The sequence below is a fragment of the Camellia sinensis genome, chromosome 6, assembly GCF_055761805.1.
Source record: "Camellia sinensis isolate YWXY chromosome 6, ASM5576180v1, whole genome shotgun sequence".
NCBI lineage: Eukaryota > Viridiplantae > Streptophyta > Magnoliopsida > Ericales > Theaceae > Camellia > Camellia sinensis.
In genome coordinates, this window is record NC_138966.1 from 107093133 (window position 1) to 107165221 (window position 72089).

The 72089-nt window shown below is 32.4% G+C and overlaps 1 protein-coding gene and 1 non-coding gene across 2 annotated transcripts; one reads left to right on the forward strand and one right to left on the reverse strand.

Annotated features, from left to right (window-relative positions):
* The first annotated feature begins 33011 nt into the window (after positions 1 to 33011).
* Positions 33012 to 41231, forward strand: LOC114265373 (laccase-15). Its single transcript, XM_082874388.1, has 6 exons — positions 33012 to 33178; positions 36054 to 36205; positions 37056 to 37300; positions 37847 to 37975; positions 38972 to 39922; positions 40864 to 41231. The coding sequence occupies exons 1-6, from the start codon at positions 33020 to 33022 to the stop codon at positions 40995 to 40997; spliced, it is 1770 nt and encodes a 589-aa protein (XP_082730514.1). The 5' UTR covers positions 33012 to 33019; the 3' UTR covers positions 40998 to 41231.
* Positions 41232 to 41765: 534 nt separating this feature from the next.
* Positions 41766 to 58598, reverse strand: LOC114265374 (putative oxidoreductase At4g09670). The gene is made up of 4 exons (XR_014332745.1): positions 58266 to 58598; positions 57025 to 57162; positions 53706 to 54113; positions 41766 to 42167 (listed from the first exon to the last, which is right to left on the reverse strand). It is a non-coding gene; the product is annotated as a putative oxidoreductase At4g09670 (transcript).
* Between the last annotated feature and the right edge of the window lie 13491 nt (positions 58599 to 72089).

Genomic DNA, 72089 nt, shown 5'->3' on the forward strand with positions numbered 1-72089 from the left:
GAGAAGAGCAGTCAGAAGTAATAGGTTGAAGATGAAAGGTTGGGAGGACGCCAGCACAAAGTCCTTTTAGAAACGGAAGGGCGAAATATTTTTAAATCACATTAAATGAATGGAAATCACAAAGAGGCGGGAAACTGCAATCATTTCACATCACATCCCATCTGACGTGTCAGTAATAAAATAGCATGCCCATGATGTACCCAAATTTCTAGGTGAAGAGTACAACTAATTTTGAAGTCTATGAATACAGCCTAAAAAAGAAATCGAACACGCAGCCCACTATGAGTTAACTCGGTGCTCGGGAGACAATTGTGGGAGTTGAGTAATTGTGGGCCAAATAAGGCCGAAGCCCGTTTAAAATGGGCTAAATAAGGCCAAAGCCCACCAGACTGTGTCTTCTTCGAATAAATGTCCAATTAAGCACGAAAACGTCGGGAAGCGCCAAATTGCAGGTTGGGCGAGTCAGCATGGACCCATCAAGTGGGACCAGAATGTCCTTTTTGAGGAAGTATAGTAAGGGGATTGGCACTGATAGGATGATAATAAAGGGTAAGCTGCATAGAGTGGAGATCAAGGAGAGTGACTCTATAAAAGGAGGAGAGAGACTGGAGAAAAAGGTAAGTAAAAGAAGAAACCCGAACCTTAAGAAACAAAAAAAAACACCACCCCTTCTACAAAAACTGACTTGTCCATCAGAGTGCTAATTTCGGTACCACTATACGAAATTTTATTCTCATTTTAGGTCATTACTGAGAAGATTATCCAAGGGCTCGTTCGGATTGAAGGAGTATTCCATTATCCAATTCCACACACAAATTACATTTATTATTCACTTTTTTAGATACAAATATAATTTGATGAAAGGGCTACTAATATCCAGTCAACTTAATTTTTCACAGTTGTAATCTACTTAATATACTCTAAAAAGTTAACGGTTTGCATCATTGAAATTGGTCCTAAAATGTGCCTAATAAACCGTGTAATAGTGTGTAGCAACCCAAGTCCTCTCTCTCTCTCTCTCTCTCCTTCTCTCTCTTATTTTGCATTTATTGAATTCATTAATTATTTTTCATTGCAAGATGAAATATATTAATTTATTAGAATAATTAATTATTAAACTGTAAAAATTGATTTATGTTTATTTTCTCAAAATTCTCAAATGTTAAAATTATTCTTTTGGTACTTTAGTTACTAACCAACTTAATAAGAAAGACATTTAAAAAAATATTGTGTTTTATTATATAGACTAAAGTAGTTTGAGTGATGTTGCTTTACAAGCATGTTAATGTGTTTTGTGTTATATATGGCCAATGAACAGAGTGGATTTGGATGTGTTACAAATGGTAGGAGTGTGAGATAAGTTGACAGCGTGAATCTTTAACGTTCACTTAGCAGCTTTTTTGTATTCTCAACTTTATTGTCACAACTCCATTGGAGAGGTTGAATGTGGTACATGTTATTGTCTAGGTGTACAACTAATTAAGTTGGGTGTCATCTTCTGTATAATATTGTATAGTATCTTAAATTTTATACTTTGATTTTACCATTCTCAATTTTTCAAATTGTTAAACAGTTAAGATGAGTTATATTTTTTTTCATTTCACTGTTGTTAAAAAGGTTAGTATTGCTAATTTGTATAAGTTGTAGCTTTTATTATAGCGATTCTAGTTTCAGACCCGACCCATTTGATATTTTGGACTCAGGTTTCATGACTCTATATTGTTGTTCATGTCTTATTTCCCTTATACTTCCTTGAATTTTTGGTTATTGGATCGTAGTTGTTATGTTTGGAACAAGTTGATTGCTTGTTTTTCAAAACTTTGTTGCCCAGATTTTTGCCCCTCTAATCGAACGCCACTTCTTGCGCTCGAGCGGGCTTTGCAAACTCTCAGTAGTTTTGCAATGCTGCAAAATACTGGAAGAGTGTATTCTACACTCGAGCGGCGTTTTCTAAGCTTGAGCGGGTGGGCGCTCGAGCGGCCAATCTTGAGCTCGAGTGATATCCTTTGTCTACAAAACTTTTGAAAGTGCGTATTCTGCGCTTGAGCGGACCAATGTGTTTGACGCTCGAGCGTCACTTCTCACACTCGAGCAGACTGCGTGTATATTAGTTCGTAATGAGGTCATTTTACATCACTTTTTCACTTCTCTCTCTCTACTTTTCAAAAACCCTAGATCTGCAGCTCTTCTCTCTAAAACTCATTCTTTCTATACATTTTCACCTAGATCCGTGGGTTTCTCTACCCTTGTGCCTTTGTTAAAAAGATAGAGCATCTCAAGATCTTCATTTTGATTCGAATAGAGTTGGGTTCGAGCATCTTTGAAGTTTCATCTTTGCTTGGGTCGTCTTCTCTCTTTGAGGTATGGATTTTCTACACCTTCACATGATTTTTAACTTAGTTATGAGTTGTTGTGTAACAATGGTGGAATTTGGGTTCACTATGAACAAACCTAAGGTTTGGGGAATTAAATCAAAAGAGGGGTTTCTAAGTGAATGAGTTATAAACAGTTATAGGATTGAATGTGAGGTTATACTGTGACAAAATAGTTGATTTTGGCATTTGGATTGATATTAGGGAAAGATGGAGTTTGTCCCTAAAATGTTACAAATATTTATTTTGTATAAATAAATGGAGTTGGTATTGAAAATGTGAAATTGAATGGATGTTAACATAAATGGTGGAAAAGAATATGTATTACCACTCATCTATAAAATTTTGAATAAATTATCTGTATTGAGATTGTATATTTGTTTAAAAATATCTGTGTTAGGCTGTCGGTGAAGGATAGCTATGATTGTTGTAGAAATTGCATGAGGATTAGGTGAATTGAAACATCTCTTGTTGGTTGTCATTGAATATGATTGTGTTTTAAATACGATACATATGTATGATGTTTGGGAGGAGATAGGGGATGTATTCCATTGTTTGGGAGGAGATAAGAGGACGTACTCCATTGTTTGGAAAGAGAAAGGGGATGGACTCCATTGAATTAAGTGGGCCTGTATGTCCAGGGTGAAAGTCTCGAAAATGTTGTGTCCTCTTCGAATAAATGTCTGATTAAGCATGAAAACGTCGAGAAGCACCAAATTGCAGGTCGGGTGAGTTGGCATAGACCCATCAAGTGGGACCAGAATGTTCTTTTTGAGGAAGTATAGTAAGGGGATGGGCACCGATAAGATGATAATAAAGGCTAAGCTACATAGAGTGGAGATCGAGGGGAGTGACTCTATAAAAGGAGGAGAGAGATTGGAGAAAGAGGTATGTAAAAGAAGAAACCCGAACCTTAACAAACCAAAAAAAACACCACCCCTTCTACAAAAACTGACTTGTCTGTCGAAGTGCTAATTTCAGTACCACCATTCGAAATTTTATTCTCATTTTAGGTCATTACTGAGAAGATTATCCAAAGGCTCGTTCGGATTGAAGGAGTATTCCATTGTCCAATTCCACACACAAATTACATTTATTATTCACTTTTCTAGATACAAATATAATTTGATGAAAGGGCTACTAATATCCAGTCAACTTAATTTTTCACAGTTGTAGTCTACTTAATATACTCTAAAAAGTTAACGGTTTGCATCATTGAAATTGGTCGTAAAATGTGCCTAATAAACTATGTAATAGTGGGTAGCAACCCAAGTCCTCTCTCTTTCCCTCTCTCTCTTATTTTGCATTTATTGAATTCATTAATTATTTTTCATTGCAAGATGAAATATATTAGTTTATTAGAGTAATTAATTATTAAACTGTAAAAATTGATTTATGTTTATTTTCTCAAAATTCTCGAATGTTAAAATTATTCTTTTGGTACTTTAGTTACTAACCAACTTATTAAGAAAGACATTTAAAAAATTATTGTGTTTTATTATATAGACTAAAGTAGTTTGAGTGATGTTGCTTTACAAGCATGTTAATGTGCTTTGTGTTATATATGGCCAATGAACACAGTGGATTTGGATGTGTTACAAGTGGCAAGAGTGTGATATATGTTGACAGCGTGAATCTTTAACGTTCACTTAGCAGCTTTTTTGTATTCTCAACTTTATTGTCACAGCTCCATTAGAGAGGTTGAATGTGGTACATGTTGTTGTCTAGGTGTACAACTAATTAAGTTGGCATAACAATATTTAATTTTGGGGTGTCATCTTCTGTTTAATATTGTATAGTATCTTAAATTTTATACTTTGATTTTACCATTCTCAATTTTTCAAATTGTTAAACAGTTAAGACGAGTTATATTTTTTTTTCATTTCAATGTTGTTAAAAAGGTCAGTATTGCTAATTTGTATAAGTTGTAGCTTTTATTATAGCGATTCTAGTTTCAGACCCGACCCATTTGATATTTTGGACTCGGGTTTCATGACTCTATATTGTTGTTCATGCCTTATTTCCCTTATACTTCCTTGAATTTTGGTTATTGGATCGTAGTTGTTATGTTTGGAACAAATTGGTTGCTTGTTTTTCAAAACTTTGTTGCCCAGATTTTTGCCCCTCTACTCGAGCGTTACTTCTTGCGCTCGAGCGGGCTTTGCAAACTCTCAGTATTTTTGCAGACCTGCAAAATACTGGAAAAGTGTATTCTACACTCGAGCGACGTTTTCTAAGCTCGAGCGGGTGGGCGCTCGAGCGGCCAATCTTGAGCTCGAGTGATGTCCTTTGTCTACAAAACTTCTGAAAGTGCGTATTCTGCGCTCAAGCATCACTTCTTGCGCTCGAGCGGACCAATGTGTTTGACGCTCGAGCGTCACTTCTCACACTCGAGCGGACAGCGTGTATATCAGTTCATAATAAGGTCATTTTACATCACTTTTTCACTTATCTCTCTCTACTTTTCAAAAACCCTAGATCTGCAGCTCTTCTTTCTAAAACTCATTCTTTCTATACATTTTCACCTAGATCCGTGGGTTTCTCTACCCTTGTGCCTTTGTTAAAAAGATAGAGCATCTCAAGATCTTCATTTTGATTGGAATAGAGTTGGGTTCGAGCATCTTTGAAGTTTCATCCTTGCTTGGCTCATCTTCTCTCTTTGAGGTAAGGATTTTCTACACCTTCACATGATTTTTAACTTAGTTATGAGTTGTTGTGTAACAATGGTGAAATTTGGGTGTACTATGAACAAACCTAGCGTTTGGGGTATTAAATCAAAAGAGGGGTTTCTAAGTGAATGAGATATAAATGGTTATAGGATTGAATGTGAGGTTATATTGTGACAAAATAGTTGATTTTGGCATTTGGATTGATATTAGGGAAAGATGGTGTTTGTCCCTAACATGTTACAAATATTTATTTTGTATAAACAAATGGAATTGGTATTGAAAATGTGAAATTAAATGGATGTTAACAAAAATGGTGGGGAAGAATATGTATTATCATTCATCTATAAAATTTTGAATAAATTATATGTATTGAGATTGTATATCTGTTTAAAAATATCTGTGTTAGGCTATCGGTGGAGGATAGCTATGATTGTTGTAGAAATTGCATGAGGATTAGGTGAATTGAAACATCTCTTGTTGGTTGTCATTGAATATGATTGTGTTTTAAATACGATGCATATGTATGATGTTTGGGAGGAGATAGGGGATGTATTCCATTGTTTGGGAGGAGATAAGGGGGCCTACTCCATTGTTTGGAAGGAGAAAGGGGATGGACTCCATTGAATTAAGTTGGCCTGTGTATCTAGGGTGAAAGTCCCGAAAATATTGTTTCTTCTTCGAATAAATGTCCGATTAAGCGTGAAAATGTCGAGAAGCACCAAATTGCAGGTCGGGCGAGTCGGCATAGACCCATCAAGTGGGACCAGAATGTCCTTCTTGAGGAAGTATAGTAAGGGGATGGGCACTGATAAGATGATAATAAAGGCTAAGTTGCATAAAGTGGAGATCGAGGAGAGTGACTCTATGAAATGAGGAGAGAGAATGGAGAAAGAGGTATGTAAAAGAAGAAACCCGAACCTTAAGAAACCAAAAAAACACCACCCCTTCTACAAAACTGACTTGTCTGTCGGAGTGCTAATTTCGGTACCACCATACGAAATTTTATTCTCATTTTAGGTCATTACTGAGAAGATTATCCAAGGGCTCGTTCGGATTGAAGGAGTATTCCATTATCCAATTCCACACACAAATTACATTTATTATTCACTTTTTTAGATACAAATATAATTTGATGAAAGGGCTACTGATATCCAATCAACTTAATTTTTCACAGTTGTAGTCTACTTAATATACTCTAAAAAGTTAACGGTTTGCATCATTGAAATTGGTCATAAAATGTGCCTAATAAACTGTGTAATAGTGGGTAGTAACCCAAGTCCTCTCTCTCTCTCTCCCTCTCCCTCTTCTTTTGCATTTATTGAATTCATTAATTATTTTTCATTGCAAGATGAAATATATTAATTTATTAGAATAATTAATTATTAAACTGTAAAAAATGATTTATGTTTATTTTCTCAAAATTCTCGAATGTTAAAATTATTCTTTTGGTACTTTAGTTACTAACCAAGTTTATAAGAAAGACATTTCAAAAATTATTGTGTTTTATTATATAGACTAAAGTAGTTTGAGTGATGTTGTTTTACAAGCATGTTAATGTGCTTTGTGTTATATATGACCAATGAACACAGTGGACTTGGATATGTTACAAGTGGTAGGAGTGTGAGATAAGTTGACAGCATGAATCTTTAACGTTCACTTAGCAGCTTTTTTGTATTCTCAGCTTTATTGTCACAGCTCCATTGGAGAGGTTGAATGTGGTATATGTTACTGTCTAGGTGTACAACTAATTAAGTTGGCATAACAATATTTAATTTTGGGGTGTCATCTTATGTTTAATATTGTATAGTATCTTAAATTTTATACTTTGATTTTACCATTCTCAATTTTTCAAATTGTTAAACAGTTAAGACGAGTTATATTTTTTTTCATTTCACTGTTGTTAAAAAGGTTAGTATTGCTAATTTGTATAAGTTGTAGCTTTTATTACAGCGATTCTAGTTTCAGACCCGACCCATTTGATATTCTGGACTCGGGTTTCATGACTCTATATTGTTGTTCGTGTCTTATTTCCCTTATACTTGCTTGAATTTTGGTTATTGGATCGTAGTTGTTATGTTTGAAACAAGTTGGTTGCTTGTTTTTCAAAACTTTGTTGCCCAGATTTTTGCCCCTCTACTCGAACGCCACTTCTTGCGCTCGAGCGGGCTTTGCAAGCTCTTAGTATTTTTGCAGACTTGCAAAATACTGGAAGAGTGTATTCTACACTCGAGCGGCGTTTTCTAAGCTCGAGCAGGTGGGCGCTCGAGCTGCCAATCTTGAGCTCGAGCGATGTCCTTTCTCTACAAAACTTCTAAAAGTGCGTATTCTGTGCTCGAGCATCACTTCTTGCGCTCGAGCAGACCACTGTGTTTGACGCTCGAGCGTCACTTCTCACACTCGAGCGTACTGCGTGTATATCAGTTCGTAATGAGGTCATTTTACATCACTTTTTCACTTCTCTCTCTCTACTTTTCAAAAACCCTAGATCTGCAGCTCTTCTCTCTAAAACTCATTCTTTCTATATATTTTCACCTAGATCCGTGGGTTTCTCTACCCTTGTGCTTTTGTTAAAAAGATAGAGCATCTCAAGATCTTCATTTTGATTCAAATATAGTTGGGTTCGAGCATCTTTGGAGTTTCATTCTTACTTGGCTCGTCTTCTCTCTTTGAGGTAGGGATTTTCTACACCTTCATATGATTTTTAACTTAGTTATGAGTTATTGTGTAACAATGATGGAATTTAGGTGTACTATGAACAAACCTAGGGTTCGGGGTATTAAATCAAAAGAGGGGTTTCTAAGTGAATGAGTTATAAATGGTTATAGGATTGAATGTAAGGTTATACTGTGACAAAATAGTTGATTTTGGCATTTGGATTGATATTAGGGAAATATGGAGTTTGTTCCTAAAATGTTACAAATATTTATTTTGTATAAATAAATGGAATTGGTATTGAAAATGTGAAATTGAATGGATGTTAACAAAAATGGTGGAGAAGAATATGTATTATCACTCATCTATAAAATTTTGAATAAATTATCTGTCTTGAGAATGTATATCTGTTTAAAAATATCTATGTTGGGCTATCAGTAGAGGATAGCTATGATTGTTGTAGAAATTGCATGAGGATTAGGTGAATTGAAACATCTCTTGTTGGTTGTCATTGAATATGACTGTGTTTTAAAAACGATGCATATGTATGATGTTTGGGAGAAAATAGGGGATGTATTCCATTGTTTGGGAGGAGATAAGGGGACGTGCTCCATTGTTTGGAAGGAGAAAGGGGCTGGACTCCATTTAATTTAGTTGTCCTGTGTGTCCACGGTGAAAGTCCCAAAAATGTTGTGTATATGTAGGTGCCAATTCCCGCGGACGAAAACTTTATAAAATGGCAAATGGAAGTGTTTATGTGATGATTATATCGTTTTGAGAATCTTTGAGTTGTATCCTTAGTATGGTTGCTTGTGATAAATGGAAATAGCTCATGAAGTGAAATAAAACAAATTGAGATAATAAGGAGATTAAGATAGCATGAATTGTGATATAAAACTTGGCACGACAAGGTCTGAAAATGAGTTGTAAAGGATTTTGACACCGGTACCATATATGTGCATCATATTTATATCTTTGTTAAGATTCATATATTGTGTTAGATTATTTCTACTGGGTTTTGGCTCACCCTATTTGGGAAAAACCATTTTCAGGTATTGGTGATATGCCTCTGCCAAGGAAGTAACTTGGAGGGATTTGGAGCAAGTGCTTATATTTTGTTGTATCTATTTTGTATAGCCAAGGGCTTTAAATTATGTTGAGCTAGGCTCATTTTTTTGTTATAACGAAGCAGCAACTTGGAAGGATGTAAGCCATTAGGGCAAATGAATATTTATGTAACTTTCATTCCTACTTTTATTTGTCTCTCATGTATATTAAACTCTGATGAATGAAAACATGTTAGTTCAATTATATTTCCGTTTATGAGATGGTTTTGAGTATTATTTTGGGCCATGACAACTTGGTATCAAAGAGTACTCGATTTCAATACTTGGATATGTGGGAAGTGATTATTACCATAATGGGTTTGTTTCGTTTAGCAAAGACGTGTATGTATAGTATACTTACGTGACAACATGCTTATATGACCATATGGGTATGGGATTTCACTCCTAAGATGTTGATTGGGTCTACGGGTTTCAAGAAGTCCAATTAGAAGAGCACTTGATCATTGTTGTTTCTAATTGGAACTCTGGCAACACCGTAGGACAGTCATCATCCAGGAAGGAAATTCGTATGTGTTTATGTGACTAGGTGCTTACGTGGAGTGGATTAAATGTTGTCTATTATGCCAGGACTTGAGTAAGTTGGCCTCGGCACATTTGTGATTATGCTAATCTTTGGGTTACCCTTATTAGGATGTCTAGACGAGGAAGCGACAATTTTCCTCCTTCCACATGGGAAGAATTGCAGAAAAAATTCGTGGAGTTGCGCCAAGATACTACACTTTTGGTACAGTTTGAAGCATGGTTTACTAACCTGTTGAGATTTGCTCCGAAGTTGGTAGAGACTGAGGAACTTCGTTGTTCAGAGTTCAAGAGTAGGTTATGTAACGACATTCGAGAAAGGATTGCTGGGTCTTGGCATAGAAGTTATAGTGTACTTGTTGAAATGGAGGCTTATGTAGAGGCAACAGTATTAGTCATGGAACGAAGTATGGAGGAGGCCATTTCGGTGACCTCTATAAGTCGAGGTGTTGGTAGACCTTTTAAGAGACAGAGGGGTTCCAACCCACAGTAGTCCCAGGGTGCACAATCTAGACCTACCTTTCTAGTGCCGAGTTTGGGTTCAGGAAAGGGTAACTAAAGGGGTTTCACTTGTTTCAAATGTGGTCAGTTAGGCCACAAGTCTCCGACTTGCCCACAGAGGAGAAGGGCAGGATTGGTGGTTTAACTAGCAGTTGCACCACCAAGATCATCTAGCCAGCCAAGACTTGGAGTGATCGAGTGCTCGATGGGAGAGCAGTCATTGGGACCCTCACCAGTTCAAACTTCAAACCAGTCACGTATTCAAGGACCAGTTATTTGCTAGGTGTGCAATCAGCCGGGTTATGCTAAACGTCTATGTACCCAATCGAGGACTTCTCTGGAAGTTTCGCAATCTAGTCAGACTCAGCCTTATTCGTCCGGGCAGGGGCAATGCCGTTATGGAAACCAAGCAAGCTAGATTTTGAGGGCCTCGGGAGAGCCAAATTCGCAGATTTCGAGGACCTAGTGGGGAATTACGCATTTGTATTTCCACTTATGAGATGGGTTTGTGTATTTATTTTGGGGCCTGATATTTATACCTATAAATATTAGAGGATTATGATATATCACCAAAATATTATACTGAAACTATTCAATTCCTATGTGATTTTCTATTTAGCTTTATTGGTTCCATTATTTATTAAATAATATGGATCCTACACATACACATGACTTTGATTTGCATCAATATACTTAAGAATTGAAATAAAGTGGTGAAAAAAAATATAGTGATAAATAACATTTCTCTAAATTGCATTAGATTATTTAATTTGCATTAGTTTGGGATGGAAGTGCCTTTAAGCACGGGTCATTCGCTAGTACTCTAATATGATATGCTTTAAACCATTAAGGTAGAAACACACAAATCAAATATAGAATGAGACATAGATATCTCATAAAGGGTGAGTCTTATATGTGAATTTTACATCATGTGAATTTTGTCTTTTGTGAAATATTTGTGTCTTATTCTATGTGAAAAATCTAAAATTCCCAATATATTAATTCTTAATTATGTTTCAATTTTAAAAGTGAATATCAATCCCAATCAAACAATCAATAACAAAATGACACAATCATTTAACGTGGAAAAAATCACAATTGGAGCGCCTCCAATTGTGATAAAAAATCGCAGGCCAAAGTCACAAAACAATCCACTAAGAAGACAAAAAAGAATTACACATGTGTACTTTCAATTATCTAGCGAATCTACACCCAGATTGAACTGAACCCGATGTGCCTCTTCCATCGTCATCTTCACCACGAAATTGTTTTACCCAACGTTAAATCCACAACGCTAATATCGAATTCACACCAATAAGCTACTTCAAAATCCACCAAAGCTTCAGGCCCAAGTTTTTCAGGATCCACCGAAGAACACATTTCTCTTTTATGAATAAAAGAATAAAGATAAACCCCTTGATGAAGTCTATAATGCCCTGCCAAAACATACCGGAACATGCCAAGACAAATACCATAATGTGCTCCAAAAGTCATCTATCTCATTGAACGAGGATTTAAAAGCTTACAATTCAACATTTACATTCCCAAAATATCTTGAATCCACTTTCCAGTTCAACAAACTAGATAGTCTTACAAAATAATAATAAGCCTCCAGGGCATACAAAATAACAAAACAAATTCAAAAGTTTAGGTACAAGACTTTCTACATCAACAGTAAAATATTCTCAAATCCATCTTCCCTAAATCGAACTAGTGTTGATTCCTCTCAAACTCATCAAGGAGGTGGTGTATCATCAATTCGTAAAAAATAAAATATGGTTGAGCTATATGCCCAGTAGGAGTACATGTAACCACGTATTTAATTGTTCAAATAAGCATATGACATCATTGAGACAAAGCACAATAAATAATTTATGTTCACATGTAATTATTGTAAAGCACGTAAGCACCATGAAAATTAAATAATCACATTTACATTTCTCATCGATCATCATCCCATCAAAGAAAATAACCCATGAGTCCCGTGTAAGAGTCCATGTCAAAAACACGAAGTTTCTTTTGTTTAAAAACCATTCTCCACATTTGCCGACTATTATACGGCAAGACGTGGGCACCGAAAATCATTCATTTTTTCACTTTTGCTGACTACAATACAGCAGGACCAGTGGACACCCAAAAATATTTTCCCCTATTCGTCTACCAGGAAGCCTAGACAGGGTAATTGGGCACCTTTAACTTTCCCCGTGCGGGTTCCAACACAACTCACACAATATCAAGACCGACTCTTACTCGGACGGACTCATGCTTAATGAACAATTCATCATTTTTCCATTCAATTATCAACGTTCAACATTGTCAAACATACACTATCACATAACATGCAAAAAGGGAATCACTACCCAAATCACAATTCTATCTCCACAATAATACCTACATATCTCATTTCCTCATTATTCGTAATATCCTAGTACTTTAAAGGAATCCTCAATCAAAATGTCATTCTCTACTTAATTTTGAGATTAGGGTTTTACTATATTTGGGGCTTTCTCCATTTCTACACTTATACACGTTTCCATTACCATAATATGCATATTTGAAAAAAAGGAGTTTGGGAAATTTCAATTAAAAGTGAGGGAAAATCTACTTAATGTAAATAAAGAGTTTGTTTCATTTCAAACATCAACATTTCATCTTAAGCCATAACAATACCACAATATCTTCTTCAAAACAAAGAAATACAAGGTTAAAAGTAACCCTACCTCGTAATCCTACCTCAATGATCAAGCAAGATAGCAAAGCTTCTAGGAGAATCCTTCGCAAATTCAAATTTCAATCGGTAAGGATAATGATCTTCGAGTGTTTTTCACCCTTTGCAAGAGATTTAGGTCGGATCTTAGGAGAACGAGGAGTATTTTGGACTTGAGACAAGAAGGAAGAAGAAAGAAAAGAAAAGTGGAGAGAATAATCTAGAATCATACTTTTTAAATTGCTAATATCGTGCAATCTGTTTGAGTGCAACTTCCTACACTCGAGTGTAAGACACAAACTCTGAAGGCTGGCTCAAGTGACAAGTCCTTTGCTCGAGCGTAAAATGAGAAGTCCTAGAAGTTTTTCAGAGCTAAAGTGAAACTACTGGGAACCAACATTCTCTGTTCGAGCGCAACTTCCTGCGCTCGAGCAACCCGCTTACAAACTGGCGAGATTCTGAGAGCTACAATTCTCCGCTCGAGCACAACTTCCTTCGCTCGAGCGGGCACCTGGAACAAAATGTCACAATGTCAATATGAAACTCGTAGATCCATCGATCACTCTCAAATTGTCAAGGAAACACTTATAAAAATAGCCTCAAATATAGAAAATCTTGGTAATTCTGCTTTTCCAGAATTTGGATGGCTTAAACCTAAAAAATAGCAAACGGCGCACTTTATAATAAATAGATTCGCGAAGACTGCTCGAGCGCATACTTCACCATTCGAGCGGTGTTAGTAAAGGCGGTTCAAAACATATAAGCTGACCGCTCGAGTGAGCGGTAAAACTTGTTTCCCAGAAGTTCAGTTTGTAAACAAAGAAATTGAATGCTCCAATTCACCCGCTCAAGCGCACAAATGACCACTTGAGCGATCAAACAATTTAACTGTATGTTTTTACTTATTCCCGTACAAAGTCAGCAAAATGACTATTACGAAAGGCTCAAGATTACAAACTCCTCTATATTGGCACAATTAAGTTTGGATTCGCATCTAAAAACTCACAATTTCACTGAAACAAAATAGTGAATAAAATTATAACTGAAAAGAGTTTGTCAAACAAAATTGACAATTACAAAAACTTAACACTATGTTTAATCCTCCCAGGTAAACTTATCAAATTTTAAATAATTATAAAGTTATATATATATATATACATCAAATCAAAAAGGATTTGAACTTAATGATGTAGTAGGGTTATGATGATCTTACAGTAGCACTGATTATGAATAAAATTAATGACTCAAATTTATTACTTAAGATCCACCAAAGAGTGATATATCAATGAATAAAATTAATGACTTAGCACTCCTTTGACATAGTAAATTTTGGGGTTAAAATATTATTTTAGTCACAAAATATTTTAGTTCCGAAATGAAAAAATAAGTTAAAAAGTTAATAAGATAAAATATCATATCCAAATCATAATCGTTTCATTTCTTCTCTCACAAAAGTCAAAAAACCTATTCTAAATAAGATATTTTAGTTAAAAAATCAAAAAATCAACCTACATCCCAAACCAACCCTTAAGATCTACCAAAGAGTGATAGTGATATATCAGTGAGCAAAATTAATGACTTATGTTGTGTTTGGTTGGGGGATTTAAGGAGAAATTTAGAAAGGAAAAAGAGAAAATGTGTGTGAAACTAAGTAAAATGTAGGTATATTTTTTCTTTTCAAATCTCTTCTTAAATCTCCCAATCACACAGCGTTAAGATCCACCAAAGATTGATAGGTCAGTGTGTATTGTAGTCTTAGCATATCAACATTGATTTATTCTCTAATTAATTAACTATGCAAGAATATAGCTGTAACAAAGCATGCGGGACGTGGCATGAATGGATTGGAAATGTGGCTATAGCTATATTATTGCCCGTCGCTTCAAAGTTTTGAAAAAAAATCTCCTTATGGCCCGTTTGGAGTGTTGCTTTTTGGCTATCATATTATTTTCTCTAAGTTTTTGTACATTTTTTTTAATAAAAAATTAATTAAAATAATCACTTCCTAAACACCTGGTTGTATTTGTTATGTATATTTTAAAATTATATGGGTTCACTTTCTTAAGATATTTTGAGAAATGTCCACCCTTAGGATATTCTCATAATTATAACTCAAAATTCATGGTTGTCCATATAGAGAAAATCAATTTAGGAAAAACATTTATAAAAAAAAATGAAATTCGTTGAAGTGATTTGCAACAATTTAGACCCTCATTTAAGATTTGGTCATTTTAATTTATTTTTCAACTTCTACAAAAAGACGTATAAAAAAATTAAAAGAGTGATGTGATAATTTATAATAATTTTTTGACTTTTTAATTAAAAATTAATCTCCAAAGAAGGAGGTAGTCTATTTTTAACTTTCAACAATTAAAATCATAAAATTTTTTAAATCAGAATTATTTTGAAAAGATATCATACTCGTTACAAAATTCTTTTGTTATGTGTATGTTCGTTACAATTTTTTTTTTGTTATATGTATGTTTGTCCTCCAATGATTAAAATCATGCATCCGTCCCTAGATTATGGTGCACGGATATGATTTTTAAGTTGCGTTTAAATCTTAAATTTAGACAGAATTTTGTGTAAAAAAGAAGTTAAACTCCCTCCGTTTCAAAATATTAGTCATTTATTTTATTTTTTATTATCTCAAAATATTAGTTATTTTTCAAAAATCAAATACAAAAATAATATAAATTTTTCATTTTACCCTTCTTTTAAATTTATTACAATATGAAAAATAATTATGACATTGATATTCCTCTAAAAATATGATATTAAAAGATAATTTTAAAAAATCAATTCTTTTAAAATGTAATAATTGTACTATTAAAAAAAATTAAATTCCTTAAAAAGAACCATTATTTTGGGACGGATGAAGTATTTCATTTACAATTTTCTACTTCTTTTTCCTTTCTATTAACCTCCCTTAGTTATGTTTTTTCTTTAGTTTGAGATGATTTGCTTCAAAGGTTTGGACTCCCGAAGGTTTCTTAACATATCTTCTCTTCTTCTTCAGTGAGCAAAAGACAATCTTTTGAAGTTATTGATTTTTATTTTGAAGTTCAGTTTAGTGGGTCGTAGGTGTGACTTTCTAAAATTAAACACAAACAAAGACAAATTACTAATAACTCTTAATAGTTGGATTTAATTCTTATCTAATCCTATTAAAAATAAATTTTAATAAAATCGTCATTAAAAATAAATTTTTGTGAAGATTTTTTTTATATATGTCGCTAAAAATTGATAATTAGTGACTTTTTTTATCGCGATTTTTATAAATCGTCGTTAAAACTTACAATTAATGACCTTTTTCTATGATGATTTTTTCAAACTGGTGTTGAAAGTTGAAAATTAGTAATATTTTTTTGTGAAACTGTTGTTAAAACTTATAATTAGTGATATTTTTTGTAACCAAATTTTCAAACTATGGTTCAAAATTAACAATTAATAACTTTTTAAATAATGTTTGATAAAAAAAAAAGGCTATTAATTCTCACAAGATTTATTGGACATTAAATCCACCTATTAGGACCTACACGTAAGTTACCCTAATTTTAAATCACCAAATTTATATACTAATATTTTATTTAAGGGAAATTATAAAATAAAAACAAAATCTCAGAATTTGACTATTATAATAAAATAAAATCTAAATTTTTAATTTTATCAATTAAATTCTAATGTTTTGATTTATTTTCAATCTAAATCATTCACCTATTTTTTTTTGTTAAGTAAAACTAATAGAAAAATAGTATTGTAGTCATTAAATTCAACGAAAAATGATATTTTATACATTTTATATATACCTACAAAGTTTAACGACTAAATTTTTTTTTTTTCATCAGTTGTATTTTATGAAAATAGAAAAATAATTTAGATTGTAAATAAATAATTTTATGGTTTAAATTGACAAAATTAATAACTCGATGTTTATTTTGTTGCAAAAGTCAAATTCTATATTTTTTTTTTTTGTTATAGTAATTTTTCATTGTATTTATTATTTTATATATCATAATTATATTAATTGAATGAGCCTCACCACTATTGCCTCTTACTCATACGCATTTTATGATAAGCAAAATACTATTAGTGAAAGCTAAAATGTTTTCAACTGGTTCGATAAGAGCAATGCTACTTACTCAAAATATGTAAATGCATAATTCATTCATTTAAAATATGAATTTTACTACGTATAAATTAAATCTAAATCACATATTATCTTTTTAATATATAGTGTACACAAATTATGTGCGCATATATTTACTATTGAGTCAACATGGTGCCCAATAATTTTTAAAAAAAAAAGAAGCAGAAATACAAATCACAAAATCAAACAAGTTGGACACATAAAAAAACGAGCATGAATTTTTTTTAAGTAATATGTTGTATGATTAAAATTTAATATTAAATTTTTTGAAATAATTTATTATACCTCAATATTAAGTCTCAACTATACAAATTTGATATTGACATTTTTTTGTACTGTCTTCTTTCATTTATGGCCCAAGTTTGAGCCCTACACAACACGGAAGATGATTCTGAAATGTCTGAGGCCTAACGAGTGGTCCTATCCAGCTGGTTCTGTTTTTCGGAAAATAATTTTTAGGAAATTTTTTATTTTTTTTATTTTTAGTATTTTAATGTTTTTAATAAAATTTTTAAATATTTTAAACAATTTGTTTTTAATGATATACGTAACATAAATATACTTAATAAGTATAATATTTGTGAATTTTTTTTTTAATAATACACTAAATACCAAAAAAAAACAAAAGAAAATACGAAAATTCAATACATTTTTTGTATTTTTGTATATTTATTAATATTTTAAAATATTTTTGTACAAATATTTTACTATTTAGATATATCTAAGTAAGGTGCATCTAAAAAAGTAAAAAAATACTTAAAATTTTAAAAATATTCACTAAAAACAAAAACAAAAAATTCAATTTTTAAAAAATTGAAACCAAACACACTGATTAATATTTTGAAAAATATCTTGTAGCTCAAAAAAAAAGTGGGGTTCGAATGGCTCGAATTGGTGTTTACTGGACGACCGATCGGACGACTAGATGAAACACTTGTCTACTGCGGTTGTCACCTTGTCGACCGCGACTATCAACCTTTTCGCTGAACGACTGGCAAGATAAATTTCGAACCATTCGGACCAAGTTCAAATTCAACCGACGCAACAGTGTTGTAATTTTCTTATCAAGGGTTTTATTTATTTATTTGTTAAAAAAAGTAGCTATCATAAATTAAATAAGAGAAATTAAATTAAAGTTGTACTTTCAAAAAATAATTATAGATTTATGAAAAACGTAATTTTAAGGATAAATTACACTTACACCCTGAGGTTTGAATTTAATACATATCACCCCCTGACGTTTGGAAAATTAGACTAACTTCCTTGTCATTGTAATTATTTAGACGGAATGAAGACATTAAACTCTTGTACTCTTTCTTTTCTTGCTTTACTTTACTTTCTCTATTTATTTATTTTTTTTCCCCTTTTCCTTTGCATTACTTTTTTTTTCAAATTTAATTTCCTCTGTTTTTCTACTAGGAGCTGATGCATTTTCTATAAGCAGGAGGGTTTGTGAAATGAGATTATTAACTACAGGAATGGAAATATAATTTTTAGAATGTCAAATGGTGAAATGTAATTGGACAAAATCTCAGGAGGTATTAGTATAATTTACCTTAATTTTAATAATTAATATTTGTATTGTTTAGTGTAAATGATATCATTAGTCCATATAGTTTAAGCAAAGTGCCACTTTAGTTCCTATAACAATATATACCAAAGTAAAATTCTAAATAAACTATAAAACATACTATTGTAACGAATAAATTATGCCAGCTATTCAACTATAAGGGCCACCATTGAAACATTTTAAATATTGGCGGCTATAGTGACACAATTTAAATATTGAAAACTAAATAAATTCTCTTTTATACATTAAAAATAAATTGATACAATTTAAATATTGGGGCCAAAATGACACCTCCAATGTTGTCGTATGTAATAAACCTCCAAAGAAATTGTTTAAATGCTCTACTACTTGTTAAGAGTTCACCTGTTTACGCAACTTTAGATATAAATTATATTTGAAATCCTTAAAATAAAAAGAGTAAAATATAAATACAACCTTTAAAATTTGTTTAAATTACAGATTATCTATTATGATTTTTAAAATTATAAGTATTGTTAAATTTTTTTATATTACAAAATTAATAAAATAAAATAAAATTTATAACTACTTTCCCATACAACAATAAAATTATCTAAATTATTAGTTAAAATATATTTCTGACATCATTAATTGACTTGATAATTTATTAATAAAATGAGTCATTTGTTATGCGATTAAAAATTTGAAATGGCGGGATAAAATTTTCAGAATCACATAAAGCAATTTATATTTTAAGTAAATGTCAGGTAAATTTGTAATTAACCCAAATAGAAAACAAAAAGGGAATTTTTTTTTTGAAGTTTCTGCTGTTAAGATTTGGATAAATTACAAACACATCCTTTAAAGTTTACTTAAATTATAAATTATCTTCTGTGGTTCTAGAAATTGTATTATACCCCCTAAGATTTTTAATTTCATAACAAATATGTTCTTTTTATTAATAAATCATCAAATTAATTAACAGTTTTTAATAATGTTAAAATTTTATTTCAATTAATAATTCAGATAATTTTATTATTGTATAGGTAAACAGTTAGAAATTTTACTTTTTCAATTAATTCTGTTAAATGAAAATTTCTGGCAAGGAGGTATTTTTAATTTTTCAAACCACAAGGGGTAATTCTTATTTTAAGTAAATCTTAGGGGGTGTATTTGTAATTTACCCTTAAGATTTTATAAGATAAATGAAATATAATTTTTTTCATAGTAGTTAAGGCCCTTCAACATTTTCACTGAGAAAATTCGACTCAAAAAAATTTTGCCCAACTCATATAAATTTTTGTCCGATTAAGAGAAATTTGAATTTTCACAGAGAAATTTCAAAATTTCTCTGTGATCGTACCAGATAAATTTCTCTAAGATCATATTAAAGAAATTTTGAAATTTCTCTGAGTCGGGGCCGAAATTTCTCTGAGTCAAGTGAAATTTCTCTGAATCGGACAAAATTTCTCTAAGTCAAATTTTCTCTGTGAAAATGTCGAAAGACTTTAACTAATAAAAAAAACATCTTAAACTTCTCATACTATACAAAGTTAGATATGAATGTTTCACTAATTTTTTCAAATAAAAAATGATATTTGTGTCATTTAAGCCAATAATTGCGGCACACTATCAAGGTAAAAACTTAGAGGGTGTTTTAGAAAGTTGGTAAAAAGCTGATTTTTGACTTTTTATCAAGCTTTTTAGCTTTTTGGAAAGTGATTTGGGAAGTTGGTAAAAAGTTAACTTTTTGCTTTTTAGTTTAATATTTATTTATGGTGTCAAATCAAATTAAAATGACCAAAATGCCCTTGCCAAATTTTGAAATTCTACACAATTTGTTGACCTAGAGGGTATTTACGTAATTAGCCAGCCTAACTTTTTTTATCACTTGCCAAGTGCAACAATTGCCCAAAAAGCTGAGCCAGCTTTTTTCTGAAGCAACAAAAACGCGAGCGTTTTTGTCTCTTCCCAAAACGACACTTAGAGTTATGCTAAATACTTCAAATAAATTACTAAATTTTTTACCAAACCTCTCACATTTGTGTGAGATCTACACACATATGATTTGTGTGGATCCCATATTCATATGAGAGGTTTGGTAAAAAAATTGATAATTTATTTGGAGTTCATAACATTTTCCAAAAACTTATGAGCGCGCAAAATAATACAAGTTATATATATATATATATATATTTAAAGAAAATAAGAGTAAATTACGCGCATAAACCTTCAACTTTCATCTAAAATTTGTTTTACTCCCTTATCTGTTAATTGCAATAATTAAGTTATTTGATTTCAACCACAGTTTCAATGCAGTCCTATTATCCCCTCACAATTTAAAGTTTGAGTGAAAGTTAAAACATAAAAATTTTAAATAGAATTTGAGTAAAAATTTGAAAGTATTAAGAAAAAGGAATTTTTTTCATCTAACGCTCTTAAAGCATCCTTACATGGCCATCACATGAATACACAGTTTGTCCTTTTTTTTTCTTTTTTTTTTTTTTTTTTATTGCGGGATGACAACACTAAAAAAGGGTTGAAATATAATTATGATTTTTTTATCAACAAAAAGTGAATAATACTGATGAAAGTTAAGAGAGCAAGGAGTACATCCATTTTACATCAATACCGTAAGAATAAGGGCAAAGGTTAATTGCATCATTGTTCAAAAACATTTCTTGTTGGAATTTGAAAATAAGGGATCAAAGTAAAATTTAAATAAATAGGAGGAAGAAAAGTGTAATTTATGCAAAAAATAATAAGAGAAATGTTAAACCCATTAAGAAATGTATCAACAAACATATTAACTATACACATTGTAATATACTTCATATCAAGTCGTAGAGCTTACATACAAATCTTTTATCTTATTTGACATGTTTGCTAGTAAATTTATTAGTATTCTAGCATTACTGTAAAAAAAATATATATATATATTAAAAAGTTTAAAAAAAAAATCTTATTAACACATGCAAGTATAATGTATCCAACTTAAGTTTGTGAGTGTAACAGTAAAATTGTAAATAAAAGTATTATTGGTCATAAGACATTATTATAATTCAAAAATTATGGATCAAAACCATGTGGTATGAGTGTCATGTGGTGGTGACATTACTACATATTTTGATTGTTTGAAGTTTTGAATTTGACTCTCCCTTATTAGTGTAGGACTTTTGTGATTGTATACTTGTTAAATATGGATATGGTCAACTATCCAATTTGAATAAGCTTATCTCGTCTCCAATTCAATCTTTCGACTGGAGTGTCCTATTTTGCATGGTTATCGGTTTATGATGGGCTCATTTTGATGAGTTAAATAGTTTAAATCGAGTTAAATAGTTTAAATCTATTTAAATTTGTATTTAAAAATAAAAAAATAGACAGTCTATTTTCAAAATCATCTATAAAAGAAATCAAATTAATCTAACATTAATAGTTGTATGGTTAGTTTTATGCTTGTATTAAAAAAATGAATTGTTTATTTTTAAAATCATACTTTGAATACATTTATTTTTTTAAATAGACAAATATAATATGATTAAGTAATTACCAATATCTAATCATTTTAAATTTTTGTGTATACGAACCTAAAAACTGGATGTTTTAGTTCATTCACATCATTGCAAACAAACAAGACCCTTAGGCCATGTTTGATTCACAAGACTAATATTGAAGTATTAATAATTCTATCAAATTAGTGTGGTATTCACTATCCAATTGGATTAATAGGATTGGATTAATAATCCCACATCTACCCTATTACTAATAATCCTACAAATTTGTTGGATTAATTATCTATTGAATTAATAATCCTAAATCCAAATGTTAAAACAAATATAAGATAATTGACCCCACGAATTAATAATTATTCATTAGATTAATAATCTTAAATCTAAATATTAAAATAAATATACAATAATTAGACTCACGAATTAATAATTCTAATCTCATACTCTAATCTCTTCAACCAAAGATGCCGTTAGCTCAAAAATTAGATGCGAGTCAAATTTGGCTCTTCCACAATTCAAAAATCATGGAAAGGGAAACAAAAGTCGTTTTGCCTTTTTCCATTAATTCCAAACGCGATGGCTTGGCACTACCAATTAGGTTTGGCCACCTCCACTGTCCTGCATCAATCGCTTGTGCGTGTTTTGAGGTTTTTATGGTTTTTGTTTTTGTTTTTTTAAAAATTATTTTGTGAAAAAATTACGAAAAAAATCTTAAGGTTGGAATCTTATAAAAAAGTAAATTCTAAATTTTTTATTTTGCCAATTTAAATTCTAAACTTTTGATATATTTTCAACATAATTTATTTGTCTATTTTCATTAAGTAAAACTGATATTAAGTAAAATCGATAGAAAAATTATAGTTTAGAAATTGTAGTTTAACTGATAAATAAATAAATATTGTAGTTTAGTCATTAAAATCAAGGAAAAAAGGTATTTTTAAAAAAAATTGTATACCTATATTGAGTTTAATGGATAAAATATTATTTTTCTGTCAGTTTTATTTAACAAACATAGACGAAAAGTTTAAATTAAAAATAAATCAAAAAATTGGGGTTTAAAATGATAAAATTAAAATTTTAAGTTTTTTTTTTTGTAATTATCCCTTATTTTTAAAAAACAAATTAAAAACTTTTCTCTTGTAAGTTCTTTTTTGATAACGCAGGTATCCCCAACCCTCTAGTTTTTCGGGAAGTCGGGACTAATCCTGCGGGGTAAGTAGCCCGGGAAAAGCCGTGTACCCCTTTCAAACTGCTACATGCACTCACCCAGTAGGGAATCGAAAAAATAAAATCAAAAAAATAAAAATTTTAAAAAAAGTTCAGAAAAGAAAAAAAGAAAGAAGCTAAAAATAGTTGAATTTTTCTTACATATTTTTTTTTAATTTTTTTTTCAAAATTTTTGTACATTTTAGATTTGCTACAAAAAAATGGACCAATTTTTTTTAAAAAATTAGGGCCTTTTGGTAGTTTACCCATTTTTTTTAAAAAAAAAAATTAACATAATTTTAAAAAAAAATACCAAAAATTAAAAAAATATATATTTTTTTTAACTGTATGCCAAACAACGAAGTAGGATTGGTTCATTTGACAAATATTCATAATATAATAATAGAATTAATAATTACACTACACATCACAAAATTGAAAACAAACTCCATCATTTGGTCAATTTGTTATTTTGTGCTAACAAATCAATGGAGCTTCTTCTTTTTTAATAATGTTGTGTTTGGTTAGGAGATTTAAGAAGGGATTTGGAAAGAGAAAGAAAAAATGTGTGTGAAAATAAGTGAAATTTAGGTATGTTTTATTCACATTTTACCTACCTTTTCTATTTTTTTTTCTAAATTCCTCCTCAAATCTCCCAACCAAACAAAGCATTAAGAGCCAATTCAATGCTTCCATTCATATTTTGACTTGTTTTTTCAATATAAACATTTTACTTGCTTTTTCATCATAAATATTTGTTGACTCAAAATGATTTAGTAAAATGAAAGGGATCGAATATTTATACACATTACAATTGAATTATTCCTATCACATTAAGCCTTCGTTTGGGAAGTTGGTTGGTTTTTTAATTTTTTGGCTTTTTTAGCTTTTTTGGCCTGGGCTAAAAAGTCTGGTTTGGGAAGGACTTTTTGGCTTTTTTGACTTTTTGACTTTTTGGTGAGGTGTCCATATGTAATATTACTAAACTGCCCCTGGTATTAAATTTTGTTTTTATTTGGGCGGCTGTCCTGACAGTGACGTCACCAACACTGACTAAGTTTTTTTTTTTTTTTACAAATAGTTTTTCATGTGGTTTTTATTTTTATTCTATTTTTAATTTCAATTTGTTTTCATTTTCTATAAAATAATAAAAAGTGAGGTTTTATTTTATTGTCCTGTGTATTTCAAGAAATTATTTTTAAAACTCATAACCAAACACATAATTCGAAACTCTATACTACTTTCACAACTCCACACTCAAATCATAACCAAATACATAACAAAAAAATTAAAATATTTAAAAAATATTTGTATAAAATAGAGTTTGAATTTTTTTTATAAAAAATTTTAAAATTAAAAAAATTTAAATCGTAATATTTTAAAATTTAAATCATAGTATTTTTAAAAAAATCATAATATTTGAAATTTAAATCGTAATATTTAATTTTTGCCTTATTTATTTATTTTTTTGCCATATTTATTTTTATTTATTGTTTTATACATTAATTATTTATTTTTTGCCTTATTTATTTTTATATTTATTACCTTATTTAATTACGTGGCGAATGGAAATTTATGTTTTCATGTTTTCTTTTTTAAAAAAAAAATTCAATGAGCCGTATCAAACACATATCAAAATAAAAAAAAAAATATTTTAACAACAAAATTTAAATAATTTAAATATTCGAAAATTTTAAATAATTTAAAATGTTAATATTTTAAATTTAAAAACAACTCTACACTCAAGTCGTAACCAAACACATAAAATGAAACTCAATTAATAAATTATTGAGTTAACTCATAACCAAACACATAACTCGAAATTTCATACTACTTTCACAACTCTACACTCAAATCATAATATGTTAAATCGTAATATTTTATTTTAAATATTTAAATAATGTAAATAATCTACAAAATTGAATAAGTAAAAAATTAAAATAAATATTCACAAAATTGACAACCAACTAATTTAAATAATTTAAAATGTTAATATTTTAAATTTAAAAATAACTCTACACTCAAATCATAACCAAACACATAAAATAAAACTTAAGTAATTAATTATTTTTAAAACTCATAACTAAACACATAACTTGAAACTCCACAGTACTTTCACAACTCTACACGCAAATCATAACCAAATACATAACAAAAAAATTGAAATTTTTAAAACTATTTTTATAAAATAGAGTTTGAATTTATTTTTATAAAATATTTAAAAAAAAAACAAAAAAAAAATGTTTTTAATTTTTTTTTTCAACTTTGTTTTTTCTGAGAAAATGTGTTTTTTGGGAATTTTTTTTTTTTTATTTTTTGTTTGTGCTGCCGCATGCCCCTCTACATGAGGGGTAGTTTCGTAAATTTCCCTGACCGTTTATTGTTGCCAATCAACTGTGGCTCTTTTGTCCTTTACTGGCTAAATTAGCCTCTTTTGGCATTTAGTGGCTAATTTAGCCCGGAAGCCTTTCCCAAATGACCCCTAAGTTGCCGTTTGTTCTAAATATTAACGTGTCATTATTTGTTTAATTTTTTTTTTTTAGAGGGTGTATGGTTAAACCCCCATTAACGTATCATTATTGAATGCCAAATTTATGTGAAAGAAAATCTTGTAAATTTTATTTATTCAGTAAGTAACATTAATTTACAGTGGTTCACATTTGTGCCTAAAATTTGAAATTTATTAGCTCGTAATTACAGTCATACTCATAGTAAAATCAAGCTAAATAATGTGTGATTCAAATTTAATTTAAATTCAAGTCTCACCTATAAGTATTAAATATTAACTTCACACCGTGTTCAAAATTTTTAGTACCAAATATTATTGATTGTGTTATCTTCATATTTTAGTATCTCACAGGACAAGAGGGTTTCGAAATGATTCTATTTGCACTCAAATCGTAGCTTAATACGCTCAAATAAAATTTGAATTTTTTTTTCTATTATACCTTAATATAAATTTATTAATAAGAATAATATAAATTAAATCTTAAAATAATTTTTTTTGTTGTACACCCTAATCACTTATACGTATTATTCATATTCAAATCTTTTCATTTTTTTTTCCCAAGTTTCAATTATTTTATTTTCTTCTTCCTTATTCCAAAACTCATTATCATCATTAATATCATTTTTTTTTTATTAAAATCAACCATTACACCCCGACATTGCAACCCGCAAAGAATGTTCGATCTCTTTGTCCTATTCGCCACCAACACAAGCATGCTTGTTGGCACCTCACTTGCAGGCCCTAGCACTTGAGCTGCGGTGGAGTTGCACTTGAAATCTCACACCAAAAAGAGTGCTACACAACCATTAAGTCAAATGCCCTAGTTAAAAACATAAGGTGTTGTTAAGTTTGTAATTGGTAATTCCGTTTGACAAAACTCATTTCAGTTGCAATTTTATTCGCTCTTATATTTCAGTGAGGATGTGAGTGTTTAGATGTGAATCCAACCCAAATTGTGACTATGCAGAGAAGTTTGTGACCTTAATCCTTTCATGTTCGCCACTTGGCTAATTGTGTACGAGGATCACCACTCGAGTGGTCATTTATACGCTTGAATGGTGAATGGCATCATCTAGTACTTTTGCAGAATGCTTGAACTTCTAGAAAGAAAAGATCACTACTCGAGCGATGAAAGTTGCGCTCGAGCGGTCAGTCTATAAGTTTTGCAGTGCTTTTACTCACATCGCTCGAGCGGTGAAGTGTGCGCTCCAACGGTGTTCACGATCTAGTTTACTATAAAGTGCGTTGTTTGCTCGTTTTAGGGTTTGAGCCGTCCAGATTTTTTGAGAGGAAGAAAAAACAAAGTATTTTACATTGGAGAGTGCTTTATGAGTGTTTCCTTGATGATTTAAGAGTGATTACTGAATCTGTAAACATTATTCAACATCGTCAAGGGGTTTGTTTGTTTTTTTTATTTATAAAAGAGAGTTATTCTTCGTGGATTCCGAAAAATTTGAGCCTAAAGTTTTTGTGGATTCCATGTTGGACAAGATAATTCCGAGATGAAAACGATGGTAGAAGAGGCACATTGGGGTCAGTTCAATTTGGGCGTGGATTCACCAGGTAATTAAAAGTATACATGTGTAATTCCTTTTTGTCTTCTTAGTGGTTGTTTTGTGGCTTTGGCCCATTATTTCTTTATCACAATTGGAGACGCTCCAATTGTGATTTTTTTCACGTTAAATCATTGTTGTGATTTGTCTTGATTGTTTAATTGAGATTATTATTCACTATTTAAAATTGAAACATAATCACAAATCAATATTTCGGGGATTTTAGATTTTTCAATTAGTATCAGAACAGATTACTCAATCTTTTTTTAAAACTTTAGGAGCGAGATCTTACTTGATTTATGATAATGGATTCAATTCGTGAAGAGAATTCTACGGTACGACCACCTCTACTTGACGGATCTTATTATCCTTTTTGGAAAGCTCGGATGATGGCGTTTTTTAAATCTATTAATGAAAAAGTTTGGAAATCTGTCATGTGTAGGTGGATTAAATTGACGATCACCATTGATGGAGTAACTTTCCCAAAACCAATTAATAAATGGGACACAACTGATTACCATAGTAAAGATGGAATAGTAGAGCTATCAATTCTCTCTTCTGCGTCGCCACACTAAAAAATTTTAGTTGCATTTGTAATTTTGAAGTTGCATAAGAGGCTTGGGATATCTTTCAAACTATTCATGAGGGCACTCCTTCAGTTAAACGTTCAACACTTGAAAAACTCACTTCAAGTTTCAAAAATATTTTCATGAAAAATAGTGAAACTTTTGATGAATTTTATGCAAAGTTGGTGACATTGTAAATTCTAGCTTTAATTTAGGTGAAAATATACCGGAATCCAAGGTTATGGAAAAAAATTTGAGGTTCTTTCCCGATCATTTTAAACCAAACATTATGGCTATTGAGGAAGCTTAAGATGTTGACAACCTAAAGCTAGATCATTTGGTTGAAAATCTTCATACCTATGAGGCTCATATGAATTTCAAAAAGAAACAAAAAGATGAACTTGCTATTAATAGTACTCACAGAGTTGGAAAGGATACTGATAAAGATTGCAAGTTTGATTCTAAGATTACGGATGTTTTTGTAAAACAATTTAAGAAGTCTTTTCGAAAAATTAAAACATAATCTTGTGGAATCAACTCACAAATCCAAGGGAAAAGAGAAACTCAAAGTTGATCCTAAAATGGAGAAAAAGAAAGGAAAAATACAAGTGACGCTTCATAGAGTCCAATACTATGAATGCCAAGGTTTTGGTCACTTTGCTCAAGAATGCCCTAGTCGTTTAAGAGAGAAATGTTTTTTTTTATCACTTGAGATAATGAATCAAAGTCTAACAAAGATCAAAGCGACAATGAGGCTTAAGGCGAAGAAGAGCGCGAACAATTTCTTACTTTGATCGCAGCTTCTAGAGCTAAAGGGCGAATGGAGTATCCCAAGAGGCCAGTTGAGAAGGTCACTGATGATAAATCCTCGGGAGTGATAATGAAGTGGATGGTGAAGAGTATTAGCAAGCTTAAGAAAATTTATACAAGAAATCTCTTAACTTATCTAAATTAAATGATAAACTCACTATCAAACTCAAAGCTTGTGAAATTGAGAATGTCAAACTAAATGAGGAGATTTCGGAGGCTAGGAATGATGCCATAAAGATCTCTAATGATCGACGAGCCCTTTGTGTAAAACTCTTGACTTATGAGACAAAGAGGAATGAGCTACAACAAATCTATGCAACATATGAAAAAAATATTGAAACTCTTAAGATATCTCAAGCTACTTTGGAAGAGCTAGTCATCAAGAAAGGGGAAGAGTTCAAGTGTGCTATAGCTACAATTGGTCTTTGGAACAAAGGATCAAAAACTTTGGACAATATCATTGAGTCTTAATAGATGTGTTACGAAAAAAGTGACATTGGTTTTTGTGGTGACAAAGAGCAAAAATGAAGTGCATTTATATCTCATGATACAAGAACTCAAGGAAAGAGGGAGCAAAAAATTCAACATGAGGATGGACTTCTTAATCTTCCTAGAATTGGTAAGATCAAAAAAACAAGGTACACCCTGTTTTTATTTGTCATAATTGTGGTATGTATAGTCAAATTCGCCCTTATTGTTATGAGTTATATGCAAGAATGTTTCATAGAGGTAGAAGAAATTCTATTACCTTGTGGGGTAGAAGACATTTCAGTGGCCATAATGAGGTTAAGGGTCAAATTAGACCTCATTATTTTGATTTGCTAGAGAGCAAACATGAAGCGAATTTGCATTTGCTTAGACCTTGGAATAGGAGGTTGGAAACTAAGTCAAGACGGGTTCCCCTTGAAAGAGAAGGAAACCACAATTTCAAGACATCATCCAAGAGTCGCAATATTCACAACATTGTTCATACTAAAACGGTTTGGGTTAATTTTTTTTATTTATTTTTTATTTTTTATCTTTTTGTTTTGAGTTTTTGTTTGTTTGATTTTGGGTCTTTTGTGTGTGTTTGTTCGTTTCTTTCTTGCTTTCCACACGCACGCGCGCGCACACACACACACATATATATATATAATCCAAAAAGATTTTCTTAGTACGGCTTTGCTAGTTTAAAATTTTTGAGAAGTTCTTGGTGCATATTGGAATTAATCAGAATATCCATTACATGTTAATATATGTGTGCTTTCTGTGGTCATTATTCATTTAGATTTGTGTGTACTTTAATTAGTATGTCTCATTATGTACACACTCTTGGATTAGCAAATACCAGACTCTTCTGCATAAGTGATCAAAGTTCTCTATGGACTAATAGTAGTGTTTCATGTGTTTTTTTTAAGAAATTGACCAATGCTAACATATCTTGGATGATGTTTGAGTGTCTTAACCCTTTATCATCTATTTGTATCTCCACTGCTTATTCCTCTGTGTTTGTATCTCATGGCATAAGAAAAATGTTACCTCAGAGTCACTAACCAGGCTTCACTTTCCCCCCACCATCATTCTCTGGTTTGGTTTCCATACTCCTGAGAGTGAAATTCGTTGGTGAGTGCGCAAGAAAATGTCATACATTGTTTGAGAGGGAGCATTCGCATTTGCTCAACTAGAGGTTTGACTTTTATCAGTCATTCGCATATTCTCTTGCCGGAGGTCTAGCCATCAGATCACTACTAGAATTTGAATTTAGTGTTTGTCGAACTTCAAGAGCCACACACACACTTTTATCATGGGATCTATACTTTTCACATACTGCATCACATTCTTTTATGAAGAATCTTTTAAAGGTTGTACACATTGTGTTTTTAAGTAATTGCGTTTCTCGAATATTCTTCTGTGTTTTAAGATACAAATATGAAATTCTTTACTTGCTCCACCATATTATTTTTGTCTTTTTCCTTTTGTTTAATTGTTTTTGATGCTTGTGGTTGCTTTTAGTAAGAGGAAGTTTGGTTAATCATTGCGGGGGAGTTTCTTTAGCATGGACTTACATTGATTGGTTAGATAAGCGAGATTGGTGTTTGTTGGTTTGCATGTTGCTATGTACTGTTTTATTATTGCTTATTTCTTGTTTGTTATTGATTATTACATCATCATGTCCTTACTTGTGTGGTTTATTCTCTTACTTTAGTTGACTAAGCTTCTTTTAACAATTCATGACAAAAATGGGGAGAATTTTGATGGGAAGTTTTTTGAGTGTGTCGGGCAAGTTCTTAAAATTTTCATTTTTTCATTCCATCCTTTCATGTTGTAAGTTCTTAAAATTCTCATCTATTCTTGATTCAAGATAATCTTTTCATATGTCTATTGCTTTCATATACTCTTGTGGCATTAATAGTTGTTTTGCAGATCATGACCTTGAGAAAGAAATTTGTTTTTGTTGGTTGTAATGGGTTAGGGTGATTAGGATTTTATTTGTTATGTGTGTTTTGTCACAGAATTGCTAAAGGGGAAAATTGTTAAGTTTTTGTAATTAGTAATCCCGTTTGACCAAACGTCTTTTAGTTGTTATGTTATTCACTGTTGTGTTTCAGCGAGGATGTGAGTATTCAGATGCGAATCTAACTCGAATTGTGAATATCCAGAGAGGAGTTTGGGATCTTGATCCTTTTATGATTGCCACTTCGCTAACTATATACGGGGATCACTGCTTGAGCGGTCATTTGTGCGCTCAAGCAATGAATATCATTATCCAATACTTTTGCAGAGGACTAGAACTTCTAGGAAGAAAGAATCACTGTTCGAGCGGTGAAAGTTGCGCTTGAGCGATTAGCCTATACATTTTGCACCGCTTTTACTCACACCGCTCAAGCAGTGAAGTATGCGCTCGAGCTGTCTTCACAATTCAATTTACTATAAAATGTGTTGTTTGCTCGTTTTAGGGCATGAGCTGTCCAAATTTTCAGAGAGAAAGAAGAAACATATTTCCATCATCCACATGGTAAGGAAAACAGGGATTCTGTCACTCACCTCACTAACAGATTGTCATGCACATGTAATATGAATACATATTACGATGGAGTTACAATGATTGCACATTTGTATTCTACCTTGGAAATAAAATATGAAAACCTTTGGTCTCCGCTTGGTTCGTTGAGGAAAAGAACATATATAAACGTTAGTACGTAAAAAATTCATAATTTTTTGGATTTTACCTTATTAAACTGTCTACTTATATTTTTACCACGTTCTTGCAAGTTGGTCTGCAAAAATAATTCTTCAACTATCAATTTCATCTATTTAGAGTCCCTAAAGTCACTAATTTCAGTTCATGTGGTTTAATTAGAGATGATTGTATAAATCACTTACTACCTTCCTATGCTTAATAACCACCTTAGGTTCTACATCCCTGAAGTTTTCCCAGCACTTTGATGCTGTGTTTGGTTGGCGAATTTGGCGAGGGATTTGGAAAGGGAAAGAGAAAATGTGTGTGAAATTATGTGAAATATAGGCATGACCTTTTCTCTTTCCCTTTTCAAATCCCTCTCCAAATCTATTTTCCCTTTTTCTTTCCAAATCCCTCAACCAAACACAGCATGAGAAAGTAGTATTTCTAGATGATGATGTTGTGGTTTAGAAGGATCTTCATCAATTTAAATGTCCTAATTGATGTGGGATCGTATACCACCATGTTCTGCTACTCGAACTGCAAAAGTCACACCCATTATTCAATCCCCCATACCCAATGTGGCACTCGACGTGGTAGTTGGCTCTGATATCAAACGATACAAACCAGATTGCAAGGGAAAGGTACCTAAGAGGGTTATATGCACATAGCCGATGCATATGTTAACCGATGTGGCATCGTAAGATAGTAAATAATTTTTTACATATATTTTCTCTTCATTTTGATAATGAGAAAACTATTAAACATTTTAGATTTATTTTGCATTTGTGTAATGATCATTTGGTAATTGTATGATGCTAAGAAATTTATCAAAGTAATAAATTATTGAGATAGTTTCACTTTTATTTGTGAGTTTTGATTTATTTTTATGTGTATTGAAATATGATGTTATAAGTGTAAATAGTTCAATTAGAATATGATTTTTACAATGATAAATTTATCATAAAAGTTAAAAGTATGATTTTTTGATAAATAAATTCGATGTATGAAACCTACATGTAACTGCCCTTAAAATTTTATTTCACAAATAAAAATAAAAAAGAAAACAATAGTCGTGATGATTTGCAACAAATTGTCGAATATGGTCCCCCATAATACCATCTAAATAAGAAGTTCCACGAGTCATTTGACTTACCGCCGCCACTAGGAAAATTCATGAACGAACTTTCACTACTAAGAATTCATACAATGAATAGTTAGATTTCAAAATGTTTGAAACAACACACACACACACACACACCAAAAAAAAAAAAAAAAAAAAAAAAAAAAAAAAAAAAAAAAAAAACCACAGCCAATTGAAAATAAGGAACGTGAAGTCTGGGAAGAGGAAAATTTGAACAAGTTAAACTAGAAACGTGTGATTCCTTGCAAATTTGCATTATTGTTGATCATGACAAGCACAATATAGCTTCTCACTCACTAATTCCTCTATAAATACCTTGACAAACTCATGCAAAATGGAAACAAAAATTACAAAAACACAAACTTGCAAAGTAAAGGTTCATTGCCATAGAAAGATGTTGTCTACCATGAAGGTGTCCTTGTTGCAATTTCTAGGTTTTCTTTTGCTTAGTTGGCTCATTCATTGTCATGCTTGGGCTCGCTACAAGTTTGTGGTAAACACACTCATCTCTCTATGAAATTATGCATTGAATGAGCAATTATTGCCTATTGGAGAAGATATTGTTATGGTGATATCTTCTTGTAAGCAAGATACATTATTTTTTATATGTTGTTTGAGAAATACCTTAAGAAAATAACAATTTGTGAGGTTACCAACCATATCGTATCCTCTCAGCACCCAATATTTTTTAGTTTGAAGACTCTAGCAAGACTTTAAAATTTTAAAAGCCCCTTATTATGATATGGTAGTATGAGTTAAAAATATTTTCAAATTATATAGATTCGTTCTAGTAAGAATTTTTTTAAAAATTTAATTCCAAAACTTTAGATTTAAAAAATATATATATATATATTAGTGGTATATAATAAGCCTTAGTATGCAAATTTTTTAATCTCATATATTGCTTTTGAATTTAAAATTTTATTAGTTCGGTCCGTTACTTGTTTGGTCAAAATAGTTTGAGCCCCTTACATGAAAATATTATCAATCGTTGTTATTTGAACCCAGGGCTGTAAATTTGATCCCACCCGATCCATGTCGGGCCTCGCAGGCTCCTATCAAAATTTGGGCCGACCTGGGCCGGTTCATAAGCCAGAACATTAGGCCCGGGGGGTATTTCGGGCCTTGGGTCGGGTTTTGAATGGGTTTTGAGCGGACCAATAGGCAGGGTCGGGCTTCAAAATGATGGCCCCAGGCCTAAGGTCCCGGATTGGGCTCGGGCTCGGGCCTAACCAGGTAGAGCCTACCCTAGGCCACCTACGGGCCGCAGATTATTTTTACACTCCTATCTAAACCATTTGTTTGTGTGAATTTTAAGTAAGCGTCACACAAATAAATAATCGAAATTTATTTTTAAAAAGGTAAATTATATTTTGTCTCCTTTATGTATAGTAATTTTTCACTTTGGTTTTTAAAATTTATTTTTTCTCACTTTAACCTTATATGTTTTAAGTTTTACACACTTTACTCTTATTAAAGCTAATTTCTGTTTAAAATTTTACAGAAAAAAACATATTGGCAGTCAAATTATATAAAAATATTTTATTATATATAACTTACACATTTAAACTCTAATATAATAATGTATTTTTATGTTATGTAATAATTATTGTGATATTTTCTGTCTTATCTTTAGGAGTAAAGCGAGAAACACTTGAAACTTGAAGAATCAAAATAAAAAATAAACTTTACACATGAAAGTGAAAAAAATGACTAAATATAAAAGAAACAAAATATAATTTACCATTTAAAAAAGTGCCGAGTGTGTGAGGTGAATAATTGCTCCACAAAGTCTTCCTATTATTTGTGAGGTAAATAAATAAAGCGTTGTTTGATTTGTGTTTCTGAAAAAAAAAATTCAAAATTTTTTTAAGTAAAAATAGGAATTAGTTTGATAAAAATAAATATAAAAAATGTTATTTAAAAATTTTAAAAATTATTTCTGACTTTCCAAAAAATATAATTATATAAAAATAATAAATTTTATTTTTTATTTTTTCATCAAATTAATTTTTAATTTCTTTTAAAAAATTCTAAAATACATTTATGAAAATCAAATCAAAGCTGGCTTACTCTTTCCATTTAAGAAGTGGTACAGCTACAGCTGGTCACAAGACAAATTTGTCAGTAATACCGTACATTGTTTTGTCTTAATGTAAAATAATTGCTGTTTGTTTGATTTCGGTGAGAAAAGACAAGTGATTATAGTCATTCTTTTTAGGAATACTTACCTGTAAATTTTAATAAGTAGATTTATTATTTAATAAATTTTATGAAAAAAATTTATCATAAAAAAATTACTAATTATAAATTTTAACGATAATTTATAAAAATTATGACAAAAAAAGTTATTAATTGTCAATTTTTAACAATAATGTAAAAAATTATCACAAAAAAATTATTTTTAACGACAATTTTACCAAGACTTATTTTCAATAAAACTTTATGAAAATTAATTCTAAGTATGAGGACCTATTGATAGTTTACCTTTCTTTTTATGAGCTGTATTTTTCAGGAAGACTAGTGTTTTCCATGTAATTAAGCTTGCATATAAGTCTTTTGAAAATTATATTTTATTCATGGTTTTAACAAAAAAAATTCAATTTTCTCAATATATATATCATAAATCTTTTGAAGTCTCTGTTAAAAAATAAAAAATTGATTGTATGGATGCGAATAGCAGTAGTAGGGGTAATTTGTACTTTCCGAATCTCTCTCAATGCGTCTGTACCTTTAATTTCATGTTGTTAATGAAAATTTTCTTTGCTAATAAAAAAAAAAAAAATTTGGTAGACAAGAATACGAAAATGGAATTTGTATTCACAGCAGTAAAATTAGAACCTAATGAAGGAGTACCTCATCCATCAAGTCAAAACATTGATTTTCTATCTTTTAATATTGTATTTTAGTGATTAATTATATTTACAACTGAAATGCTATCGCTATAAGGGAAATTATAAAATATTCTCGGAGTAACACATATCTGTACTCTTTAACCAATCATCATTCATTATGTCACATCACATTTTTCAATCACCCAACACAATATCTACTTACCCACATTCTCCACCAATACTATAGAGTATCACGTGTCTATATTCTGAAATTACTAAATAATTATCCATAACCATAGTGATAGTGTTGTACTTGTCGTAGCATATTGAAATTGTTTTCCTTTTTTCTTTTTTCCCTTTGTCATGAGTCATGATTAAGTCGTGTGACACCAAGTGATATATTTTTTGGCCTACTTTTGTTTCAAGCTATTTTATTTCTCTCAAATAATTTTTCTGACTTCATCACTGTCTTTCATCCATATATTTACTTGCAAAGATATGATTATCACTGTGGTGAATTTTTCCATTGTGTAGGTGAAGGAAACACCATACACAAGGCTATGCAGCACAAAGCCCATACTGACAGTGAATGGACAATTTCCTGGACCAACTCTATATGTTAACAAAGGAGAGACAATAATAGTTGATGTTTATAACCGAGCCAAAGATAACATCACCATTCACTGGTATGCATTTCTTTTGAGAGAGTGAGAGTGATTTTTTTTTTTTTTTACTCACGACTGTATCTGGTGTTTCAACTCAACTAGGGTTTTGTTTGGAGTGAACATTTTTAGCTAAAATAGTTAAAAAGACAATATTCAATCACATCACTCTCTATTTTTTTGCATATATTTTCTTAGTAATGGAACCTAATTCTGTGGATACATTTAGTCTCCCTATCTTATATACAATAGTGGAGTGCATCTCCTTGAGTTTTTTAAAATTTACACTTTTTATCCTTAATTGAAAAATAAAAATTAATTATTCTTTTGAAATTTCAAGTGTGCCCTTAAATCTTTATATGTCCCCTTTTATTTACTTTTTCTTTTCAACAATTTTTTTACAATTTTTCCCTTTAAATGTTTAATTTTACTTAAATTTTATATTATTTCTCTCATCCCTCTAATTTTTTTCTACCCCTCTCTATCTAGCTTATTGTGTGTGTCTACACCTTGATGTAATTTTATCCTTATCTTTTATGGATACATGCAATCAAACCTAAAATTATGAGAAACTAAATAGAAATCAAATTAACAATAAAATTTAAAAAGAAAAAAGAAAAATATTTCATAAACTCAAGCATAAGTCTAACTTATAATTTTAAAACCATGTCGATCTCTTTAATCGTCTTGCAACTATGAAAATTGAATTCAGTTAGATTGTAATAAATCGTGTTACGGTTTGAATTTAATTTTTTATTTTTTCTAAACCAAAATCCTGGATTCGCCACTACCTATATATATCACATAATTACCGAACCTGAGTTGTAGTGGCAACCCAGACAGAAAGTAATAATATGGATTGGTTATTTTGTAGGCATGGAGTAAGACAACCAAAGAACCCATGGACAGATGGTCCCGAATTTATCACACAATGTCCTATTCGACCGGGAGGGAAGTTTAGCCAAAAGATTATATTTTCAACAGAGGAAGGAACCCTATGGTGGCATGCTCATAGCGACTGGTCCCGTGCCACGGTCCATGGGGCTATCGTGGTCTATCCCAAGAATGGCACAAGCTACCCCTTTCCTAAGCCTTATGCTGAAGTGCCCATCATATTAGGTATGATCTTGATAAATTTATATTTAATTTTAAATATATATATATATATATATATCAATATCTCAAAACAGTATTGATTCATGAAATTTTACTGGTAGAGAAATTGTAGAACAAAAGAGAAGCAAATATCTGAAACAATAATGTGACCGCATGCAAAATGAATCTAAGCTATACAATGATTTTTTAGTGAATATTTATATGAATTTTTTATTGCATGTAGCATTACTGTCCATGGTTTTTAATATATACGTTCCAAATTTTTGTGTTTTCGATATTGATACACTTTGGTATACCAGCTGAAATAAAAATCATATGCGAATTGATTGGTTGCTGATACGTATCAGTTTATAATCAATTCATTAGCCAAATCACAGTCAATATGGCTAATTCAGCTATAATTATTTTCTTTTTTCACTTCTCATAATTTTTTAAGAAATCATATTTGTTACAACACATAATTTTCAATATGTATCATTCGATAACTACTAATATTTAAAATCATGTATCTGAAATTGGTGGGACGTCTCATTTACTGTTGAAATGCAGGAGAGTGGTGGAAGCAAGATATCATGCAGCTTCTAGATACCTTCCTTAAAACGGGAGGAGACCCAAATACCTCTGATGCTTACACTATAAATGGTCAACCTGGTGATCTCTACCCCTGCTCTAAATCAGGTTTCATTCTACTAATTTTTCTTCTTGAAATTTCTTTTCATTTATTCTCTGTGAAATTTATAATTTTTTATTTGATTACAATATCATGTTATTTTAATGCTTGTTGTGTTTAAATAATCAAGATACATATAATTAGTATATCAGTCATACAATATATATGGTTTAAATAATTATATACAAATAAAAAAATATATAATTTTTATATATAATGACTTATGGGCCATTCACTGAAAAATAAAATAATCATATTATTCTTGTGAAATTTTATTTATGAATAGAAATTTCATATGGTTTTTTTGAGATATTTCACACGCACAAAATTCTTTTCATCCAATCAAATTTCTAGAAATGACGTGCACTCAATTTAAATCAAAATTTAATGCGTAAAAAAAAGTTTTGATTTCAACCAATCAAATTTCTTGAAATGATGTGCACTCAATTTAAATAAGAATAAAGCTTGAGACTCCACTCCAGTGACCTCCATTGACCCCAATGTCACGTGGCACCACGTGATTGGAAGGAAAAAAAAAAAATTGTTTTGGTCTACTGAGGGTGCTGGGGGTCCCTAACACCACTGTTTAAATAATGCGTAAAAAAAAGTTTTGATCGGAATGAAAAATAAATCAATAAGAGTAATTTTACAAGCAGTTTTTTTTTTTTTAATTCTTATTCCGCACATAATTCTTTAACTAATTGTAAAAAATTGAATAGTGTTACATTAATTCAAAAATTAGATTTATTTTTTAAATCTAATGATGTGACATTTTATTAAAATACTTAAGCCAATCTTTTTTTTAACACATTATTAAATTTAGAAATTTAGAAAGTGAATTTAAAAAATAAATTTCTGTATTATTTTTCTAAAAAGTTTGTTACATTGTCATGTATTAAAGTGAACTCTAACCTTAAAAACACCTAAAATAATTATTTGTTTATTTTTATCAAAAAAAAAAAAAGCATTTTTGATACAAACGACATTTAACTTTCTATGTGCAGATACATTCAAGCTGATGGTAGATCATGGCAAAACCTATCTCCTCCGCATGATCAACGCTGCCATGAGCGACATTCTCTTTTTCTCCATCGCAAATCATCAATTGACAGTCGTTGGAACGGATGCTAGCTACACAAAGCCATTCAAAACCGATTACATAACTATATCCCCTGGACAAACCATGGATGTCTTGTTAGAAGCTAACCAACCATTAGGTCAATATTACATGGCAGCTAGGGTTTTTTCTAGTTTTAATATGGTAACATACGATAGCACCACCACCACCGCCATCGTACACTACAATGCAAACTACACTTCACCACCACCACCACCTTCATTTCCTCAAAACCTTCCCTATTACAATGACACAAATGCATCGTCTACCTATGCGCGCGGTTTGAGAAGTTTAGACAGTCCTGATCATCCGATCAATGTACCATTAAACATGTCGACAAAATTAATTTTCACCATATCGGTCAATGCCATCCCATGTGCTAATGACTCTTGTGCCGGTCCGAATGGAACCCGCCTCTCAGCAAGCATGAACAACATAAGTTTCGTGAATCCCTCCATTGACATACTTCAAGCTTATTATAATCACATCAACGGTGTCTATGAAGATCGGTTTCCTAATGTTCCACCATTGATATTCAATTTTACGGCCGATTATCTTCCTTTGGAGCTTGAGACTCCACAAAAGGGGACAGAGGTGAAAGTACTGGAATATAACTCAACGGTGGAGCTTGTTTTCCAAGGAACAAACTTGGTTGCAGGGACAGAGCATCCCATGCATTTGCATGGATACAGTTTTTATGTGGTTGGGTGGGGGTCTGGTAATTTTGACAAAGATAAGGACCCTTTAGGGTATAATTTAGTGGACCCTCCGCTGCAAAATACCATTACTGTCCCTAGGAATGGTTGGGCTGCCATAAGATTCAAGGCTGACAACCCAGGTAACGTGGCATTTTATTAAAATTGTCATTTCTCATATTATTAATGATTTTTCCAAACCAATATTATATGTTGAAATTTCATCAAAATAATGTCGTAGTGATTTTTTTTTAAAATAATAAATTTTTAATGAATTTTTTATTAAAATAATTCAATACAAATAAGTTGTATTATTTTGCATAGATTTTTTTTTTTTTTTCTATATCATTACTCTATATGTTAAAATAATATATATTTGACACCCATCATTATATTATTTTTTGGAGTAATGTTATAGGATTTGTTTTTTTTTTTTCCTTTCACAAACTTTGTTTACAAATTGATGTGGCGTACTCAACGTCTTAATATTTGAAATGAATCAAATAGAATTAAATAATAGAAACAACTCATTAGTTTGAAATTTAAGTTTGTAATGTATTGCATTTTTTCTTTATTTTTTTAATATGATAGATCCTTAATGTACAAAATTATTATTGTTTACATGAAAAATATAAAAATAATAATAATAATAATAAAATTTATCTAATGATGCACAGTACCGGTCTTTGTTATGAGTTGATTGTTATAGGCACTAACCAAAAACGTTTTCAAATATTTGATTACTTCATCCTTTACGGTTGAGTTGTGAACACTTTTGGATATATATATATATATATATATATATTTTATCGGCAAATTTTTTTTTTACTATTACTAAAAATAAGGATTACAAACTGTCCTGGTACAAGTGCATCATAGAAAACTTTTGGATATAAGCAAAGTGCAACCTCATAGGCATATTTTTAATGTGAAAAATATAATTTGATTATAAAATCAGATATAACCATCCCTCACATAGAATTCACATATTTGAAGGGACTAACTCTATGTGAGAAGATTATGATTAAATTTTGTACACGTAAAATAATTATTTTAATATTTGATACATCTTGTTTTTTGACAGGAGTGTGGCTTATGCATTGTCATTTAGAGCGACACCTAAGTTGGGGAATGGATATGTCATTCATTGTTAAAAATGGCAAAAACCCAGAAGAAAAACTGCTGCCTCCACCTCCAGACATGCCATCATGTTATTGAAGCTGCAACATCATCCTTACTATTTGCAAAATTGCTACAATTTGGCAAATTTATTAGTGTTATTAGTTTTACTATGATTCAACCTGTTATTTGTCTCTAAAATTGAATAATACGCATGTGCACATGTACGCCATGTTGGATACTTAAGATTCCATATCATTCATTTGTGGTGTCCATTTCAATTTAATTTGTTGTTATATTAATAAAATTCAACTTTCTAGTTTGAAATTAAAAGGATGTCTCCTGGTTTGAATTGAGCAGATGACTATATTCTGGAAATATACCATGCAGGGGTGAGGGGCCGGCAAAAACAAGTTAATTTTACTTTAAGAATGATGGTATTAATAAAAATGAGAAATAAAATGTTATATTATAGATAATGTTTTATAAGTGACGAGAGTGAAAAATATAAAAACGAGATTAAAGAAGTTAAAATGAAAATTGAGTGTAATGTTAAAAAAAAAAAAAATTGTATATATTATACACATAAATATATTTAATAAATATAATCAGAGTAGAGGCGAGATAAAACAGGCAAGGAGACAAAAACCTGTCCCCAACCCATTTTCTCAACGAAGGGGAAGAAAATCCATGTGGGACGGGAGATGTGGGGCAGTGCGAGGCGGGGAGAAATTAGTATCCCCAAATCTATTTAGGTCAGGCCCATGGTTAGTTGTGTCTTGTGTATAAATTTTCCTCCCATGTCATTCAAATTTAGTTTTGGGTACAAAATTTTTATTTGCAAATTATTTTCCTAAATAGAAATAATAAAAATAAATAAATAACTAGGTGCATAAAATAGAGACAACGTCCACATTTCTGTACACCTGCATTTTGTTTCCACTACCCACTGGTTGTTTAGAAGAGAAATGCTATATATTAAAACCAAGTTGAATACCCCAATCCATATAGACATACAAAAACATCAATCTAATCCAAATCTATCCAACATTAATGCCATTCCATTTCAACGTGGATACCAAACATAATCCAGAACAATCTCAGTCAATTCCCAACCTCAACAGCCTCGAAACCCCTCTCAATCGACGCCTTGACAGCATCCACCACCAGCTGAGTCTTCCTACTCATGGTCGGCCACTTCTTCTCCGGCTTCAAACCATTTCCTCTAATACCCTTAACTAAACAAGCCAACTCTGTCACCATGAGCCACTACAAGAAATGTCACTTTTGGCTACCAAAATATTGGTCGCCAAAAGTCACTTATTTAGTCGCCAAAATGATTTAGCGACCAAAATTTTTCGTCACTAAGCTCGTCGCCTTTACCCTGTCGGCGATAGTATTGGCGACTAAAATCTGTTTGGTCGCCGAAAGTGTACACATTTGGCTACTAAATTTGCTTTAGTCGGCAAAAGGTATGCTTCCCCTACTAAATAATTGGTCGCCGAAAGTTAACATTTGGCTACTACTTGAGTTTAGTCGGCAAAAGATATATTTCTGCCACTAAATAATTGGTCGCGGAATTAGGATTTTTGGCTACCAACCTGTTGTGGTCGGGGAAGTTACACTTTTAGCTACTAAATAATTGGTCGCCGAAAGTGCACATTTGGCTACTACTTTGAGTTTAGTCGGCAAAAGGTATGTTTCTGCCACTAAAGTATTAGTCACTAAAAGTGCTACCATAATTTAAGAATAACTATTATAGACCAAACATTTTTGTCACCAATAGAATACATATTTTTAGTGACTAATTAATTTTTGTCATTGTTACTTTTGCCCGCTAAAAGATTCGTAGCCAAAAGCCTGCTCACATTCACTTTTTCATTTTTTGCCACCAAACATTTTAGTCGCCAAATGATACCATATTTTTTCCGTGACTAAAAAATTTAGTAGCCAATACTTTCTCTATCTCTTTCTCAATTGTTTTAGCTACTAATTATTTGGTCACAAAAAATTAATAGGTTATGTTTTCGCTACTAAATTCTTAGTCACCAAAACATTTGATTACATATTTAGCTACCAAAATATTTGGTGGCCAAATACGTTAACGTTTTTCTTTTAAATAAAATATTTGGTGCACCTGTATCCATTATTAATACAACCTGTATCCATCAACGGTAAATATGTTATGAAGCATTCAACAGCAATTACACACATTTCAGTTCCAACCATCCAAAAAATTAATATTGAACATCCACTTATATATATATATATATATATTACAAATTTCATAAGAACCAAGTCTAAGCCCACGTCAATAATTTAATTCAATACATAATACTGGAATAACCAAATTCATTGTGCACTTACAACTTTTGTACCACAACAAAAGTTATATTATGTACTGCCACAAAACTATTATGTACCACGTGCTATGTTAATTGCTACCAACAAAAAATTTTGTACAAACCACTATATATACGGATAGAGATATAAAAAAAATGCCCTCCCGTACTTGTCAACAAAAACATATCCACATTTGTATGTCCAAAAACATCTGCAAAAAAGGGGGAAAAAATCATTAGTTCGGTGCGTGCAATGGCACTTCTGGACGACATATATATATCGTAATAATTTCAAACATTAAAAGACAAGGAGAGTGATATCTATTAACTAATGCAAGACATCCAAACATGAACCCATCATGAGTTCTTGTTTTAGCTTTTTTATCTCTAAATCTATCGAAGTAAATTTTAGTACTTAAATGTGAAAGTAAATTGTGTAGGTATTATAAAATTACCAAAATTTTGGGTGTACTTACCATTTCATCCAAAAATTATTTGTTATAAAAATGTAAGAAAAGCCATCATTAGAGTTTGTCTGGTATCCATAAAAGTCACTATGCTTATGCTTTTGTGACCTCCATGAAGCTTCCAGTTACGTTAGTTCAAAAACACTTTCCTTAAAGAAGAAACTAATTAGTGGGTTTATAGATGTAGATATGCTTCTGTTTGTGAATGAGTAATGCCTTGGGTTCTTTATAGGCTTATGGGGACGAGCTATATAAGATTATGCTTAACTATTCTTCGATTACACCATCTAATTTTGATACGTACCTTCAATACTTAGCTTCTTTAGTCCTAAGTTCCCTATTCTGTTGCTGAGGAATTATCCTCCCATCAGCCAAATCTTGAGGCCATGTTATATATATGAACTGTCTATTGTTCAACTGTTGCACATTTTGTAGTGGTGATAGTTAAACTTATCAAATACACAATTGCGCCTAAACCTTAGCTGAACTTTACAAATCCATTGTTCCAATTTCCAAAGGACTAGGTCAACAGGATATATCATTCGTCACATTTAGTTCTTGTCCTACTTACGTATTGTGGACACCTACATGTCACATTTATCATCGGGAAGCTTCCCATTACGGAAAAACAGTGGCTCGGGGGCTGTTTTGCATTTTCGCCCCCCGAACCCCTTTTTTCGACTAAGTTTATGACATTTTCAACTCTAATTCCCAACGTAGGCGTGCTATTTACGTACCGTCTGTCCCTACATGTCACATTTATCACCGGGAAGCTTCCCGTTATGAGAAAACAGTGTTTCGGGGGATGCTTTGCATTTTCGCCCCCCGAACCCTTTTTTTCGACTAAGTTTATGACATTTTCAACTCTAATTCCCAACGTAGGCGTGCTATTTACGTACCGTCTGTCCCTACATGTCACTTTATGCACCAAATAGACAAATTTCCATGAACAGATTTTTAAACAAATTGCTGGACAGATTTGGAGACAGATTTTTAGACAGATTTGCTGCCAGATTTTCAGACAAATTTGCAGCCAGATTTGGAAGACTGGGGCAGCACTATTCTACTTCGAATTCAAAGAGATTATCATTAACAGATTTATATTTTCAAACAGATTTTTGCTAACACATTTGTTCAGAATTTCTCCAACAGATTATGTCCAACAGATTTTCGCACATAGCCACTTATAATCACTTCAGATTATGTGTATTATAACATGTGTATGTACAGGAATATCTGTTTTTTGTGAATGTATTAACTTAAATCTAAAACAAAAAGAGCTACAAGACTAATGATCTTAAGTGAAAAACAGAGTATAGTTTAGATTTTGGGCAGTATATATAGTTCAGATTGTGTATTATAGTGTATACAGATTTAGTTCAGATTGTGTATACTGTATTATAGTGTAGTATAGTGTAGACAGATTTATAAATCTAAACTATACACAATCTGTATTATAGTTTAGACAGATTTTTAAGAGTATAGTTTAGATTTTGTAGTATAGTGCAGTATATATAGTTCAGATTGTGTATTATAGTGTAGACAGATTTATATATACTGTATTATAGTGTAGACAGATTGTGTATTATAGTGTATTATAGTGTAAACAGAGTATAGTTTAGATTTTGCGAGACAGATTTCGAATGAAAGACAGAGTATAGTGTAGACAGATTTAGAATGCAAACATAATACAAGGGTATCATTAACAGATTCGAACTCTTGCTTCAAGGTGTACCTCCAATCTTTGTACAACCCATAGGCCTTCTTATTCACAATCTCCTGTGCTTGTAAGTCATTGTGGAAATCGTCCCCAATTTGAAACTTGTCCTACATGCAAAACAAATTGAAATAGTAATCATTACATATTAGTCTTTCTTATTACTCACATAATACAATTACATATTGTGGACAAGTAATATTAGTTACAACCGGAAACCTATTTTAGAATTAACTACAGAGGGAATAGAATGGTGATTCCATAGGCTTTCCTATAGAATGACAATTCTTTAAAATTAGTAAACCATGATTCCATTTGTAATGCATTTGTCATAATTTTTTTAAGTCTAACCAAACATAAGAAAGAATATTTTGATGGAATAATCATTTCATTCCAATGAACCAAACACTATCTAAGTCTCTAATAGATTATCTGCAAATTATGAATTAAATTCACATAATCCATTGTTTTTGCAATTTGTTTACAACCCAATCTCCTCATCAGATAAAAATGAAGCAAAATGGAAAAGAGAGAGCTAAAGGAGTGTTCTCACACAGAAGCCGGTTTTGACCATGAAAAACTCCATTGAACCTCCAATCATCGCCGACACGACTGATATCTTCAGGTACCAATCCCAAAACTTCATTTCTCTATTTCACTTCTTTTTCCACTGAAAATTTGTACAAAAATGAGCAATTAGGGCAAGTTGCTTTCAGCAATTTACAATCAAATAGCCATACTCAAACGCATACACACAAGCAGAAGAAAAACACAAACCTGAGAAGAAATTAATGGATTAGAAAGCATACCTTCTGACTATTTGAAGAACCCATGTGTGTGCGCGTATGTGAAGTTGTATGGGTTTGTAGAGATCACACAAACTGGAAATATAGAGATCACACAACCACTCAACCCTCAAAAGTTTGTATCAAACACAATTCACAGCCCTAATATAAGAGCTCACCATCCCTCAACCCACACATCCCTACACTGTGTACCAGTTTTGAAAAACCTGCATTAACAAAAGTTAGCAAAAAAAAAATAATAATAAATAAATAAAAAGGAGACTAGCACCTATTGATGTACTCACTTCACTTAACCCACTTTCCTTAAAAGGAGACCAGCATACACCTCCAAGGCCCTGCACACTCACCAGAACATTAGAGATAATGCATCACAGTTACAGCAAATACAAGCCACTCTTAAGACCACATCATCCACACCAATTACCTACTGTCAGATTTCAAGAGACAAAACAAAAACAAAACATGTGTCAGGATCCATATGTGTAAAGCAAAATATTTTCTTGAAGAGAACAAAATATATCATAAAAATGTAATGCATAAAAAACATATGTCCACATAGAAAATACAACACAAAAACTACATATCATAATCCATATCATCATCATGTCAAGTTCTTCATCTTCTTCGTCAACTCTACTATCTCTCATTGTTTTATTCGGAATAACCTCAGCTTCAATATCATCCCCTATGAAATCAAATAATTTCTTCAATGTTGATCCGGACAACTGAGTTAATCTTTTCTTGTTGGAATGCATCATGAAATTCTAGTTGATCCGGTGGTTCTCCAAAACACTAGATCACTACACCATTCCATCTCACCCTCTCACCGTTCACTACCTCCAAACAATTCAAAGTGGAACAGAAACCAATTAATATTTTTGACTTATTTGTTTTTTACTGGAGAAATTATACTCACATTGAGATTGCCAAATTTTCAAATTGATGTATCTTGTTTTTTATGTATATTGCTTGTCTTAATGACTTAATTGATCAAAGGTTTTTTTTTTTTTTTTTTTGAAACAACAAAAAAAATTATTGATGATCATCATGAAGGGTACAAGACACATGCATCAATAAATGAATTGGGTGCGAAAAACATCACAATTAATCTAGAGAGACAGAGAATGTCTCTGCCAAAACAGCCAAAACAGCCAAAACAAGCAAAACAAAAAATAAAGAAGAGGAAACAAAGAAAAGAGAGTAAGGGAAGAGGGATGGGGGTAACCCACGTGGGTTGCCTCCTTTATTGTTTCAATTATTATATATATATATATATATATATATATTTGAATAAGTAGAACTTTCTAGATATTTGATAACAAACAACATAACAAAAACACACATGGAAATGTAAAAGCTAAAATAATAATATCCAGTGTAGTAATTCTTAGGTAGATAAGCATCCTTTATTGAACCAAATCGTTCAAATGAGATTCTAAGATCTTGTGGCCTGTAAAGAATCAAGTAGAATTATTAGATTTCCTCTTTCTTCTTCTTTTTTTTTTTTAAAAGAGAGTGTAAGAGAATAATAACATTTAAAACAATCATATAATGACAAGATCAAGGTTTAAAATGATACTTTTTACATATTTAGAAGAAAAACTCACCTACCCAAAAAAAAAGTAAATAAAAATTTGGGTATATGGGTCTATGGCTCCACTTGCCATGTGGCTCGACCATGTCACCACTACATCACCTTCTCCAAGTTCTCTAACCACGTGTGAGCCTCAAGAGGTGACACATGGATCAATAGGCATAAGGCTTTTTGACCCTGCCCCATTGCCAATTCCTACATAAGGTTCCTATGTCAACCTACCCATCCCCTACACCCACAACCGCAAATCCCATTAAGTTCATAAAGATTACGAACATTGAAAAAATGAACTCCAGTGCCGTGGATCATATTGACATTAGATTGAACTCATATAAATTGGGACAAAAAATTTTTTGCTAAACCCACTATAAATTCATGAGAAACCGTAACAATGAAATGCTAAGCAACAAAGAATCAAATACTTGAGGTAGCCCCTGTAAGTGGTGGTGAATCTATTCAATTCCTATTTGGTTGTTCACATCCAGCCAACATTTCTTCTCATTCATCAAAATGCCCAATACTGCTAAACGATTTTATTCATCAAACCATCCCAAAATTTAAATGCAAACTTGCAAACCACAAATCAACACACTAAAGCAATAATTATATAAATATGGATATGATGAATATCTCTCTAAGAAATAAAATCACAAATTCAGAATCAAAATTGAACTAAAGGAAATTACATGAACTAATGATAGAATGACCAAAGTACAGGACTACAGTTATAATTTACCCTTAAATTAAATACTGTAGAGGCTAGAAAAGCAGGATTCTCTTACAAGTAAGTACACATGGATCAAAAGGGAAAATCGAGAGGTTTTTACCTCTTAGGCGCAGAAGTTGACAATTCAGCCGCTGGTGGCTTCTCCTCCTTCGATTTGGTGGCGGATCGCAGCGGATACCGAAGTATCGATGAAGATCTCTGCGCGTTCGCTGCAAAATCGGGATTCAAATTATACATGACAATTAACACACACACACAAGTAGATACAAACACATTATAGAGGGCGATTAGGGCATAGATTTTGGTACCAGCTGCAGAAGATTGATCATTGACTGAGTCCTCCATTGATTCTTCTTCTTGAGAGAGAGAGAGAGAGAGAGAGAAAGATTATAGTGCGTGGAATGGTTGGGTTAGGGCAGTGATGTGTGCCGCTTGCCATTTGGGCGGGAATTTTTAGAATAATCAAAATTTCATTTTCCTTAAATATTTGGTTTTAGTGAAATTTTTTAATTTGGTTTTAATTTTTTGAATTTATTTTTTTGAAAATTGAATATTTTATTTTTCATATTTTTTTGTTTTTAGTGAAATTTTTTTAAAAATTTTAAGTAATTTTTTACTTTTTAAAATGCATCGTACTTAGATGTATTTAAATAAAAAAATATTTTAAAAATTAATAAATACACAAAAATATGAAAAATGTATTGAATTTTTATTTTTTTGTATTTTTAGAATTTAGTGTATTTTTAAAAAAAAACACAAATATTATACTTTTTAAGTGTATTTATATTAAATGTGTCTAAAATTTAAAAAATAGCTTAAAATATTTTTAAAAAAATCCGTGAAAACAAAAAATATATATATAAATTTGGAAATTGACAAAACCAAATTTCTAAAAAGTGAATTCTGAAAACTGAAATCAAACAAAGTGAATCATATTAATTTAGATGTTGCCCAATGGTTCATGTGATACAAAAATAAAATTTAAAATATTAATTTATTATCTTAAAAGAAAAGAGAAGTAAATGTTACAAAGTTTCTGTAGAGATTCAAACCAAAGTTTTATTCATATACCTACTACTAATGGAATTCATTTTTATTTAATTAATAAGCATATTTCATTTTTATTTCTATTTTTAAAAAAGAAGCTCTTCATAAAAATAAAATAAAATAAAATAACTATTTTGTTTAGTAGCAGTAGTAGTAGTAGTAGTAGTAATGGTAGTAGTAGTAGCAGTAGTAGTAGTGGTGGTAGTAGAGTGGTGGCGATAGTAATAGTAATGGTAGTCGCAGAGGTGAAGTAGCGACAGTAGAAGTAATAGTGGTGGTGGAATGGTGTTTGCAGTAGTAGTGAAGGTGATAGAAGAGATGGGTGGTGAGAGAGAGTGATAGGCAGAGTGACACAGAGATGAGGGAGAGAGTGATAGACAGAGAGACACAAAGATAGAGAGAAGAGAGATGAGCGAGAGAGATAAAGAGAAGAGAGATAAGCGAAAGAGACAGAGAGAGAAAAGAGATGAGAAAAGAGATGAAAGAAGAGATAGATGAGTGAGAGACACAGAGAGACACAGAGATGAGGGAGAGAGTGAGCAATGTGAACACAATGGGAGAGAGAGATAAACAGACAGATAGACACATAGAAAGAAAGAGAGAGAGAGAAGAGTGAGAGACAGACACAGAGAGAGAAAGAAAGAGAGAAGAGTGATAAGTGAGAGAGAACGAAAAGAGAAGAACGAGAGAGAGAATAGAAAAATAGAGACATAGAGAGAAGACAAATGAGAGAGATAAAGAGAAGAAAGATGAACGAAAGACACACAGACAAATAGACAAACAGACAGAGAAAGAAGAGTGATGAGTCAAAGAGAAAAAAATAAGAGTGGTGGTAGTTGAATGGCATTTGCAGTAGTGGTAAATGTGGTAGAGAAGATGGGTGGTGAGAGAGAGAGATGAGTGAGAGACGAATAGAGAAAAGAGATAGAGAGACAGAGAAAGAGGCAGAGTGATGAGCGAGAAAGAGACAAAGTGGTTGCTAAAAGTGCAATTTTTTGTAGTGGATCGATAAATCGAAAGGGAGCTCAATAAATAAAGAAGACAGATAATTCAAAACTCTTTTCAAAACTTAATTCAAATCAATTTTTTAAATATTTTAAATATTTAAATATTTTAAAAATATTTTAATTTTGTGAGAGACAGATAAAGAAGAGAGATAGAGAGAGAGAGAGAGACAGAGATAGAGTGATAAGCGAGAGAGAGAGAGATAGACAAAGTGGTTGCTAAAAGTGTATTTTCTTATAGTGGATCGATAAATCGAGAAGGAGCTCGATAAATAGAAAAGATGGGAGTAAGAGAGTGAGCAAGACGAACATAGTAAGAGAGAAATAGACAAATAGACAAGTAGACAGAGAGAGATAGAGAAGAGTGATGAGTGAGAGAGAGACAGGGAGAGAGAGATAGACAGAAAAAGAGATAAAGAGAGAAAGAGAGAGAGGGAGAGAGAGAGAGAGAGATGAAGAGATAGAAAAAGAGAGAGAAACAAAAGATGAGCGAGAGATAGACAAAAAGAGAGAGAAATAGAGCGAATATTTCCTGCTAATTTTTTTCAAGTCAATGAAAAATAGATCAGGCTTGTTAAATTAATATTTTTTTAATTTTATTTATTGTTTATACTTTTTACTTTATTGGAGTTTTATGACTCAGTTTGTGAAAAAAAAATTACAAAATTTAGAAATATTTAGAAAGTATAAATTTAAAAATAAGTCTTACAAATCAGATTTATTTACTCATAAGTCAATTGTGAATTTTTTTTACACACTTAGCCCTCGTTTTGATAATGAAATTTTTTTAAAACTTTTTAAATATATGTTTTGTGTCTGTAAAATGATTATTTCATTAGTACTGGTAATAATATTGAAAAATTTATTAAAATGATAAATAATTGGGATATTTTGTCTTTTATTTGTGAATTTTGATTTATTCTTAATTTATTAGTGTTATTGAAATATGATGATGTAAAAAGTATAAATAGTTTATTTGTACTTTTTAAAAATAATAAATTTATTATTAAAAATTAAATTCATCAGACTGACCTGTAACTATGCCTTTAAATTTTTGCAATGTAAAACTATCGACAAACCGCCAATAACAAGTTGCCCATTTTAGCATACCTTTCGCGTGAGGGCCCAATTATTACAATTATTAAAAATAATAGTCTATTTTCAGAATTTAATTTCTTTTTATAATACAATTATTACATTTTAAAAATATTAATTTTTCAAAATTACCTTTTGATAGCAGGGCCGGCCCTGCCCTAAGGCAGGTAAGGCTTGTGCCTTAGGCCCCATATTTTGGCCCAAAAATAGGGCCCTAAATTTAAAAAATTGTTATAGGTTCAACTTTTTTTTTTTTTGGTTTTAAGATCAATTTAAAGGGCCCCAAATGTTTTATTGGGCACATGTATAATTTAGCCCATATTTATTTATAAATGTGTTTGGCCCATATTTATTAAAATGAAAATATATAAATAAATAAATAAAAAACAATAGGGCCCCTAAATTTGGTAAAACAAATAAACATACATAACATAGGGCCCCTAAATTTGGCCCAAAAATAGGGCCCCTAAATTTGGTAAAATATTATAGGCTCAATGTTTTTTTTTTTTTGGTTTTAGGATCAATTTAAAGGGCCCCAAAATATTTTTTTGGGTCCATGTATGATTTACTCCATATTTATTTATAAGTGTAGTTTGGTCCATATTTATTAAAGTGAAAATATATATTAAAAAAAAGTGTTTGGGCTCAAGAAAAATAATACATACAATATATGGGCCCTATTTTTTTATTTTTTATTTTTACCTTCTTTATCTATTAGATTTTAGTGGAATAAATAATTTTGCTCAAATTTGTTTACCTAGGTCTTTATCAATTTTAATTGAATAATTTTTTCGTAATTTTTTTGTTCTAATTTTGTTTTATTAAATTGTTTTATTTATAATTTTAATGATTATATGTGTAAGTAAATTTTTTTATGGTTACAAACAAATAAAAAAATTGTAACTTATCGTTTTTATTCATGAATTTTTTTTCAATATAAAAGGGCCCCAATTTCCGAAATTCGCCTTAGGCCCCGACGAACTTAGGGCCGGCCCTGTTTGATAGTATATTTTTTTAGAAATATCAATTGTCATAATTGTTCTGTTTGTATTATTAATGGATTTAAAAAAAGGACAAAATAAGAAATTTATATTATTTTAATAATTAATTTTTTTAAAAAATTAATATTTTTAGATAATAAAAAATAAAATAAGATATTAATAATTTTGGATGGTGGGTGTACAACCTAAAAATAAAAATAAAAATAAAATAAAATAACTATTTTGTTTAGTCAAATTTTCAAGTGGAGACTAATGGTATTGTTATTAATAAAATAAAATAACTATTTTGTTAATTTTTTTATTTTCATTCGGCTACCAAAAAATGTAGTAGCCAAAAGTAGGCCTTTGGCGACTAAAAGGAATTTTGTCGCTGAAACTTAACATTTGGCGACCAAAATTTTGGTCGGCAAAGATTAAAAATTAATTTTTTTATTTTCATTCGGCTACCAAAATATTTAGTAGCCAAAAGTAGGCCTTTGGCGACTAAAACTCATTTTGTCGCCGAAACTTGACATTTGGCGACCAAAAGTTTGGTCGGGAAAGATTAAAAATTAATTTTTTTATTTTCATTCGGCTACCAAAATATTTAGTAGCCAAAAGTAGGCCTTTGGCGACTAAAACTCATTTTGTCGCCGAAACTTGACATTTGGCGACCAAAAGTTTGGTCGGGAAAGATTAAAAATTAATTTTTTTATTTTCATTCGGCTACCAAACAATTTAGTAGCCGAAAGGTACCTCAACGGCTACTAAATTTTTATTTAGTCGCCAATTGTCATATGTTTAGCTACTAAAAATTGTTTTAGTCGCCAATTGTAATATCTTTAGCTACTAAATTTTTTTTAGTAGCCAATAATCAACATTCCCCTACTAAAAAAAATTAGTAGCTAAAAAGTTGACTTTTGCCAACTAATATTATTTTTGGTAGCCAATTCCGTGACTTTTGGCGACTAAATTAGTCTTGGTAGCTAAAAGTGGTCGGCAAAAATGCTTTTTCTTGTAGTGAGCGCTTCCTGTGGAAGATCTGTCGTCACAGTGTGCTCATCACTAGCTGCATAAAACTTGGTTTCACTCTCTCCGATTAACGGTCTGACAAAGTCATCAACGTGCAAATTTCCTTATGTTCCAGTAGCGGTTAATTCCATGGCTAATTTGGTGAGGAAAGAGCAGTGGAACGTTGCTACTTTCCCATCAGCCCAATTTAAGGAAGCGCCACACGATAGAATCACCCCTGCTTGATAAAGTTCAATTTTCTCAGGCAACGCTGTCGCGCTTTTAGGGAGCTCGTAGTCAGCAGCCCAGAGGATTGCCCGGATGCAGTACCACCCTGCATCGCCAAGAGCATCAAGATCTGGCTTTACACGGATGTTGTTGTTGAAAAAGTCAGGGCCAGCATCGAAGGTAAAGATGCTGTGAATCTATGGGAATCACAAGCAAAGATTAAGCAGTTTCGCTATGTGCAGCTCACAAGAAGTCTCTATTCCGTACATTTTCTGTGTACAAATTCTATGAACCGTGTTTGTTTTTCTTTTTGAAAGTTGGTGTGTTTCCACACAAACTAGGGCACATAAAGCACTAACAAGAAATCAACCATTTCATTCTCATGCATTTAAAAGAAGAGGCTCTTATATATCACCAGATGAATTTCAAAGGTTTTATTCCCTCATCTCTTAAATGAAATTATGGTGGATATTATTTGAGATTAGGCTTTCTTATGTGAATCCATGTGAAATTTATCACATGATAAATATCACTTTACTTAAAAGGTAAGTAGACAAGAAAATTAAATCACATTTCAGGGAACACCAAGAGTAGAGTAAAGAAAATTGGAGAACCACCAAGATCCAAAAGTTGATTCTTATTCAATCAACCAAAAACTCAAACATACTACTCTGCAACAATTTCCCCTCACACTATTACAATAATATTCTCCTCATAAAAAAAAATATTAATCTTATGAAAAAAAATTCAAAGAAAATATGATGTTTTATATACAAAAATACCCAAGTCTCAATTGTGGGCAATAGTCTGGTACAATTTATTATTTGCATTTTTTTTTTGTCTTATTTAGATTTTCCAACTAAAATTCATATTTTGTACTAGAGACAAGCTATGAAGCATGGAAATCTCTCCAAAGACAGCGTATGGGCATCCGACACATGTCGGACACGGACACACATCGGACATGATGGACAGTCTATGATAGGTGTCCCCTTTTTTTTTTTTTGAATTTTTTGCAGTTGGACATTTTCGGGACAAAATTCTGAACAAAACCCTAACCTGTTGGTCGACAAAGAGAGAGAGAGAAGAGAAAGAAGGTGAAGAAGAACATGAACATGTTGAGGCTCAAGAGGGTGAAGAAACAATTGAAGCCCTAGATCAAGGTATGTCCTCCTTCGTTCTTCTTATTTGCTTTATTTTTCTCCTTCTTTCATCACTTTGAAGGTCGTCTCTCTCTCTCTTTGTGTGCTTTTTGTGTCTCTCTGTCGCAATTCGTCTCGTAGATCATGTCTCTTTGTCTCTCGCAGATCCTCTCTCTCTCTCTCTCTCTCTCTCTCTCTTTTTGTTTATTTTTTTTTTCTTTTTCTTCTTAGATTGAAAATTCTTTTTTGTATAACAAAAACCTTACTCTTTTTTTTATGTATACCTGAAACCCTCTTTTAATTTTTTCTATTTTTTATTTTTTAATTTTTTTTTCAATTTTAGACATATAATAAATAAATAAAATTATATATATTCAACGTGTCTCCAGCATGTCGTGTCTCCTATTTTTAAAAAATTTACGTATTTACGTGTCTGTGTTGTGCTTGTGTCCGTGCTTCATAAGAGACACGTCATCATGTTCTAATGGCACTCATAAATATTTGCAATTGTGCTAGATGCACAAAAGGAATCAAACACAAAATCCATACACAGACTTTAGAGACATCAAGAGCATGTTTAGTTTGTCTCTCAAAACATGTTTTCGGAGAAAAAAATTCCACGAACATGTTTGGTTGAAAAAATTCCAAAAACATAATTATTAGTTCCCAATTCCACCTAAGGGTGCCCCATAGCCATAATGTTTTTTTTTTTTTTTCCTTTTTTGCTGACTGAGGCTTCGTTTAGGAAGCCAAAAGTCAGGTTTTTTTTTACTATTTTAGTCACAAAAAACAAAATAAGTTTTTTAATCTAATAAGACAAAATATCACATCCAACTTATAATCATTATATTTTTTCTCTCACAAAAAAAGTCAAAAAAATCAAAAGTCCTTCAAAATGAGACTTTTTTGTCTCAGGCTAAAATAACTAAAAAAACTAAAAAATTAAAAAACCAACTCATTTCCCAAATGAATAGACAATAACATGGGCAGCTCTACATACGTTTGTGTGGGCTCAGTTCATATCAGTAGATTTTGTAAAAAATCATTAAAAATTATATATATAATTAAGTAAGATTAAATTTACTCTAATTAGCTTAGAGTAATTAATAAATCGTTTAGAAAGAAAAATCAATCATTTTTATAGACGTCCAAGTCCATCCCACTACAATCGGCTGTTGAATCACTTCGTTCCATGAGTAATTCTGATCGTACTAAGGTTTGGTTTGGGAAGTGGGTTGGTTTTTTGATTTTTTTTTTTTTTATTATTTTAGTTTGGGCTAAAAAAACTTGATTTGGGAAGGACTTTTTGACTTTTTAGTTTTTTTGACTTTTTTGTGAGAAAAGACTGTAATGATTATGGATTGGATGTAATATTTTATTTTTTATGGCTAAAATAGCCTATTTTATCTTTTGTGGCTAAAATAGCAAAAAAACCCAAAACCTAAGTTGCCAAACAGAGGCTAACAATTTTATTAAAAATACAACAGGCGTTATTGGTTCTTAAAAAAGAAAATGATATTTAAACGTTTAATAATAGTGAGACATGTATATTTTTAATAAAATTATTAGTAAGACATGATATTTAAACATCTAATATAGTGTAATATGAGACTGATTAAAAATTTAAATAACAAAAAAAAAAAAAAACCAAAATCACATATTTAACACACAAAATAGGAGTAGGAGAATAAGAATGATTGAGATTTTTTTTTTTTTTTAAGACCTCCATAATGTGTTGCATTATAATCATTGATGGTGTGAACTCATGAGTGGATCTCATATATATAATTGTTGAGATTTAAAAGAAACTGTGGGACCCAAAAAAAAGGGTCCAAGCATTTTTCATAAGAGAAAGGGTAAGGTTAGGATTACCAAATTTTTCTACCAAATAATTGTGTGGTCACAAATTTATTTGGTAGAAAATTCGGAATTATAGCATTTTTCGAAGAGAAATGAGGGGAAATACCAATTTGAGTTGCCCAAAACGCAGCGGATCGGAGAGGAACTCTTTCATCTTAGCCGTCCGAGGATGGTGCATCCACATGGTAGCGTCCATGAACTGCACACCATTCGATTCACACACCTCGAGCATCGTGTCAAGCTCCTTCATGTCCAGTAGGGATGGCAATTTAAACCCGGCCCGACGGGGACCCGACCCCCGACCCCGATCAGAATGGTTTTTTCCCGAAAAATACCCCCGTGGGGATGGGGATGGTATTTGAAATTAAATCCCCGAAGCATTTCGGGCTAGGGATGGGGATAACATTCACAGCCCCGGACCCGGCCCGTCCCCGTCCCCGTATCTCCCCGAAGTGATATTACGAGTATGCCCCTGTGTATATAAATGTGTGTGTTTAGGGTTTGTTGACAATCACCACACAAACAAACACAACGAGGCTGCTCTCTCTCTCACTCTCTCTCTCACCGCCGTTCTCTCTACTCCCTCAGACCACGTCTCTCATCTCTCTCTCCCTCTCCCTCTCCCTACAGATTCGCCGATCCTGCCTCCGTCATCATCATCTAGATCAGATCTGAACAGATCCGCCGATCCTCCACCACCACCGCCTTCGTCGCCGCTTCTGTCCGGCCTCCGCTGTCCGGCGATCCTCCACCACCACCGCCTCTGTCCAACCTCTTCGCAACACCGCCTCTGTCCGGCGATCCGCAGATCTGAACATCTTCGCAACACCGCCGGAGATTTGCAACCAGACTCAAATGCTTACCAGACTCAAATGCTTGAAACGTTTGGCCAAAGTTCATTTTTTTTTTTTGGTCCGCTGTATGTGTATATGATTTTATAGATATGGTGTTTAACAAATTACAACCTGTTTATTTATTTATTTTTTTCATCGATCAGTTGATCATTCAAATTCTCTCTACGAACTTTTCTTTGCTTGAATTCATGTTGATTTATTACATTGTATCTGATGAATTTTGAACTACTGTAACACATCTTTGTTTTGTTATCCTGAATACACAGATTGAAATTATTTTTGTTGTTGTTTTTGTGTTAAAAAAAAATAAAAATGAACAGGTCGGGGATTTTCGGGGTCGGGAAAACCCGATCCCCGATCGGGGGCGGGGGCGGGGGGGCTAATGGGGTCCCCGTCGGGGATCGGAGACGGGGACGGGGAATTTCTCACTGTCGGGGATCGAGGACGGGGAGTGTGGTCCCCGGCCCCGCCCCGCCCCGTTGCCATTCCTAACGTCCAGCGCCACCGGCTTCTCCAGCAACAGGTGCTTCTTCTTCTCGGCGGCTAAAGCGGGCCACTTCAAGTGCAAGCTCGTCGGGAGAGGCACGTAAACGGCGTCGACTTCTGGATCGTCTAACACGGCTTCGTAGCTGCCGTAGACCTTAGCCGACGCCGGGAAACCGTTGTCGGATGCGAATTTCGAGGCCTTGTCAATCGAACGGCTTCCGATGGCGGAGATGGAGGCGTTTGGTGCGAGTCTAATTGCTTTTGATAGTATGCGTGCTATGGTAGCACACCCCAGTACTCCGAATCAGACAGGCGTTTCTGACATTGTTTCAGGCGATACAGCTTTTTCCCCCAAAACAGAGTGAAATATGAACTTTATAATGTATGTGGGTTTTTTATTTTTGACTTTTAATTTGCTGTTTTTTATTACTCTTGGTTTTAAACTTCTTAAAAAACCCAAAACCTTTTAAAAAGTGAAAAATAAATAGCATGATTGTTTTGAAAGCTAACTATTTTAATTAATTTTTTTAATTTTTACAAAAATATATGTAGGGAATGGAAAAAAAAAAAGAATTGTTGATTTTTTAATATTATTAATTTTTTTTTTGACTTTTTAACTATATTAACTAGTTCCCAAACTTATGTTTGGATATGAGAAGAAGAAAAAAAAATGATTTGTTAAATAAAGAAAGAAAAGATTTTCTCCTCCTATTAAGTTGGAGAGAGAACAAAAATTATGATTACTCTCTAATCTTATTTGAATAGACCACGTAAAAGAAAATAATTTTAGAAAAAATCTTATAAATTATAGTAGGGTAAATTATACTGATAATTTATTTTTATTTAATACAGATCTCTTTCATTTAAAAAATTACATTTCACTCTCTGATGTTTGTAATCTCATTATAAATTGTTCCTAGATTATGGATTCCATATCCTAAAATTTTCTAAATGACGAACTTGTCCTTTTTTATGATATTTTTTGTATAAATTTTTATATATGAATATAAGTTTTTTATTTTTATTTTCAACATTATATCTAGATTAGATCAATTTAAGCTAGATATATTTAAAAAGTATAAAATTTGTAAAAAAAATTTAAAAATTTATTGAATACAACAAAATAAAATAATGTATTGAATACATATATATATATATATATATATATATATATATATTTGTATTTGGTGAATTTTTTTAAAAAAATCACAAAATATTATACTTTTTAAATATATCCAGATTAGGTATATCTAAAATATTTTAAAAAATGCATAAAATATTAAAAAACACAAAAAATAAAAATAAAAAATTCAATTTTTTGTATGAATTAAACTAAAAAAATTATTATCATTTCTCTTGAAATGACATAAACAAAATATTTGTATTATTTTATATGTATAAAAGCTAAATAAAAAATACTTCATTTTAATCTAATAGGGGTAAGTATAATTTTTCAAATGTAAGGAAAGAATCTATATTAAACAGAAATTTCAAAGGGTATCAATGTAATTTACCCATTATATTATTAAAATAATTTTTATGTTTTTCCTTTTTAGTACTTACACGGTCATTTTTTCTATTACATAAAATTAGTAATCATCGCCTTTCTTTTTTTGTTCTAATCCCTCCAATTTTGGAGTGATTAAAAAAGTGGTTGTAAAAGAATTTCTCACAATTTCATTTCATTTCTCTTTATTTTCCTCCTTCATTTTAGTAATCCAAATAACCAAGAGAAATCTTTTTTTTTCCCTTCTCCAAATCACTCAATCTAAACAGATGTAAATGTTACTTTAAAATGTCAAATAAAAAAAATTAATAGTAAAAATAAGCATAAAAATTCAATTTTTTACTTTATTTTTTACTTTGCAAAATTTTTTAATTTAGAAAGATATAAAAAATTTTAAAAAATATTTAAATAAAAAGCTAAAGTTGAAAAAAATTCATACCTCATCTAAAAATTTTAAATAGCAAAAAGATTTTTTTTTAGTAGGGTTGGTTTGGTAAGTTTTAAAAAAATCAAAAAGTCAAAAAAATCACTATCATATTTAAATCACATCATTTTATTTAAATCACATCATCTCTCTAATACATCACTTCAAACCCAACCTAAATCCAACCCATATTTCATAAAAATTTAAAAAGTATACTTATTTAGATCATCACAAATAACTTCATGCATCGTCTTCGTCATTTTTAAAAACACTTTATCCAAATTATAAAAAATAAAAAAATTAACAATAAAATATTTGTCAAACTTCCGTACTACCGACTCGTGTAGTTTATATAGAACTTTTTTTTTTTTTTTTTTTTAACACCTGCCATTTATATAGATTGATGCATAGTTTAATGAGAGATTAACTAATAAGTCTTGTATTTTGGATCTATAATTTATATAGTTTTATACATATATATATATATATATATATATTTAGATAAATTACACTAGTACTCCTTGAGGTTTATATTTATTATAGTTCACCCCTCACCTTTTGGAAATTACATCTCCTTCCTGAGATTTAAAGTTTCATTATCGATTCTTTTTCGTCAACAATTTAATTTTTTTAAATACTAATTTTGTCCTCATTGGGTAAATTATATTGACACCCCTCATATTTTAAAAATTACAATCCCCTCCTTAAGGTTTAAAATAGCATTACCAATTGTCCCATCGATTAGTATTAGTTGGAAAAAAAATTAATTGAAAAAAAAATAAATTAAAAAAGAAATTGTTAGTAAAATTTTTAAATTTCTCTTTAAAAACCAACATAAACTCATTTTTTGAATTTACGTTTTTTTCTTAAATTTACAAACTGAAACAACCATTTATAAACCAAAAAAACTATCAAACAAGTTTTTATGACAGTTTTTTAAATTTTTGTAAATATAAATTGGAAACTAAAAACGAAATGGTTACGAAACAGGTTTCAGATAGTAAAAATATCGTAAAATTAACAAATAATTAAATAAGTTACCAACGTAAGAAATGACTTATCAAAAGATTCTTAAGCTATGTATAATTTGATTTTTAGAAAAAAAATTTAAAAATTAAAAATTAATCTGGTTAAGAAATAAAAAATAAAAAATAATTATCATTTTTATCTTTCTAGTGGTTAGAAATAATTTTTTAGAAATTGAAACAGCTATACGTATATATATAACCTGTCCAAAAGTTAAAATGATAATTATTTTTTTACCCTTAAATGATAATTATTTTCTATTTTCTATTTCTTAACCAAATTAATTTTTAATTTTTTAAAAAAAATTCTAAAAATAAACCATAATTAGCCTAAAAATGTTTTGATAAATCATTTCTTACGTTGGTAACTTATTTAATTATTTGTTAATTTTATGACATTTTTACCATCTGATGCCTATTTAGTAACTATTTGATTTTTAGTTTTCAATTTATATTTACAAAAATTTAAAAAGCTGTCATAAAAACTTATTTGATAATTTTTTTGGTTTATAAATGGTTGTCCCAATTTGTAAATTTGAGAAAAAAACGTAAATTCAAAAAATGAGTTTACATTGGTTTTTAAACAAAAATTTAAAAATTTTACTAACAAAAATTTTTTTCAATTAATTTTTTTTTAAATAATTTTTTTTCCAATTAATACTAACCGATGAGGCAATTGGTAATGCTATTTTACACCTTAGGGAGGGAATTGTAATTTCTAAAATGTGAGGGGTGTCAATATAATTTACCCAATGAAGACAAAATTGGTATTTAAAAAAATTAAACTGAGGAGGAGAGAATCTGTAATGAAACTTTAAATCTCAGGAGGAGATGTAATTTCCAAAAGGTGAGGGAAGAATTGTAATAAATATAAATCTCAGGAGGTGTCAATGTAATTTACCCCCTTTTTTTTTATCTATTTAGTCTTTTTGATGTATAATAATTCATTTGCTCGCCACATGAGAGTGTCACATTTGAAAAAAGTTCACTAAAGAATTTTTTTAATATCACATCATACTCGTTACGTTAAAGTGTCACATTTAAAAAAAATACACTAAAGAGTTTTAAAATTTTTTTGAGTGCCACATGTTACATTTGGAAAAATATATTAAGGAATTTTTAATTTTTTGGAGTGTCACATCATACCCGTCATGTTGTCGCATTTGGAAAAAGTACACTGAGGAGTTTTTATTTTTTTCTAGGAGTAAAAGTTTTGGAATGTTACATCATACCTGTCACGTTGTTACATTTACGAAAAGTACACTAAGGAATTTTTGATTTTTTTGGAGTGTCACATCGTTAGAGTGTCATATTAATACCTGCTTGGAGTATCACATCATACTTGTTACATTAATAAAATGATATAGTTTTCCACCAAAACACTACCAAAATTAAAAATATGACTACGCGAAAGAAACTCTCCACTGATAGGACTTAACAGATTAATAAAAAAAAATTCAGACTAATTAAAATACTTATTTGTGAGATAAGATTTATTGATAAATATATTTTAATTCAACTTGTATTAAACAAATAAATAAATAAATTGTACTTGTACGAGCTAACTCAGAAAATAATTATAAATTTTAAACTCACTTATCGGACTATATATTAAAAAAAAATTAAAACATTCTATAATTAAATTTAACCACACGTTATATTTCTTAAATAAATATATTGATATCATTATAAATTGAAGAATTTTGTTTATATATTGAAAGATTTCTTAAATAAATTCAATTACACATCACCACAAATGTGAATTTCAATGAAATTAACCAAAAAAAATTATAGAACCCAACCAAAAAAAAATATTTTTTAATATATTTTAATTAATTAATTAATTTAATAAAGAGTCAGATTAAATTAGAGTTATAAATCTCAAATTCAATCCATTAATATATGGGACTAAAAATGTTAGTCCAACTTGACCTATGGATTAGAACAAGCTTGTCACACCCTAAAAAAATAGGGTAGGGCTAAATTGGGTGGGCTAACAGCCGATATCCGCCCTTAGTTTACACTGAAAAAGATGTTGCTCAAATAATCATTTGCTCAATTAATTTTTCTATTATTCAAAAAAAATTGTTATTTTTTTTTTGAGCTGAAAAAAAAAATTTGTTATTTTGTTAATACTTTTTAGTATTATTATTTTTTTCTTTTGTCTAAAAAAAAAATTACATTGACAATTTTCTAAGTTTGAAAAAAAAATTAAATCTCATACTATTGACATAATTATATTAACATTCGATTATATTTTTCTTCAATTTTAAAAATGTTAGGGGTTGTTTGGAGTGTCTTAAATAAGTGTTCTTTTTGTCTTTTTAGACTAAAAAATTGAGGAAAAAAATATAAATATTTGGGTTAACTTTTTGACATTTTATGAAAAAATGTGTATTAAAAAATTATATAAAGAAGTGTGTAGGAGAAGATTGGAGATGAGTGAATGGCAGCGGTACAATCTGGCAGCCGAATTCTTGGTAAGAAATTATTGGGTACTTTTCGGGGATTGTAGTGGACAATTTTGTTCGGCCCGTGGGGGCCATCATGGGTCCCATTTTGATAATCTGAACCGTTCAATGTATAGAACTCGTCGAGAATTATATGTTTATAAAAAAATCATGTTGATCGGATATCGATAGATATCTGATCAGATTTATTTTTTTTAATCGTTAATTATAACACATTCATTTTTTCATACAAAACTGATTTAATCATATAGTTATCGATATCCGATCAATGTGATTTTTTACAGACATATAGTACTCAACGATTTATACACATTGAACGGTTCAGATTATCAAAATGGGATTCGTGATAGGCCCCCACGGACCGAACAGCAGTGTGTGAAAAATTGCCCCAAACTGTCTAATACTTGGGACAAACCCTGTACAACCTCTTTGACTTTTCATGATCACTGAGTTGTATGATGTGTGAAAAATTATTTTTTTAATATTTTTTTTAGTGAATAGTGATAACTTTTTAACTTTTTGAATAATTTTTTGATTTTTTTTAAAGTTGTCAAACTTCACCTTACTCTAATTTATTCACACCTAAAAAAAAGAATAATGTTTTAGAGCACTAAATTGGGAGCTCTAGAGCATCACTAATGATGTGGCACAGTGACCCCCACCAAAGTGATGTGATGTTTTGGCTTGAGGTTTTTTTTTTTTTTTTTTTTTTTTTTTAAAGCTCATTAGAGCTATTAGTGGTCTAAAAATTAGTGGGATGAATCACCACTCAAAAAAAAATTCACGTGTCTCAATGAAGATGGCAATTTAAACCCGGCCTGATGGGGACCCGACCCCCCGATCCCGAATAACACGATTTTTCCCCGAAAATTATCCCCATAGGGCCGGGGACGGTATTAAAATTTAAATCCCCGATAATTTTCGAGCCGGGGACGGAGATAGGTTTTCCGGCCCCCGTACCGGCCCCGGCCCCGAATGAGCCCCGTACATCCCCCGTATATATTATATATAAAATATATTTCTAAATATCATTTTATTCTCTCCCTCTCACTGTTGAATCTTCATTCCACTCACTCATTCTCTCACTCTACCAATCATCTCTCTCTCTCTCTCTCTCCCTCCACTGCCGATCTTCGTCAGTCACCATTCTCTCCTCCACCGCCGATCTTCTTCACTACCGATCTCCTCTCTCTCAGTGGCTCTCTCTCTCTCACTACCACCGTCGTCGTACACCACCGATACCGCTGCCACCGTCGTCGCACATCACCGCATCTCGCTACCACCGTCGCCGTACACCACCGATCCCGCTGCCACCGTCGTCGTACACCATTACAGGGACGTGACTCACCGATCTCGCTTCCACCGTAGTTTTTTGAACAGATCTATGTTTTTTTTTTTTAAAAAAAGTCTTGATCAATATATATATATATATATTCGAATCTGATTATATATAAAAGTCTTGATCAATATATATATATATATTCTTTCTCCTCTCTCTCAGATCTGTTAGGGTTTTAACAGATCTGTTTTTTTGTAACAGATCTATGATTTTTTCTGATTTTGTTGTTATGGTTTTATCTTGATCAATTTATATATATATATATATATTCAGATCTCATTCTTAGCTTGTAACAGATCTATGATGTTATGGTTTTATCTTGATCAAATCAATCTCATATTGTGCTGGTTGTTGTTTTTGTACGGGGATTGTTCGGGGTCGGGGAAACCTGATCCCCGTTTGGGAACGGGGGTGGGGGGCATGACAGGTTTCCCGTCGGGGATCGGGGCCGGGGAATCTTATGGCTTCGGGGATCGGGGACGGGGAGGGTAGTCCCCGACCCCTCCCCGCCCCGCTCCGTTGCCATTCCTACGCAATATACTCAATATAAAGAAAGAAACCACCCAAGAAGTAGTTACAAGAGATAAATAATTTTTTATTAAGAAAAGCAATAGCATAGAATTAAATATAACAAAAAAAAATAAAAAAATAAAAAATTCATTTTTGTATAGCTACATATGATAGCCCTAATCATTGGCGGTTTAAGAAAATTTTGTTCATGAGGTCATTCAAAATCATAATATATCATAAATCAACTAAAATAGTGCTGTACGACATTGCAAATGCATAAAAATAAAAATAAAAATAAAAAAAGAAAAAGAACTCTTATAAATTATATTGGGGTAAATTACACTGAAATTTTTTAAAGTTTTTGTTCAACACAGATCCCTCTCTCACATTTAAAAAATTACATTTCCTTCTCTTAAGTTTGTAATCTCATTATAAATTGTTTCTGAATTGTTGATGTTATACCCTAAAATTTTTTAAATGACCATCTTATAAAATAATGTATTAAATTTTTGTATTTTTTTGTATTTGGTGAATTTTTTTAAAAAAAATACAAATATCTAAATTAAATGTATCTAAAAAATAAAAATAAAAAATTGCTCAAAATATTAAAAAATTAGTAAAAATAAAATAAAACACACAATAAATAAATAAATAAATCAAATTTTTATTTGAATTAAACCAAAGAAATTAATTGTTATTTCTCTTGAAATGACATGAACAAAATATGTGTATTATTTTATTATTTTATATATATAAAGGCTAAAGGACAAATATTTTATTTTAATTTGACAGAGGATAAGTATAATTTTTCAAATATGAGAAGAAGATCTATATTAAACAAAAATCTTAGAAAGTGTCAGTGTAATTTACCAATTATATTATCAAAATAAGCTTTATGTTTTTACTTTTTGGTACTTACATGGACATTTTTCCTATTACATAAAATTAGTAATTGTGGGGATGTATTTTCTGAATGCCAACACGTGGCAAGGTGACGCCGACGTGTCAGCCGAAGTGCCACGTGTCCTGGTTGTGACGCCGAGGTTATCTCAGCGAGGCCGAGGTTATCTCCGAAAATATTAGAATCCGAAATAAGCGGATAATGGATAAGGGGCAAGAGTCCTAGAGTAAAGAGAAGACTTTGCTAAGATAAGGATAAAACTCTTAGGGAGTTTATCTTTATCTCTTGAAGAAATCCAAAACAAATACAGAATTGGAGTCCATAGAAGTCAAGCTTCTAGTAGGACTAGGATTGAGTAAACTATAAAAAAGAGGCATCCCCGTGGGTCTAAGGTACGCAGTTTTATGCTTTGAGTAGTGAGTTTAACACTTGATTATCTTTGAGAGATATACTGACTTGATCGTCAGAGTGCCCCCGGGTGGAAGAGCCACAACCGGAGCCTTTTCTTTCTGTTACAGGTTTGCTGAAGCCATCTATTCTGCCGGTGCTCTTCAGCTGATTTCTAGGCGGGCAGTGTGGTCAGAAAATCACCCACACAATTTGGCGCCGTCTGTAGGAACTTCGAAGAATAGATGGCCAGTAACGGACAGAGGGTAAACATTGAGGGCGACACTCCTGCTGGGAGTGGCAGACCAATTGACCTTGACGTTGAAGGAGACAACCACAATACAGAAACTCGTGACCAAGGCCACAGAGAGAAAGACATCGGCCAGGAGGGCGATGCTTCGAAGAAGACAGACCAAAGTAAGTATTATAGCGAAGATAACCTTCAGGTATGAAGGGATAGGTGCCTACGAAGGGATGAGGAAGTAAAAGACTTGGCAAACAAGTTGGCAAACCTACAGTCAGTGGTCAACTTCATGATGCAAAACAATGTCATGCAGCCACCATACCCGCTGCAGGATACGCCGATGCCAGCAACTAACACCCAGAAGGGAGGAAGAAGAACAATCCTCGAAGTCCCTCAGCACACCAGGAGCGGAAGACACTCTCACCGACCTTCCAGGGAAGGCGGACGAGAGGAGCCGAGACGAGAGAAATCCCAAAAATCGTATCACACGAAGGACCCAGAACCCAAAGAACATCGGCATGTTCAAGGGCAGGCGCTTTGCTTTGACACAACACATGGAGAGAGATAAAAACGAGCCCACCACGAGGCCGAAAGTAGTGTGCCGAAGAGATTGAAGTCCAGAGATAGCCGAGCTCCAAGAAGGAGTAAAGAAGACTTGAGAGATTACCTCAAGAGGAAGCAACAAAATGCAGAAGCCGAGGTAACTTCCCCGGTTAAGCCGAGGACACCATTCTCGGTGGAACTAGACAAATTTCAAGCACCAAAGCGATTCAGTATGCCGAGGTTCCAAATATATGATGGTAAGTCAGATCCCAACTTCCACGTCGGGCTATACCTGAATTCGATGGCATTATATAGTGGGAACGAGTCGGTGCTCTGCAAAGTGTTCCCCTCGTCCTTTGGGGAAATTGCATCAGATTGGTTCCATAAACTACCAAAGGGAAGCGTAAAGACTTGGGAAGGCCTGGCCGAGATGTTTGTGGCCAGGTTTGTGACGAACAAACTTTAGCCATTGAGGGTGGACGCATTGATGGCTCTGAAGATCAGCAAAGACGAAGGCCTTAGGGCCTATGCGAAAAGGTACTATGAGGTGTTCAATCAAATACCAGAATGTAATCAAGAAGTAGCGGTCGTGTCATTCAAGAACGGCCTGAAAGACAATTGTCCACTACGGAAGTCTTTGGCAAAAACTTTGCCAAAAAGCATGGAAGAGCTCATGGCGAGAATTGAGAAATATGCTAGAGCCGAGGAGAACACATCGGGAAATAAGGAGGTATAGCAGGAAAAAGGAAACGGCGAGCCGAAGCGAAGCCGAGGTGACAACGGATTTAACAAATCGGAGATAGAATTGAGAGGTAAACAGGCAGTGAAGACTGTGTTCCGAATCCCAGTACACAAAGTCCTGGAGCAAATCCGAAATCAACCTTATTTCAGAGCACCAGCAAAGGCCCCAGGGGAATACATGGGAAGGAACGTTGGTAGGCGTTGTGCTTACCACAATGAAGAAGGGCACCCAACTCAGGGCTGTAGAGCCCTAAAAGCATACTTAGAGGACTTAGTAAGGCAAGGCCATCTGAGGGACCTCGTCGACGAAGCCAGGACAAGAGAAGAGCAGGCAAGATTGCCTTAAGCACCAGCGGCCTCGCCTCCCCCAGCACAGCAACCGCAGGGAGGAGGACCTAGGATGGTTAATAAAATTCACTCAAAAGTGAACGAAAGCGACATTCGGGGAGAAACCCAAAGAGTAAAACACCTGCAGCACATGAACCAGGTTGGACATAAAAGACCTCGGCCTGAAGAGTGCCGAGGACCGATGATAGCCTTCACTGAAGCTGACTTAGAGATGGTCCAGTATCCGCATAATGATGCCTTGGTAGTATCCCTCCAGGTTGGGGAGTGCCAAGTGAAACGCATCCTAATAGATCAAGGCAGCTCTTGTGACATCATGTATGTTAGATGTTACAAGGAGCTAGGCTTTCACCCAGACGACATGGAGCAATCGAATGGCCCGATGGTCGGCTTCAATGGAACGCCGACGTGGCCACTGGGCACAACAAGCTTGGAAGTACAAGCTGGCACTAAGAAGATCAGGACAGAATTCATGGTGATTGACATACCTTCACCATATAACATCATCTTGGGAAGACCATAGTTGCATGTAATGGGGGCAGTTCCCTCAACATTGCATCAACTACTGCGGTTCCCAACATAGCATGGGATTGAAGAAGTCAGAGGAGATCAACTACAGGCAAAAAGTTGTTCCATGGCAGCAATGAAGTCTACTTGCAGCGTTCGAGAGCCAAAAGAGGCAGAAATTGAAGATAAGGACGTAGAAGTACTAGAAGACGTCGGCAAAGAACCAGCCGATAAGAGCAAAGAGGCGCTAAAGAAAAATTCTCGTCCAGGATGGAGACGAAGAACACTTCTTTCTTCTCGGCTCGGGCTTAGCCGAGGAAGAGAAAAAAGAGTTGGAGACTTTTTTAAGAGCCAACATTGAGGTGTTCGCCTGGACACCTTACGAAATGCCTGGCATTGACCCCGAGGTCACTTGCCATAGACTGAATGTCGACAGGTCGGCAAAACCTGTGATTCAACGAGCCAGAAGACTGACGTTGATGCACGTCGAAGCAGTAGAAGAAGAAGTGGACAGACTTCTGGAGGCCAGGGCCATCTGAGAAGTTCATTAACCGACATGGCTATCCAACACAGTAGTGGTAAAGAAGAAGAACGGTAAATGACGGGTCTGCGTAGATTTTACAAGCCTGAACAAAGCCTGTCCCAAAGACTGCTTTCCTCTACCCAAGATTGACCAGTTGGTAGACGCCACATCTGGACATGGAATGATAAGCTTCCTGGACGCTTACAGAGGATACCACCAGATAGCCATGTACCCCTCAGACGAAGAGAAGACAGCGTTTATCACCCCGAAAGGACTGTATTGTTACAAGGTAATGCCTTTTGGGTTGAAAAACGCAGGAGCAACTTACCAAAGGCTGGTAACCAAAATGTTCAAATACTTGATTGGCCAAACAGTAAAAGTCTACATCGATGACATGGTCGTGAAAACCAAGGAGCCTAAGAGTCATCTTGCCGACCCAAAAGAGGTATTCAAGATCCTCAAAACATATCGGCTCCGACTTAACGCATCAAAGTGCGTGTTTGGAGTTGGATCTGGTAAATTTCTGGGGTACCTGGTAACAAGGAAGGGCATAGAGGCCAGCCCAGATCAGATCAGATCAGATCAGATCAAGGTCATCCTAGACCTACAGAGCCCAACATCGGCAAAACAGATACAAATGCTTACTGGAAGGGCCGCAGCCCTAAACAGGTTCATAAGCCGAAGCTCAGACAAATGTAAACCCTTCTTCAACCTGGTGAAGAAGACCAGGGACTTCCTTTGGACTGAGGAATGTGAGGCCGTTTTGGCTGACCTAAAGAAATATTTGACCACGGCTCCGGTCCTCTCGACACCTGAACCTGGGGAAGAGCTGTTTTTGTACTTAGCTATGTCAAAACACGCAGTAAGTTCAGTGCTAATCCGAAAAGAACAAGGAGAACAAAAGGCTGTTTATTATGTAAGTAAAACTTTGGTCGACGCAGAAACAAGGTATCTACCACTAGAGAAATTAATGCTGGCCTTAGTAATGGCCTCAAAAAAATTGAACCATTACTTTCAGGCGCACAAGATTGTGGTGCTCACAGAGCACCCACTGAAGTCCCTGTTGCAACAAGGAGACTTAACAGGAAAAATCGCAAGATGGGCAGTTGCCTTGGGCCAGTATGACCTGGAGTTCAGGCCCAGAACAGTAATAAAGGGCCAAATTTTGGCTGACTTCGTAGCAGAATTCATGCCTGAAACCATCGAACATCGAGCTCCGTTGAGCCAGGATGAGCATTGTCCCAGCAAGCAAGGAGAATCCCAGCCTAAGGCAAAAGAGCAAAGGAAGGAAAAACTCAAACCCTGCAGCATCTACATCGGCGACTCATTCAGACTGTTTGTCGATGGAAGTTCGAACCGACAAGGAGCGGGGGTAGGAGTACTGCTGATATCTCCAGATGGAGAAATAATAGAACAGTCCATCCGTTTGGGGTTCAAGGCCTCAAACAATGAAGTGGAATATGAAGCATTAATTGCAAGGCTAAAACTGGCAGCAGCAGTAGAAGCAGACGAGGTAATCATTTTTTGTGATTCACAGCTTATTGTTAACCAGTCAACAGGAGAATTTGCAGCCAGAGACGAAAGGATGTCAACATATGCAAAAAAGGTCATCAGATTAGCAGCCCTATTTCAGAACTGCCGACTACTCCAAGTTAGCCGAAATGACAACACCCACGCCGACGCGTTGGCTAACCTGGCAAGTACAATGCACACTGGAAAAACAAAGAAACGTATGATCGATTATATGTCGGGCTCAAGCATAGAACCACAGAGCACAGAGCAGGAAGCAATGTGTGTGGACATGGGGCCAAGCTGGATGGATGCAGTTGTTGCATTCTTGAAAGAAGGAAAGCTGCCAGAAGATCGTAAGGAGGCACACAAAGTCAGATTGAAATCGGCAAGATTCAGTCTGACAGCAGATGGACACCTCTACAGAAGGTCCTTCACTGGACCCCTTTTAAGGTGCGTACACCCTTTGTAGGTTGAAGATTTCCTATATGAAATTCATGAAGGAATTTGTGGAAGCCATGCTGGGGGCAGATCATTAGCCCACAGGGCCATTACCCAGGGGTATTGGTGGCCCTACATGCAAAAGAATGTTGAAGCCTACGTGAAGAAGTGTGAACAATGCCAAAGGTTTGCACCTTTGATACATCAGCCAGCTGCTGACCTAAACCCAGTATCCAGCCCTTGGCCGTTTGCCCAATGGGGCATGGATCTTGTTGGGCAACTTCCCTAGGCAACTGGGCAGAGAAAATACTTACTGGTAGCAACAGATTACTTTACGAAGTGGATAGAGGCAGAACCTCTTGTCAAAATCCGAGATGTGGACGTCAAGAACTTTATATGGAGAAACATCATCAC

Bases quoted from the DNA above. Each gene is read 5' to 3' on its own strand.
- LOC114265373 (XM_082874388.1), top strand. From the start codon at position 33,020: ATGGAAACAAAAATTACAAAAACACAAACTTGCAAAGTAAAGGTTCAT. The intron at 37,976-38,971 runs GTTTCATTCTAC...TTCTATGTGCAG, and splicing joins CTACCCCTGCTCTAAATCAG to ATACATTCAAGCTGATGGTA. The intron at 39,923-40,863 runs GTAACGTGGCAT...GTTTTTTGACAG, and splicing joins ATTCAAGGCTGACAACCCAG to GAGTGTGGCTTATGCATTGT.